We start from the raw sequence: 72089 nt of genomic DNA on the forward strand, positions 1-72089 counted from the left end.
GACCATATACAGGGCCCATGCCACCTTACCCATTTCCGGAGATACCACCTGAGATGATCATTTCCAATGCATTTATAGCCATTTCGGTGGAGAAACCGATGATGGGGGCTATTAGTACGCACGTATGGTATCACTCACTTTATTCCGAGAAACGGTGGGAGCAAAGCTTCGTGTCGCGGAGCGAGGACGCCGCCATGCAATCTACTGAATCTTCGAAGTGGGGCTTTTATCAGGATGATGGGACACTTGATCGTTGCATGCAAACAAGGAGTTCACCAGGGCATCCAAAAGGCAATTTGGAAGCAAAAGGGGGCTTATTTCCAACTCTTTGTTTTCCAGAACTCTTCTCCCTCGCATCCCAGCTTCTCGCCGCTATGGTGGTCTTCCATCTGATCAATCCGTTACCTGTTGGGGATGAGGCTGTGCAGTCTTGGCTGACACGAACTTGTCTGGTGGAGTTCGCGGGTTTGCCATGGGCTACTACAAAAAATGTCAGATGGGTGCCAGGAATGTCCAACAATAGACAATGAACCAAGAGCTATTGCAAAAGAAGAACGATATAAAACAAAAACTCACTACTTGTTCAAGCAGCCACACAATGAATGCCCCATCCTTGAGTTTTACTTCAATCCCATCCTTTTTTACTCTTATTAAGGGTGCGTTCATATACACACTCATTATGAGGACACAAACAACCCTAGGTTGTAAGCCTTGTGACTTGTGAGTCTAGCGGATATGTCCCTGAGCCAATGGATTTTTATGCTCATAGAATAGAAGGACAATCTTGTCTCGCCTAACTGGTGAGGATACTATTCTTGCAAGGATGCATGTGGAACAAGAAGATGACAGAAAGTTTGAATTTATTTGAAGGCCTGCATTCATGTAATAAAATATCTCATTACAAGAGAGACAAGTCACACACACACAGGGGGGGGGGGGATATCAAGTTCCACCCCCGATGTATATCATGGGTGACTCTCATTTTTGTCCTCGGGGGGTCACTCAAGGGTATATGTGAGTATCACATGAGTTCAACATAAGGACTTATTTAATTCCATTTTCCCTTACATTTTAACTGATAGAAGGGTGCCATAAAAAGAACCTTTGAAAAAAATTTATAGGTTGGATAGGAAAAGGGTAATATTTAACTAATGAAAAATTCACAGATAAGGAGTTTTACAAATAGACCTTGAATGCACGTGATACATAGGTTTTATACATAGTGAACCCCTCGAGTTTATGTCATGGTCTTCTATTAGTAGTACTTGTGGCATAGTTTTATAGCCACGTATGTTTGGATTGGGTTCACATATGAATTGTGTATTCTCGGACTACACATATAGTGTATGTCCATCTCTCGTTGTATTATTGTTGTGTGCTGAAGTGAAGATAGGCTTCTGTTAACCATGTTTTCCTTAACCTCTACTCTTATAATAAGACTAGAGAAGCCACATTCTTTGTTCCCTATAGTAGGAATATCAATAGATGGCCTCACCAATTTGGCAATGTAATGAAAGGAGGAAAGAGTTCTAAGAGGACTTATTGTGTTAGGGTTAGGGATGAACCCTAAATGTTTATGTATAAAGGCCAATTTTTGGTCTCTAGTCTGTCTTTGGTCTTCATTCTCAGTTTTGGCAATAGAGAACTCAAGCTTCCTTCACTCTTGCCTACTTTGTTTACATTGTGTACTTGGTGATTGTTGCATTCATTTTCTATAATTCCCTTCATGCATGACGTGAATCAATTTCCCCTTCACCACGCTTACACTTCTATTCTTCTCTTATCCTCCCTCTCAATACGTATGCAGGCACAAAAAGTGAGACTGGTAGCAAGGTTGACACTCTTGCTGATTGTTTTGACATTGTTGCTTCTCCAAGAGGCTAGAAGAGAGATAATCATCCTCTTTGGCTCATTGCCGCATTCCCAATGGTAGTTGAGTGGAAGGATTAATAATTTTTACACCATTACCAGGAACAAGCAAGGTATTGAGCTTACAATGCTACAATTTCTACCATTAACCACCCATTGCCAAGTTCTAAGTGGCTAGCACAAGGAACTTGTAGTGGAGAGTAGGTGCCTTAAGTGGAGGAGTGTTTTGAGAATTTGGATGAGTTTGTGCATTGATTCATGTGTATACTAGTGTTTTTGTTGTTAGTATTGCAGTGGAAAGTGTGTTTTGTTAGTTTTCAATCAATAGAATTTGAAAATTTGGACATCACATAAGAAAAAGTGGATGTAACAACCGATCTTCATATCTAAAAAATCATGTATTGTTTGTGGTTCTTTTGCATATTTTTTGTTGTAGGAAGGTAGAATAGGACCTTAGCTAGCATTCTATAAAAAAACAGAACATAAAAAACATAAAAGAGGCCCCGACTCCGGCCCCGATAGAGTGTTTTTTTTAGAGACACACAGTCTCGACTGTGTGCCCACGTCCTATCAGTGTGCCCACGTCTTGAGTTGTGTCCACCTTGTGGGCACCGCTGGGATCAAAATATCTTATCCTTATCTTGCAGTGTGTGGCTAATAAATTACCAATCTATTCTAGGATAAATTAGAGCCTTGTGTTGATTTGTGAAAGAGAAATTATATAAGAATTCACATCTAAGGACTTACAATTGCATAAAATATTGAACCAAGAACTTCCCCAACACTTCATGATCATTTCAATCCGGAACAACTCAACATTGGAACATTCACCTCAGTGCCCCTGTCAAGCTCTAGCAAGGGTAACAAGATGTTGTAGAAATTTCTCAAAAACTAGATTGCTCTGAAAAGTTCCAAGAACAACACCTTAGAAGTCCAAACTAAAACTTGAAAGCCTCAAACCACTTCAGTTGGACCATGGTGGCATTGTGCCCACGTGCTCCAAAAAAGAGGTTTTTCTCAATTCTAGAACAAGACTTGTATTCAAGCCATTTATCTACAAGTGCCTCAACCAATTGGGCATGAACAACTTCAAGAATAAGACACTTCGTAGTGTGCCCATGCCGTGGACACATAGAGGAAGTGTCAACAAGGACTCAAATCTCATTCAAGGAACTTAACACTCATAATTCAAAATTCTCAGTTTATATCTGCTATAAAAATTGGCAACAACCTAGCCAAATCATTCACCTTTCAAAGCACAAGGCAGTGTGCCCATGTGCTGCGTGTTTCACAATCTATCAACCCTCCAAGTGCAAGAAGGTAAGAAAAGGAAGACTCAGCACTCAAGAAAACATCTTGCATCATCAAAAATCAAATTGAGACAAAGTCATTTTGTGCCCACATCATGGCTACAATGTGCCCACATGCTACATATATCCATCCTAGTTGATATTTTTTGGAATAAAGATTGAGCCAACATCATTGAAATAGCCTAAGAAAGGCATAGCAAGTGTGGAAGTGTCAAAACTCACAAGTGGTGGATTGTACCCACGTCATGGCTACAGTGCCCACATCGTCCAATCCTCCACTTAACTACCTCCACTGAGACCATACCAATACCCAAGGGATACTTAGACATTAAGAACTTTCCTTGGAGTGTTAGTTCCTAAAAATTCAAACTTCCTATTTGGTGCCCACGTTGTGGCTACAGAGTGCCCATGTGCTATCTAGACCTCAAGGATAACCCCATATCTCTACCCCAAGGCACTCCAATTTGGTCCAAGGAAATAACTTGGTACAAACACAGAAACCACCACATTACCAAGGGCTGGAGACAAAACAAGGCGTAGTAGACTCATTTGTTAAGGTTCATGTACCTTAGATGCAAAAAAATCTTAGGGACAAACCTAGAGCCAGAGGACAATGCTTCCGACACCAACTATGAGTCCTTGCATTTTAGCATTCCAAGATTTGCAAATCTTAAAGTAGAAGGATCACATTACAATTCATCTTCAGTCCAAGAACCCAAACTTCCCTAAAGATTCTAGTACAGAAGACCCCTTAAGCCTAGACGGTGCCATGGAGAACTTTCCAGTGAATGTAAGGATGATAGTTGCCCAGAATTCCACATCAATAGAAGGGCAATCACATTCACCAACTTCATCAACCACTACAAGGCAATATCATGGATTCATCAACATTATGGGGAGATTTGGTTTCCAAGACCCCTAGTATGAAGGAGTCCAATATGTACAAGAAGCAATTACGGGAACCCCCTATTGCCACACAACCAATTGTTCCAAAAACCATGATTGGAACTACTGCCACACTAGAAACACTTGGAATTTTCACTAAAGAAGAATCAACCTCGAGAAGGCCGTCAATGAGGAGAGAAGGAATGAATCAGCCAGGACCTTCACAAAGTTATAATGTAGAGGGTATGCATCTAATCTATCAAATTCATGGCCAACTTCTACCAACATCAATTGGGGAAATAATAGAACCAACCTTGACAACCACCCATTAGGGGGCATTTGAACATACAAAGGGCCTCGTAAGGATTCTTAATCCCATGAGCTTAAGACTAATTTTTTTGGGATTAAGGAGACAAAGGTCATAAAGATGGTTGTTTGTGGGCCTAAGGGTGGAGGGTCCCACTTCTTTAAGCCCACGAATTGTTCTATATTATTCTGCTTCATCCTTTACAAACTATTGAGTCCATTTAACAACCTTAAAATGATGAAAAAGCTTTTTTAACAAGAAAATCACTATTCTCTCATTTCTAAAAATATTTGAATCTGAAATGCATTTAATACATAATCTGTATCAAAATTCCTTGAGCCGCCTTCAAAATTCTCTTCTATCAATCATTAAGAGCCTAGATAGTGGCGAAAACTTGTCAGATTCATTCTGTTGCTACTCTCACCTCTCTCCATTCACAATCTCATGCTTGTGGTGGCATTTTTCAAGCCTTCGCTTAGAATCTTGATATTTTGTCAAGCTCGACCTTGATTCCTTTCAGACTCTCTCCATTCTCAAGTTTTCTCTCATTCTTATTCGCATTGAGAGAAGTAACAAACATTTGTATTTTCTCTCAGCTCATTTGTATTCTATGGCATTGAGAGAAGTAACAAACATTCAATGACATCCATCATTTTTACAATTTATTGGAGAAGGAGAGAATGGGCTGCTTGGGTATTGTAAGAGATTAAATATGAGTGATGTAAATACAGTGCAGTTTTTGCATGCACACTTACAAAGTTTGTATACTAATTTAAATGTCGCTCAAAGTTCACTGCAATCTGCTCAAAATCATATCTTGCAGTTGGAAGACCAAGCAAAAGCCAAAGAGACACAAGTTGAAAAGCTAAAAGAGACAATATCTTGAATGAAAAGCACTCCAATGGGAGCTAGAAAGTGTAAGAGACTAGTCACTGATATTTAAGCACTCGCGGTGGGTGGTGGTGCTCGTAAACAAAGAGTCCTTGCAACAAGGTATGGTTTCTAGAAAGCAATGATGATCTATGTTGTTTGGAATATTTATCATGTTGTAATGATCTTTTGTATATGATATGTTAGGAATTTCCTGAAAGAAGCAATTGGTGGTGGTGATGCTGATGACTATGGGAATATATTAAGTGCATGTATGAAGAGACGTGATATTATTTCTGTCATTCATGATCCAAAATGGAAGAAATTACAAGTTCTCTTCACAAATGAAGTCCTGAAAGATGTTATTAAGCTTATGTGATGAAGTGGGCATAAGCACAAAAGGATACAATGCATTGTATCAATTGCTAAAAGATACACTTCGCACACATGGTATAACAAAGACCATTTTTCCTATCCCCAAAAACTACGATTTGCAAAAAGAACATGCAATGATGAGTTGAATCACAAAATTGGAGAATTCATGTGTATCAATGACACATTGACCATAGCAACTTGGGGAAGAAATCAAGGGAAAGATGGGAACATTGCCTATTTATACAATGAGTTCAATAATATATTTGTTGATTTGCAATGACTTCAACAAGCCATGATTTTATTTTATGGCCTTCCTCATCAATGTAAGTAAATTTAGAGTGATTGTGATCTTCTATTGCACTTTTATGTAGCAAGGACTGAGAGTTCTTTTTTTCTTTACATGCTAGGTGAAAAAGTGAGTTTTGTTCTTAAGATGGATGAGTGTCAAATTGTGAAGAATAAGAAAGTAGAAAGAATGAGTATTACACTCATGAATGAATCACTGTCATATGCCAAGTGTGAGCCATCTTTGCTGATTGATGATACCATACAAGAAACTAGTCCCAATTTAGTGTTCAATCTGAGAAAGAGTTATGGTGGCTTGGGGCATTTGAGGTGCCAAAAGAGACAAATAAGGTACTTTTCTGGGTTTTTGATAGGATTCCTTGGATTAGTGATGTCATGAAAGCACAAATTCAAGGGGCAGGATTGGAAGTTGAAGGATTTGAAACTTTTACAGTTGATTGGCATTTGGGAGGTGACTTGAAAACAATCAAGTGTGTACTTGGCTGTGAACAAGGTGCTAACACAATTAATCCTTGTCCATTTTGTATGAGGATGATGAGAGACAAAAAATCAAAGGGAGGTAAGCATAGTAATCCTCAGAACCAAGGTGATGAGGACACAATAAATGGAGACACTGACAATTGGATTGGTGGTGTTATGTCAGCCAATATGCTAGCTGAGCCTAATAGGCATTTAATTGACAGAAACTGGAAACCCATTATTCCTTTTGAATTAAAAAATGTTCACTTTTGCACTTTACATGCATTCATGTGGGTATTTGACCGCCTACTGAAGTGCCACATTGATTATGCCTTTACAATGCAAGGTAAAGAAAGACAACATGCAGCTCTTCGAAAGGTAGAGGATCTCCTAAACTCAATTGACTATCATGGTGGTAATGTACGGATTGTTACTGATAAGAAAGCATCTGGTATGAGTTATGAAATTGCACAAAAAGTATCCATGAATGGCGCTAAATCAAAACATTTTTTGGAGAGACCTGAAAAAACAAAGAACTTTGCAAAGCCTTGGGAACTCTGGAAGGATTTATGTAACTGTACAAGTTTTAACTGCACTGAACCAAGTCTTGTGGTAACTTGTGAGAAAGTTTGGTTCAATAAAATGGTGAAATTGATGAACAAACCAAGGACAACCTTAGAAGAGCACAATAGTTTTAAAGAGGTGCTTTGAGAATTTACAAAGGCCATGGTGCACGCATGGGGTGAAACCATCATTACACATTACATAGTATAATTTCTTCATTATTTTTATGAAGTTGCTTTTAAACAGTCTTGATTATGTCATGACTTTCTCATTGCTTTTGCAGGATATACTATATGCCCATGCTGCATATTTTATGAATGAACATGGTTCCCTTGACATGTGGAGTACACAAGGAATGGAAAAGTCGCACTATCAAGCGAGAGGAGTATACTTCGAAAATACTAGACATGGAGGAGGCAAGACTCGTTCAAATTATCTTGTCGAGATGTTTAATTAGTTTTACAGATATACTTTTGGAAGGAAATTATCTATGGAAAAAGCTCAAACAAGAAAAATAGCAAAGGCAGTTAGAAATGAAGCTAAAGCGAGGTCATCCTTAAAATGGAGAGCTGGAAAAGGACTAGCACGGCATGCTCCATGGAGATCTACACGAAGGCGAGAAGGAAATTTTTGGAAATAACTTGTAATGATTCCAGAATATATGACATTGCAAATAAAGACATGTCTTCATATGTACACTGTCAGAGCGAATCACTCTTCCACTTTTTGACACTTGAGTCTTCATCTTGTGGCATTTCTCCTCTGTAACATAAGAAGTTTTTGCGAGTGTAACCCTGTAAGGATTCAACACTTTTCATTCCATGACCGAGGGCATAGGCAGAATAGCACAAAAAATATCCAGCACTAGAAGGCCAAAAACCTGGACCGTATCCGAAGATATGAATTGCAACAGTTTTCTCAATGAGCATGACTCTCGTAACATGATTTCCTTTGAATTATTAGGAACTCACTGGTCAAACATGCAATTACTTCATTTTTAAGAAGTGCAATCCATGATCATTGATTAACTCTAAGGGACACCCATAATGTGATATCACTTGTTCATATAGATTCTGTGCTTGATATGGTATTGGATTAGGATTGTTAGCTCCTTGAATCATCTGGCTAGTTTTTGATGGTGGAGCTGGAAGTGCTAGTTGTTGTGGTCTCGATTGATATGTCTATTTTTGCACTGGGGGCAACATTCTAGGGTATCTGCATTGGGATGTTTCATGGTTTCCCCACCTAGCACAATGTCCACACCACAAGGCTAGTGGTCTCGCACGTAGCTTTGGACACTCATTAGATGGATGATTCCTTGAGCACACACTACAACAAACCATATCACATCTTGGATACAAATGTGCATTACCTTGGTTATCCCTATGTGTTGCATTCATGGGTTGAGGATTCAATCTTGCAACTATGAGATCTGCAAGTTCATCGATGTTCATATCCTTGGCTTCCTTGGATTGCTCCTTAGAAACTCAAAATGAATTCGCATTAGGGTCCTTGGATCCCACAATCAAGGGTATAGATGATGTAATAGTTTCGTCACCCTCTTTCATGTTGTCTCCTAACATGATCACCTCTTTACTACATGCCTCAAAGGATGTTATGTCTAGCACGGTACGTTGATCATGCACCGTTGGACTTCTTAACCCCAATAAAAATCGAGGTAAGAGAGTTGCTCATCACTGAGCCTTTCATGCGGCTCGCACCTTGCATTTAAGTGTTTGATCTTCGTAATGTAATCTCATAAGGAATCCTTGCCCTATTTAACTTGGTTCAGTTGGTCTACAGGACTCTACTTTGGTCCTTTTGGAGAATACTCCAAGATGAAAGACCCTCTTAAAGTATTCCATGTGTCCTTCTCTCTAGATTTAAGAGCTTGATACCACGCTCTTGCTTTGCCATCTAATTGTATTCCAAAGGCTCCTATCTTATCACTATCAGAGACATCTCCAAAGGCGGCACATACTTGCTCAAAGTGTTCAACATAGGTGACTGGATCACCTTGTTCTTGGAATTTCATGATTAACTTGGCAATGGCTATGGACCTGTTTCTAGACCCATGATTATCTCTAACTACAAGTACTGCAGCTGGTGCTAGCACCCCCCTTCCTATAGCTTGCACTAATGCCCTAAGCACTTCATCAGAAAATACCATCTGATGAATAGGAGGTGGCTATGGATATGGCATTGGCGGTTGGCCTGGATATGGATATGACGGTTGTTGTGGTCCATACTATTGTTGCAGTGGACACGGCCTTGGGTATTGCCTCATGTTGGGATCCACATAGTATGATGTGCTTGGTACTTCATTCTATGGATTCACCGTTGGATGAGTTGGAGTGAATGTTGGTCCAATTGACAACGGATTAAACCTCGGTGTTGGCCCTTGATATGCCATTGTCGTGGTTGGGGGTCATGGGTTTTGAGGTCTACCTTGGAATTGTGGTCGGGGCCTCAATGGTTGGTGAATTCTCTGAGAAACTACCTCAGGTTGTTGCATTTCTGGGTATGATCTATAGTCTCCTTGTGGCTCATATGGTCCTGCCTCCATATCAAATCGAAAGGTGGGTCTATCTTCAACATGTAAGTTCTGAGACCGTACATTTGTTTTAGAGGGTGGTGTCATCACCCTTGCAATATTTTTCGTAATGACAGGTGGTCCTGAAGTCACTTGTTTGTACGAGTAAACGGTTTACATTTTTCGTGTTATCGAAAAGCTGTGCTCATGGGTCAAACCTTCCAAAGAAATTGGTTATGCCCTCGTAAATCCTATTGGAGGTTGACTGTGTTGGGGACTGGGTCCCTGAATTAGGAGCAATGGATACTTGGATATCGTTCAGGTTCTGTGTATTATCCCCCATGCTCAGAGTTTCGTCTATACTTGAGTCGTACTTGAAGAATGGTCCTAGTACAGATGAGGTGCTATTCAATGAAGGCCTCTTTCTCACGGATATGCTCCTCTAAGTCAACGTTGGAAGCGCTGCCTTCCGAAGCAACTTCGGATCCTAATATTCATCCAGACCTAAGGTGCATGTATAAATTCAAAGTTCAGGGTTGGTTGAGGCTTGCTATCAGTCTGCTAGCCTGGGCAATGTCAGTTAGTTGCTTTTTAGTGCAAAAGTTTATTGTAGCATGCTGCAATACCGTAATGCAATGCCCTAAAAGGTCTGGCTTAATGCAGCACTCTGTTTGATTAAGTCAACTAGACTCAGGCAAAAGTATAGTTTTCCAAGTGAGGAGTGCAAGTATGAGCAAATCCTGATGCAATAATTAATGCAACGTGTTGCAATAATGTAATGCAATGCCCTAGATTGTGTGACTTGGACTAAACCACTAATTGAATTTTAACTTTTTGTTCAATGTTTTATGTATTGTGTGCAACTTTCAGTATCTTCAGATGAGATTATTAATGCATCGCGCTACATTAACAAACAATGCAATAATCAATTTTGATGATTGTTCAGAAGTCAACTGGAGCCTGGATGGAGATATTTTTTGCTCAATTTAAAACCACAAATTATTGCAGCGCATTGCAATAATCTTGATAGTTGGTGCATTAAATTTTGTCTGATAGGGGTAGGTGACAGCTGTCAGTGACTGTTGGGAGCTAATGCAGCGGCCTAGAACACTAATGTAGCATGCAAGAACCCCAACTTGTTTTTTGCACTTTTCACTCCAATTTTTAAGTTTTTTGAAATCTGTGATGCATGCACAATGCAATACTAGCCCTATTGTACTTTCCTATCACAAAAATCAACACAATAAAAACAAATTTTTGAGTGAAATGATTCTTGACTCTTTTTGAGCCCAAACTCATTTCTAAGAGTAAAACTCCTCTAGATGCAGCATATGATAAGTTGTTTTAGATGCCAAGGACTTATCTAACATGGATATAACCTCTGAATGCACAAACATCACACAACAATTCTTGTTTTTTCAAAATTATAGCCCACTGGCCACTTTTCTTCACTACTCTCCTTTTTGCAACCAATTAACGGTTTTGAAGGGTAAAGACAAGGAAAACAAAAGCACAAAAACTAGCAAGGTTGGACTTACCTCCCCAGCAACAGTGCCAAAGTTGTTAAGCTCCGAGCGAAGACTCACGTGTCGTGGGGATTTTCCAACCAAGCCGCTATGGAGAGCTCGTCCTCCAAGCCACTTCCTTATGAGAGCTACCTTGTATGCAATCGTGCGATGGTGTCACAAACACCATACTTGGATTCATTCCATGTCGCTAGACAATCGTAGGGGGAAAGGGAATGAGAAGGAGATGAGAGGAAACATGAGCATGGTGAAAGGGAAATCAATTCGTAATCGTAGGAACAAGAGTGTAAGGGAGAGAGACAATGAACACCAAACACCAAGATGAAGGAAACTTGCCTCTCTATTCCACCAAAGAAGAATGATGACCAAGTCAACCAACTTGGCTTTTATACAAGGACCTTTTGAAGGGAGGTTCAATCCTAATTTCAAGACTTAGTTTCATAGCCCTTGGCAAAATTGGCCCACGGCCTATAATGAATTACATCAAATAGGTAGATAAGGTAGAGCGATGTTACAGGATGTAACATTAATGCACTTACAAAGGCATTCAAATTTCTAGCAATAGGGGAAAAGTTCAAAAGGACAAAAAATTTGGCCAAGGACCTAGGCAATTTCATCATAGTCACCATAGACAAAAAGAGGCATAAGAATGGAATTTACTTCCATGAAATACAAAGGGGAGAGTTTGTAAAGCCCACAAGGTGCCTTCCCCTCATACTCCAACTTGGACATCATGATCACCCAGCACAAATCTAGGGATTCATGCTAGAGAGACTATTCAACAAGCCACAAATAAATTGGGCAAAATATTTCTACAAGGAAATATGCCATTTCTACAAATATAGTCAAGGCTGCATTAACAATCCTTGGATCATCATGATATGTGCCTATAGAATCACAGGATGGAAGAAGCCGATGGAAGCAGAACATGGATTAGATAACAAAATAAATGCCATACTAGAAGAAGGAGCAACAAGCACAATTTCAATCCAAAAAGACAAGCCAGTATCGTAAACGATGCATGCATGCCAAACAGAGGAGGAAGTAGCACTTAAAGCAGCCCAAGAGGCAAGGAAGACAAAGGAACAAAGAGACAAGAGAGATGCCACAATACAAGCAAGAAAGGAATCAAAGGACCAAGAAGCCAAATCGACCATGAAGCAATAATCAACAAGGGATCCCAAGAGATACACCAGGGCAAAAAACAAGGAATAGAAGAGGCAAAAACTACAAGAGGAGGAGAAGGTACTAAAAAATAGGAGCCAGCGACACCCTTGAGCCCTCCATCACCCTAGCCTCAGTCCCAATACTTTGAACAATATAGTAAACAAGATCCGAACGTTAGGGACAAACACAAGATTCTTCAAGAATGATAACTCTGCATAAGATCAACAACATGAAGAACATGACATAGCTACAACATCAATACCCAAGCAAAAGGAAGCACCAAAACCCTCTGCATCATCTCCTAAAGTACATATGGAATTAAGGCAAATGATAGAGTTGGAAGGAGTGTTCGACAATCAAGTTAAATATCAACATTTTCTGCAACAATATGTGCAAAAAATGCTTCAAGTACAATAGGGAGTATTTGAATCCTAGGTTGACATGGAAGCTACAACCAAAAAGATATTCAAAAGGCAAGACCAATTGATTGAGCAACAAGTTACATAGAACTAGCAACACCTACAATGGATTCAAGCCCAAGGTTTATGGATCGACATGGAGACCTCTAGAGCTAATGAGCCAGAGCAAAAATTAAAAGAGGACCAGGCCCAGGGACTCTCTTACAACAAAAAGATCATCTTCGGTTTGAGGCACAACAAAGAGAGGTCGAGGATCTCAAAGGCCAACTAGCAGCACTCCAGGAAACATTGGAGAAAGAATGACGAGTTCCAAGAAGACATGAAAATAAAAGAAAAAGACTTCCAACAACCCACCACAAGGACCCAACAACTAGAGGAATACCAACAAAAGTTAAGAATGGAAATGCAACATCATGCTAAAAGGAGAAAAATGGTTAAGAAGCTCAAGAAGAAAATCAAGACCATGGCACAAGACCATGAACACAAAATGGCTAGGCTAATGAAAGAACACGAAGAAGTTTGTGAGCATTGGCAACTCTCAAGGAAGAAGTAAAAGATAAGTATGAAGCCTTGGACACCATGGCAAATGCATTCATCACAAAAAACCAAGAGATTTTAGAGATGCACATGCAACAACTCATAGACGGCACAACAAGAGCACTAGCGAATCAAAGAATTAGAAGGCTAGAGGAGACAATAACAATCCTCATAGCTCAAAACACAGCACAAAAGGAAGAATTGGATCAGCTCAAACAGGGTCAAGCCAAAGACAAGGGAAAGCAACATGAGGTGGTTTCTCAACAGTATCTAAATGAGCAAGCCCGACTAGACATGCAATTGGCACTTATGTCAGAAATTGCTTCAAGGTTAGCATCAACCCTAATCGATGTACACTCACCACTCGCCACACTCACCTCATACAATAAGGCACTAGCACTTAAACTTCACCCCTTTGACATCACTCTGCACAACACAATACCCTCACACACATTCACCACAATCCTTCACGAAGTTCCCCATCAGGCCCTCTCCACGCTTTAATGCACTTTTTCTAGAGAGAGCTCACCTTAAAAAACCCTGCCGATAACTCGCCTTCCACCCAATTTTGCTAAATCTGCAAGCATGATGTGTCGTTTTACTTGACACCCATGAATATGATACCAATGATATAATCCAGCTTTGCATTCTAGAAGAATTAACCACATTCCCAACAACACTAGATGATATATGTGCAAGGATCAGTTGGTTAGAAGGCATAGGAAGATCACTTGTAAAAAATGACTACAAAAAATTAGAAATTCAAGGATCAGTGGTTTATCCACCTAAAGGCATACTTAGACTTTTTGATCGAATCCTTAACCTCTTCCAAAACCACTTAAACAATGCCGATACATTAATATACGATGACACTTATATAGCCTACCCACTAGAAGCCCAACATCAGCCCACATCTTTTGATCCCCCTCCACCTCCCCAACAAGAGGTAGAACCCCCTGAGACAAATGAAGAGCAAGGGCCTCATGGGCAAACTACACAACCGCCACCTATCGCACCTAGCACATCACAAAGACCCACAACATCCACACCCACTTCACAGGCTACACAAATACCACCACACATAAACAAACAAACCCTTACACCTAATCCACTCACACTCACTTTACAGGCTACACAAATACAACCACACACAAACAAACAAACCCTCATAACTTTTTTGACATGCAAGCACGAATAACTCTTTGGGATCACGATGAGATCATTCCAAAGAATTTTCTTAATGATATCACACAAATGTTTGTTGAGGGACAGAAGGTTGACATGCTATCATGATCAGGAGAGATTTTAGCAATCGGTAAATTCAAAGATATCTTCAAAATATTCTTTGTACAATGGAGGTTATCAAGTTGACATGTGAAGATGCCATAGAAAATGCTATGGAAAGTAACTCACGCTTAAAAGTTCATGAGACTATCACATGGGGGGGTAGCTTTCTTGAAATTATCGGTGCACAAGATAGTATCATTCAATGCAATGCACAACACAAAATTATATTACATGAGAAATAAAGAGAGAAGAAATGATATTACCACAAATGGAATGACACAAAAAGCTTCTGAATCTATGCATGTTCTTACTAGAGTTGAAGATATCTTCTTCAATGTGGGGACTAATGCAATAGTACAAAAAGTGTATGATCCCCTTCATGTTCTTACTAGAGTGGAAGATATATCCACTATGGTGTGTGGGTTAAGTGATTCCATCATGGAAGATACAATAAACCATATTGGGAAAAGAAACACATTATCAAATAACATTTGTGACCAAATTCATGATCTTATTGGAGTGGATGATATATATGACGTCCCAAAATGTAGTGAAAGTCATGTGGACTATTTCTTTGACAACATCCATGAACCCCTTACTGGCATTGAAGATATATCTAATCATAGTCAAAGAGTTATTACACGAGTAGGGGATGATATAAGTGAAATAATAGGTGCTTGTGATGTTCAATGCCATGGAAGAGACACAAATCCACGAAGCGCTATAGATTGCCTTGATTTTGGTAATCGGCTCAACTCAACCACAATGTCTAGAAGACTACCTATCGTGAGATATTACCTGATGTTTAGGAAATAGTCGTGAAGATCAATCAATGTTTGATTTTACAAATGAAGATGAAACAAAATCACATACAATGAAGGCTACTTTAATTGGATAGAAGCAAAAGTTTTTGCACCAAAAAATAAAGTACATAATGGTGAAGAGGCGTCGAATCATGGCACCAATCCTAGAACCAAAGAAAACAGTGATGCTATTGGACAAGAATATTGAAGAAACTATCATGAAGATTTGTTGCAAAAAACTTTGTGTTCAACGGATATCATAGGAGGATTGTGAGGCCATACATACAAGAATTTGGAACAAGGTGGGTCTAGATAGACATAACTATCTTCTTCAACAATTTTCTTGCTTTCTTCGACAAGAAAATTCCAAGACAAGGCAACACAAAAACAAATTGGATCCAAAGGTCAAAGGGATTTACATTTACAATTGCGGATATCAATTGTTAATTGGTTTAGCTCATGGAACATATTATCGCATTTGGGCCGAGGTGCTAGATAACATTGTGTACAAAGTTCATGGAAATGTCAATAAGCTTAAGGGGCAAAGAAATAGTATCAATGCAAGTGCAACTTTGGCGCAAATCCTCGAAGATAATGCGCTCCCTCAACCTCATCTCTAGACAACAATGCCAAATGGAACTATAGTGTGCCAATAGCATCTTCCTATTGGTATGTTAAAAAAGATTTTGCTAGAGACTATGAACAAAACATTATAAGATAGAGAAGAAAGATTAATTTCAAGTTGCACTTTTTATAAAATTTGGCGGTCACAACTTTGCAATGTGAAAACACCAACAAAGCAACGGATCTCAAAATATAAAACTTGTGATGAAATGAAAAATGAAATTGAGCATAGCAAATGCTTCGAGGAAGGTACATAAAATGGCGAGCAATCCATTTACACCATGTACAAGATGCTAGAGTACTATATGCTTATTGGAGGCATGAAGCAATATCAAATATGCATAAGTCCATGTGCATCACCATTGATGGAATGGACGAAAACACCACAACTTTTCCAAGGTTCAAGCACACTCCACCTTCACTAGAGGGTAAACGTGGACTAAAGACGCACTTGTGTGAAGTATTGGTACATGGACAGTGATTGTTTTGTGATTTGTGGTTTGATGCTTTGCATGAACATGACACTAATCAAGTGGAAAATTCCAACGTGAAGGCAATTTGAAAAGTGAGAGATGCTTGTGGATATTTACCTCCCATATTAAGAATACAGGCTGACAATTTTGTTGGAGAGAGAATAAGAATAGATACATACTTGCTTTGTGTTCCATGTTGGTTGATTTGAAATTTTTCGATGAAGTGGAAATGGGTTTTCTTCTTGTAGGCCACACATATGAGGATATATATAAAAAATTTAGTGTTATTCCTAGAGAGTTGAAGTCCCGGAATGTGTTAACTATGGGGGACATGAAAGATCAAATTGGGAAGAAAATTGGTGGGGGTAGACAAGAAGAGCCTGAAGTAGCTCTCTTGGATAGGATGGTAGATTGGAGGAGCTTCATAGAGCCACATTTGAAGAAAGGAGATGATTCTCTAGTGGGCCACATGAATCCACATTATTTTAGATTCAAATTACATGAAAATACTCCAATAATGCAATGGAGAGACTACTCAATGGATGGAGATGATCTATGGAGTAATCCATATGCTTGTTGCAAAAAATACCAACATTAGAGGAAAGCAAATTTGTTCTTGCAAAAAACAAATCACTTGATATTGATGAAATGAAAGGCCTTGAAGCATTCATCAATCACGTTAAAAGTATCACACAAAAATATCTGGAGTAGTCCAAAAAGAATGATAAGATAATCAAGTCAAGCGAGTTGCTTGTTAATTATTTGAAAGAACAAGAGCACTTGCTGAGCATTGAGTATTGTGATTTGTTTTGGCCACAACTATGTGGCACTGTAGGGTCTTCAATTGCTAGATGCACGACAACCATAGTCATGGAAGAAGCTCAACAACTACTTATGCCTTGCAAATTTTGTGGACAAAAGGGTGATAAGCCTTTGCCAGAGTTTATACCATCTCATGAAATCCAAGAAGGTAATTTCATTGCGGTTTTGGCAACAAATGACGAAGAAGAGACAAATAACCAAGGTGGACTGATTTGGGTAGCAAAGGTTGTTTAGATATCCAAGGATGAAGAGGGAACAACCACTAGATTCATAGCTTTGTGTTATGAACCAAAACCCTCTAAAGGTCTACCAAAAATGTTTACACTGAAAGAGCCTTACAATGGTTGTTTGCTAAAGAAATGAGAATGGGTTCCCAACAACGACATCTTAGCTAAAATAGAAGTGAGTAGCATTATTGATTGCTAGAGGTCGAGGATGTGAAGTCAAAAAAAGAAGCATGGATACAATGTGGAAAAATGTATGACAATTCCTAACATCAGTCGCAAACATATCAAGCACCATTTACATAGGCTTGATGCGCATCAAGAAGATTCAGAGAATCCACTACAAGGGATCGGGCTCATACCTGCGCTGCTAGCCGCGTAAAATGACTTGTGAAAAAAAAGTAGCGGGCCCATGTATGATCTCGGCCACAGACATGCGTGTAAAAGCGCGTGTATGAGCCACCACAAATGCGCTTATACACGGGTCTATACACGCATTTTACTAGTGTTGTTGCGCCAATACACGTGTTCTTAATAGAGCTCTTGCACGTATACACACATTTTTGACAAACTTTACGTGCATATACACGTGAACAGAGAGCAAAAATAAAAAATCCATAGAGTGCTATTTGGTGCCTGAATGCTATTCCAGCATTACAGCACCAAATAGCACTCTCTAAAATTTTTTTTAGGTGCATGGCACCATCCATAGAGAACATTTTGTGCATTGTCAAGACACGAATCAAGAACGTCACGAATACAAACATTATCAATACACGATTCAAGACAAACATGAATGCAATACTATCAAAATTTGAGGTGTGCTAAAATAAATCGATGGATCAATCAATCACATCCACAATACGGATGTGATACTATGAGTTTGAGTACTACTCAGACTCAGATGATGACGAGCCACTCCCTCCAGTATGAGATGTGCTCACATTGGTATACATGTCCGATGTGTAGTGTGGAGCAGGAGAAGCGGCGGCGGAGGCAGGTGGATCTTCAGCGGCAGGAGCATCAGCAGGTGCAGCAGCTTGTGCATGTTCAAGTAAGATATCATATATAAGTATATATATATGTAATTTAAATTTTAATAAACCTAAATCATTCGTTTAGATTTTTCAAGTACCTGTCGACTGATAACACACTGGCTAGTATTTGGATAGATATTGCACACTTTGATTGCCTATTTGTTTCTCATGCTTTGCATGATGTATTTCTGCCATGAGCATTAGTCATGGAGTATTTTTCAGTCTTTCCATTGGAAGAAAACGATTTGTAGAAATCGTGAATTCTTGCAGGTAAATCGCAACCTTGAACAGAATCAATCAAGAGAGCATTTTTTACGTGCCAAAAGAAATAATCAAATTTTGGTATACGCGTTTGTAATACGTCCCTGGCTTCTGAAGAGGGCCCATGTGTCACGTCTGCTATGCCGTCGAGCATATGCAGTCTCATGGGCTGTGTGCTTCCTCCCCATAACCCATCGCTGTAACATAATCAACACAATTTGTAAGATTAAAACAATCATACAATCAATTAATTAAGTAAAAAATCAAATAAGGTGACAAGATACTTACAAACTTTGTCTCCCACGACTTGACGCCTCCAGATCCGAAATGTGAAGACCCAATGGTCTCCATCTGGATGCGTCGTGCCCCCACATGTTGCTTGCTCTTCACGCCACCCTCTGCTCGTTTCTTTACCTCCTTCCACTCACGTTTGTGGGCAGTGGTAGGTTTCTCCATGGGATAGCCACCCGCCTCTTGATTTGCTCGATCATCATACGCGAGTTTCTTAAGGTGAGATCTTTTATTACTTAAGATCTCCCTTATTCGCGTCCTTCCCCATACATCCGAGAATGTCGCATGTGGGGGATTGGGGTACCGACTGTGTATAGCCTCTATCACCTCTCCAACTAATCAACTATTTTGATCTTTAAATTTAATAAAACAACTTCTTCATAAATTTGACACTACCCCACGCATGTAGTCCATTACCTCTTTCCCCCTTGCATCCATCACTATCCCACCCCTATCTGTCACATCATAGTATATTTCTGCCTCCAGCTCTCTCACCTCCTCCTCATCCTCACTGTCTCCTCTAACTCCTCTCCCACCGCGTGCTTTACCACTTCCCCCTCCAAAGCACCCGACGCATCCTCCACTCCCACTCTCCCTATTGCAGTGTCTACTCTGCTCTGTACTGCGGGTGGAGTCACGACTGGGGGATTGTGCACGTGACACAATTTGTGATGGTGGCTGTGAGGGAGTACGTGATGGTGGTTGTGAGCCCTGACGTGACGGTGCTTGGGAGGGGGTGCGTGAGTGTGTCTGGGAAGGGGTATGTCTCCTCGATGGGTGTGGGAGAGGAGAAGCATGCCGTCTCGCTGGACTCACAGGCACAGATGACAGTGGAGTGACATTGGCATTTGGGAAGGGGGGTGACCATACCAGGGAATCTAGGAGGGGGATGGGCATACATATACTCTATCAGCTCTACTCTGCTCTGTACTACGGGTGGAGTCAGGATTGGGGGATTGTGCACGTGACACAGTTCGTGACGGTGGCTGTGAGGGAGTACGTGATGGTGGCTGTGAGCCCTAACTGACGGTGCTTGGGAGGGGGTGCGTGAGTGTGTCTGGGAAGGGTTATGTCTCCTCGATGGGCGTGAGAGAGGAGAAGCATGCCATCTCGCTGGACTCGCTGGCACAGCAGACGACAGTGGAGTGACATTGGCACTCAGGAAGTGGGGTGACCATACCAGGGAATCTAGGAGGAGGATGGTCATACATATACTCTATCAGCTCTACTGGGCCAGGTTGGTGCCCAAAATGAGCTAGCATCTCTGCAAACCAAATGCCGTACGCAAATGGATCGGATGAAGAACTTGGATCCATGAAGAATTTGCACACAAAAAAAACATAGCATCTAATCTCATTGATTCATTTACTTTTACTTACTTCCTTACCTTCTCCCCTTACCTTCTATTTCCCTCTTCCTTACCTCCTTCTCTTACTTCTTACTTTCTCTTCCCCTTACTCCCTTACCTTCTCCCCTTACCTTCTCTTCCCCTCTTACTTCTTTCCTTCTCTTCCTTACCTCCTCCTCTTACTTCTTACCTTCTCTTCCCCTCTTACTTCCTACCTTCTCTTCCTTACCTTCTCTTCCCCTCTTACTTCTTACCTTCTCTTTTCCTTACTCCCTTACCTTCTCTTCCCCTCTTCTTCCTACCTTCTCTTCCTTCTCTTCCCCTCTTACTTCCTATCTTCTCTTCTCTTTCTTTCTCCCCTTAGCTTCCCCTTAGCTTCTCTTCTTTATCTTCCCTTACCTTCCCCTTTCTTTCCTTACCTCCTCTACCTTTCTCCTTTTATAACGAATCTACTGTGCAACTAACAAAGAACAAAAATGAAATCAAAATCAAAACATGTGCAGGCAAGAAGCAAAAAACGAAGACAGAAACTAATGCATAGTCGCGTGTATGCACCTATCAAGGAACGCGTGTATGCATCTGTCAAAAAATGCGTGTATATCCGCATGAACAGACTATGTAGACAGACTACACGCACAAATACACGCGCTGCTACATGTGACCTGCCAATCACATTTTGAGAAAAATTGCCGACCACCGACAAACATCCTTAAAACATCACCCCAAACTGACATTCTTGTATGCAAAAGTACACAAATGATTACTCAAAGTGCAGAGAAAGAAAGAGGACAAAGGAGAGAGACAATTTCATGAGAAAAAGAGACATTTGCATAAAGAAAAGGAAGGAAAGAGACAAGACAAAGGACAAACTGACTCACCTCTGGAAAAGTGAGTCTTCTTTTTGGCCTTTGTGCTGAGGTTTCCTTCACCCATGTGATCTTCCTTGCACTTGCCTTTCGTTGTCTGTTGGATGATAGAAGATTTGGCGGTGACGAAGAAGAGGAAAGAAGTGAAAATGAAAGGTATTTGGGGTAGGCAGCGGGTTTTGTTTTAGGTTTGACACAGACCATCGCGGGTAAAAGCGTGTGTATCTTCGTGTGTATAGAAGATAGATGCGTGTATACACGCGTTTTTACACAGCATAGTCACGTGTGTACATGCATTTTCACACAGCGTAGCCGCACTGGTACATGCAATTTCACACAGTCTAACTGCGCCCATACACATGATACAGAGTCTTTTTAAACTTCAATTAAAAAATTGATTATGATTTTGTGTTTATTGTTTTGTATACAGGATGTCATCAAACTCCTCAAGCAGTTCTGGTGAGGATGAGACAATGCGTCACCATAATCGCGATATGTGGTTGGCACAAAGAATCAAGTGTATGTGTAATCGATGTCAAGGATGCATTGTACGAGCACGTCGAATTATCTTGAATCACATCTCCATGTATGAAGAATGGAATCAAACAGGTTTAGAGGTGAGTAGATGTAAATTGATAGTATCCAAATGACTCATGGTGTCCAAATTAATGGAGTTGTAATATATATACTCTAATTGGAGCATGATGCAGTATCACACCCTAACATGGTGGCTTACGCTCGGCGTGAGCATGCGAAGCGTCTACGAGATTATGCTGGAGCTTCGGGATCTATTGTCAGAGATGAGTGGGAAAAGGAAGACAATAGCCCTGCGCCCCACGAAGTCGTGGAAGAGGAAGTGTTTGATGATATGGTGCGGCATCTTTTTAGGGATGATCCCAAAGGTATGGACGACGATGATATAGAACAAGAGCATCTTTACAAGGCTTCGTCGACACCGGTATTTGAAGGGTGCACATTCTCTATTTTACATGCTTCACTTGAACTACTAAATTTATAGACATTTTATGGATGGGGAGCAATGCAAGTCCATTATTGAAGTAAGCATTCTAATTTGAATAAGTGGTTAAGGGTTTCGCAATGAATAAAACTCAATATGTTTTAATCGTTAATTGATGATATGGAATGCAGGCTATTATCAAATATGCTTCCAAAGGGGAATAGACTACCCACCTCAAGAGACATAGCGAGGCGCTATGTGACATCTCTTGGAGGATTGGATTATGATCGCATACATGCATGTGTCAATGATTGCGTTCTCTTTCATGGGACGCATAAGGAGGCTCGACATTGTCCCACTTGTGGTGAAGCAAGGTATAGAACAGATGTGAAGATTTTTGATGTACCTCGTAAAGTCTTGCAACAATTTCCTATAATTCCTCGCATCAAACACATGTTCAAGTGCAAATCCATAGCTGATGATCTCATGTCATGGCATTCGTCACATCGATTGGATGATGGCATGTGGAGAATTCCCGCAGACACTCCTGCTTGGAAGCATATTGAAGATGAGTGGCCCAGCTTTAAAACAGAGCCCAGAAACTTGAGACTTGGCCTAGGTATGGATGGAATGAATCCATTTGGTTTGAAAAGTACCGCACACAATGTGTGGCCAGTTGTATTGGTGAATTACAACCTTCCATCATCAATGGCGATCAAGAAGGGACATCTTATGTTATCCCTTCTAATTTCAGAGAAACATAAAGTAAAGCACATGGATGTTTACCTCAAACCATTGATTGATGAGTTGGAGGAACTATGGAGAGGTGTTGTAGTGGTGGATGTTAGTAGGCCTCCCTCCTCTTAACACTTCGACTCGAAAGCAGAGTGTATGTAGACAATGCATGACTTTCCAGGATACAGCGATTGTTCTGGTAAGAATTCAAATCACCTCTCTACTCTAATACTATTGGTTGTATTTATTATAACTATTGACTTTATTATTCTAACTTTTATTTATATTTTAATAGGTTTGAAAACATCGGGTAAGCATGCATGTCCTTTTTGTGGCCCTTCATTAGTACATGAGTATGATGATGGTTTATGTAAGATCGTATTTGATAATCATCATCGATTTCTCCCATCAGATCATCCTAAATATGTTGCTAGTACGAGTAACCTTCCTCCACAAATACTTCGTGCAAAAGATTGGAAGCGCATTTGGGAGTCTACAAATGTTCTTCCTCCAGATGGCTTGAATAAGCACAGTAATGTTTTTCAATCTTGTTTTGTGTAGTCTCTAATTGGATTAAAGATCACATAGAGCAATCTTGTTCGGCATCTCTTGTGTAGGTACTCCATTTTTTTCAGGCCACCATATTGGACCCATCTTAAGATCAACCATCTTCTTGATCCCATGCACATCTTCAAGAATGTGGCATTTGGTATTTGGGAACATGTTACTGGTAAACGAGACAATGTCAGCATACGGGAGGACTTGCGCGTCGCAGGACGGATGCGTCAAGCTTGGCCACGAGAGGAGGATGGGCACGTTTGTCTTCCATGTGCACCATGGATTATATCAAAGCAGGAGGAGAAGCAGGTAAAGCAGGCCATCACTACTTTGCGTACTCCCATTGGATGCATGAGATCATTGAAGGGAGCCTTCACAACCACTAAGAAAAGAGGTGTTGAGCAACTATACGGGTTGAAGTCCCACGATTGGCACAAGATGCTCCAAGTAAGTGTTTTCCAAGTCTTGTACGTTGAAATTAAATTTTGTAATGCCATCAACCATATATACATGTGCTCTTATGTGTGCAGTTCATACTACCGACTAGCATCGACCATTGTGCAAACAAGAGTTTGAAAAAATGTATTTATAAGATGGGTGAGCTTGTGAGGTATGTAAAACCCTTGTCAAATCACCCTTCATTATACCTTGCACTTTGATTTGATAGTTTTTCAAAATGACGTGCATGAGGTATAACATACTATTCATTTGTTTTTCAGATATGTTAGCTCCAAAGTAATTGATCTAGCCACGTTGGATGATGCGCTCGTTATGGCAGTGGAGGTGGTTTGTTTGATAGAGGAAACTTTTCCGCGAACCATTCTCACAAGCCAACTACATCTCATTGTGCATTTGGTGGACAAAATTGCTTTATGCGGCACTGTGCATGCACATTGGATGTTCTTTCTAGAGCGCTTCATGAAGACCTTAAAAGACTTTGTGAGACAAAGTGCAAGGCTCGAAGGAAGCATGGCTGAGGGTTGGTTGATACAAGAATCTCTTGTATATATTTTAGAATTTCTTGGTCAAGTGGACAACTCTTTGCCGCGACTATGGAGCAATGAAGAGGACTTGAGGATGACCTCTATTGTGCCTCAAGGAAAAGGACAGAGTAAAGTAATTGACAAAGCATTGATTGATGATCTTAATTTCACTTGCATCCTTAATAGTGATGTGATGAGCAGATGGGTTACAAGATATGAGGATGCAAAGACAAGAAGGCAAGCAGAAGGAGCTCTCTTTCGGAGGCAACATGGCTCTCGTAAGGCATACCCTAAGCATCTAGCAACAGAGCAGAGAGAGACGAGGGGCTGCATATCACGGCAGAAGAATGGGAGTATGCGCGAGGATGCATGTTAAAGGTACATGGAACTAACGTTTTACATTAGTTGTAAGTGATTTTCTTTTAATATTTATTCACATTGCTTACACAAATATTGCTTCTATTTTGGTCCAGTGCACTATGTGCACTGCTATACGGTGTGAAGGAAAGCATTTTCAAACACAAAGAATTGATGATAAGAGGAATACACAAGATTGCGGTGTCATTAGTAGCTTTGAGGGAGCCAATGGAAAAGTGGATGATTATTGTGGCACAATCCAAGACATATTTAGGCTTGACTTTCGTCGCTTCTTTGTGTATGTTTTGGATGTAAAATGGCAAATGAACGTGGTGGAAAAAGGACCTAATGCAACGATAAAACGCCATGAAAGTGGCTATGTAACTTTGACTCTACAAAGTTTTGGCAAACAAAGAAAGATAGGCTCATATTGCCACAACAATGTGAGCAGGTATGCAATATTTTTTTATCAATGTGTTTTATGTACATATATATCTAAGCTCACGTACCCCTTGACTTTTGATATGCTAATTAACTGCAATATGTATATTTGAGTAGGTTATCTATCGACCAATGGTGCATGACACTAAATGGTGGCATGTCATCCCTGTTGCACCACGTTCCAAAGTGATGTACAATACATTCACTGATATGGAGCATATGGAGGATGTAGCAGGCCGCAATGAAGATGATGTCGAACATGCCAATGAAGATGTTGTGATCGATGATCAAGAAATAAGAGATCCTCATGATAATGAGGATGAGCGTGCCATTTCTCATGATCATGAGGATGACCCTACCATTGATGATGATGGTGATGTTGATGAGGATGATCGGGGCATCGGTACCATTATCAATGGACAGAATATCGACAGTGGAATAAATTAAATCATAGCCTTACAAATTGATCAAATGGATATTGATGTTGATCGTTTGGCAAGGATGGATCTCATTGAAGATGAGATCGAATCCTAACCAATCCATCATTGTATCATTCTAAATTGATGACAATTCTCTTGTATATGTTGTCTTTTAAGTATCATCTCATGATTTGTTTTTGAATATAAATTGTTGTAAATGCATTTAGTGGGATTGTGTAATGATATATACTGTAATGCACTATGAGATGGTTTAAAGAAGATGGTTTATTTAAAATAAAGGTATGGGATTTTTCTTAAAGAAATGATTTTCTCTGCTATTGCGTATTTAATAACACGTGTATATTTACATCTATAACACAAGTTTTATGCGTATATACATGCTTTGATATACGCATTTTTAAAAGCAGATATACATGCAAAATTAGATGCACATATACACGCGCCCAATACTATCATATACATGCGCAACCATACACGTGCCCGTAACTTATCGCGTGTATGCAACGTGTGTATGGTAGCATTGTCTTGTAGTGATTTTAGAATTAGATGACTTCGAAAGAGATTCAGAGGCATAGAAGAAAGTAATTTGTTTCAACAAGGGTGTATCTCTACGCCACCATTGTGTGTTGATATCAACAACTCTTGCATCGTGCCAACTGTGTCGTACTCTCTTAATAATGAATCAAATATTTTAATAATATCATTTTTAAATTCATGTTATGTTTTGGTAATAATAGGAGTTTTTTAAATCTTACCAAGAAACTAATCATTTCCTCACCAAACTATCAGTTGGAAAAAGAAGAAATAAACATAGCATGTCCAAGTTTCCTTTTTAAACACATCTTTCACTACAAATACCGTAAAGTAGTCATGTTTTCAATCAAAGAAGATAAAAATTAAAAGTAACTTAATTTTCATGCCAAATTTTTATTTTTTGTGTGTTTTTTACTTGGATATACACTTACACTTATTTGAACAAGTTTGGAAAAAAGTCCAAAACAATATATAAAGTCTCAAATTTCTCGATAGTGTGTTTGAAGCTTCTCTATACCCAAGGCCTTTGCGAAAATATTAGCCACATGCTCCTCGGTGCTAACATATACAAGATCAACCTCTCTAGCTAGAACCTTCTCTCTCACAAAGTGATAATGCACCTCAATGTGCTTCATTCTAGCATGATAGACTGGGTTATTAGCAAGCATAATGCTGCTAATGTTGTCACAATAAATGACATCTCCACCATATATTGATTGGTCTAAATCAACATGTAGCTTTTGTAACCAAGCTACCTCACATGCAGCCATAGCTGCACCCTTGTACTCGGCCTCTGTGCTTGACAAGGCAATTGCTGGCTGCTTCTTGCTGATCCAACTAATGGTAGCACTCCCAAGGAAAAACATAAATTCGCTAGTATATCTCCTATTGGAGATACTACTAGCCCAGTCAGCATTTGTGTACCCATGTACCTGTATGGGGTACTCAACCTCATTAAAAAGTCCATACTACAAAGTGGACTTCACATATCTCAACATGCACCTAGATGCATCCAAATGTGGCTTCCTCAACACCTGCATAAACTAACTCACCAACCCCACATCATAGCTCGAATCCGGTTTGGTGATAGTCATGTATATCAAATTGCCAACTATGCATTTGTACACAATGACACCTTTAAGAAGCTCCCCTCTTTTTGGACTGAGCTTCACATTCCGCTCCAATGGAATAGAGATGCGCTTACAACCTATCATCCCAAAGCCATACTGCCTATACAACAGTTATATCCCACAACAGTTATATCCCACTAGGGTATCTAATAACTTCAATGCCCAAGAAGTAGCGCAGCCCTCCTAAATCCTTCATTTCATATTTTTGCTTCAAAAGTAGCTTCACTTCATCAATTTCTACGTCACTATCACCTATAACAATTAATTCATCCACATAGATGACTATGAGCACAATCCCTCTATCTATTATTTTCACATAAAGTCTCGGGGGGGTCACTCGTCATATGTAACCCTATCACGTGAGTTCAACAGATGGGTTTTTATTAATTCAATTACTTACATATTTATATATACATAAGGAAGTAATTTAATACCCAAAGGTTAATATACAGAAGGGTGTTTTATATTGAAAATTTTCTAGAAGCTTGCAACATGTGACATGGATATTTGCGTAGAGTGGCTTATGTCATGGGACATTTTGAAATGCTATTACTAGCATTTTCCTTTTGAAATGAGTAAGCGCTCCTATTGCATTTTCTTAAGTTCTAGAGAATTCTAAAAACCTTTTCTCTTTATTTCTCTTTTTGGCCTTTGCATTAGGATGAGGTTAGGATACTATGCTTTCTTGAATTCTAGAGAATTCTAAAAACCTTTTCTCTCTTTATTGCTCTTTTTGGCCTTTGCATTAGGATGAGATTATGATGCTATGATTTTCTCTCTTTATTACTCTTTTTTGGCCTTTTCATTAGGATGAGATTAGGATGCTATGAGGATGCTATGCTTTCTTGCATACATTGATCTCTAATCTTGATGAACACCATTAATTTTGAATTTATTTTTTGAAATTTTTTTATCCCGTCACTCTCTTTTTTTTTCTTTCTATCCACAGAGGGATTGCATTGAATCAATGGTGGAGGACTATTTTTGAAGTTGATGCCTCTTATACTTGATTTTCTTTGGTTCTACTCAGTCTATTTAGCACTGCCTTTGTAAAGATCCTTCAGGCTCTCAAACAATTGATCTATTATTTAAAAAGGATAAATAGTGGAGAGCCACTTCTATAATTAAATCCATCGGATAAAACCTGTGAGAGTAAAGAAGTAAGGTATTTATTTTGAGATAGCCCTATTCAAAAGGATTCTCCCACTTGGGAAAATATAGTATCCATATAGCAACAAGGGATCAAAGCAAAAGGAAAAATTTTCATTGAGTGAGAATCCCATTATGCTTGAGGGTTTCTCACGCACTTGTGCCTAGAGTTGTAGATTAGCAAGTACCATGAGCATCACTACCAGTGACAGTTTGAACTAGAATATGGTAAACATGATCAATTCAAAGTAAATGAAAGAATAAAACTATTTCTAGGTTAGGAGAACATAAGCCCTTGTGTCTGATACATTGAGAGCTAAAGAAGGCTCTTATATATGGTATCTTCAAAGATTAAAGAAGACCCTTTCTAGCTTCTTAGACCATATCTTTTCTTGAGGTATTATATATGCTACACAATGCCTAGAAATGGCATCTTGTTGTTTGCGGCATATGCTACAAGCTATAAAGGTGCAATCTTATCTTGATCTTATCTTGATCTTGCCAAATCTTGCTAAATCTTGCTGCCAAAATTTAATGGCCCTTAATGGGCCTCCGCTTTTGAAATCCCCTCCTAATCTTGTTCCATCTTCCTCGCCATCTCCTTCTCCCCCATCCTCCACGATCCTCTCTTGCTAAAGCAAGACTCTCTCCACCTCTTCCTCTTCAAACGCTGATGTGGATCTGTCAAAGGCCGCCCCTTCCTTGAGCATGCAACGCTTTACATCTATAAGCCAGGCGAGGCACTGCTGCATGTTTTTCCAATAAAGGTTTTCCATCATTGGCCTATTCTAATTGCTTTTGATAACTCTAACTTTGATGCTTCTCTCATCTGCGCTAGGCAAACCATAAACGGAAAAGAGACAGCAAGATAGAACATGAGATAAGGGCTGATCAACTAGAACTTGAAGACGATCAGTCTTCTCAGATGGTGATGCGGATTTTGACGGAAGTATGATCATTAATTTTCGTCGTACTCTTTGACGTACTTCCTGAGTTTTGGACGGAAGTATGTTTTGCAATCTTGAGTTTGATTTCATATTGTGTTCAAGCAGGTGGAATCCCGTCATCTTTTTCGAACCTCTCGCTTTCCAGCTTGGATCTTTCCGACAATGCGCTCAGCGGCTCCATTCCGGCGGACCTTGGCAACGCCCTCTGCCACGGAACTCTCAATCTAGCAGACAACCAGCTTACCGGAGCTTTCCCTTCCTCTCTCTGGGAGCTCACTACAGTCTCCCTCTCTCGCAATCGTTTGACTGCGCTACCACGGATTAGCATGAACGTGAACAAGCGATCAGAACAAGCAAGCAGACCGGCAACCCATTCATCCAGGTACTCGCTCTCTTCGATCCTCTCATTTGGTGCTTTCATCAGGACTTTATAGATTATGGGCCATTCTCTGGCACCCTTAATTCCTCCTCACTTTGGCAACTTCACTACCCTGCACGCTCTGGATCTCTGCTGTGTGAAGTTTTGCGTGAGTTCATGCTTGTTTTCTGGCATCGCTATAGGCAATAACAACAGCAATATGTTGCAATAGGCATGTGCTTGTAATAGGGATATTTGATTCAAATGTTTGCGATGAATTACAGAGCTCATGCGAGTTACTCTCAGTCCCCTTGTCACGTAGGCACATCACTTGCCTGGCTTTTCATAGGAAGCTCTAAGTTATTACAAAGTTTGCTATGAAGAACTCTAGGTTGCCGAGACACTAGCATGGCAACCTTTCTCTAGGTCATTCTTGCTTTGCGCTTGCTACATAACATCAAAATATGGTAGCATTGAAGAGCTGTAGGATAACGTGGTTACTACCATCCCTTTACGGTTTATTGGAGACTTGATATTAGACCACTCTGCTCACGATGTAATTTTTGTGGGCACCCTTCCCTTTAGAAGGTTCTGTTCTTCATGCTCCCAGCTTGGCTTCGGTTGTTCTCTCTTCGCTTGCCTGACTCCTGCTGACTCCTTGTCTGGTTGAGCTGCTCTCAGGGCGTGAGGATAATCTCCATCGTATTTTGTTCGTCATTTGCTCAAGGTGCTAAGAAGCCGCTGAGCTAGAAGTGGGGATTGTCAAGCTCATGGGACCCTCTCCTCTCGAACGTTGAACTCGTGAACACCAAACTCTGAATCCCGTTCAAGCCCTCCCTTCAGCATGCCCTCGTTTACCATGCCCTCCCTGTCAGACGTCAGAGAATTCGAAATGTTTGACAAAGCAATATGTAACTGTTAAAAGAAGAACTTAAGAATAAAACAATGACAATCTTGCTAGTATCCAGCCCATTAAAAGTTAGTGAAGGTTGATGATTTGTGACCCACGATACAAATGAGTGACAGAGAGTAGAAAGGGGCATACATGAACGGGGAAGATCTAGCGCATTTTGTAACAACCACTGACTCTCCGGAAGCTTTGAACACAACACCATCATTGTAGTAAAATAACACTTGACTGTATTGTCATCAAAAAATGCAATGCAAGGAGACTTGTAATATTTTAAGCTCATGAAATAAATACAAAAAATTACGAATAGTTGAAAATAAAGTAGATTGTATTTGATGGTCGGACCTTCTCCAGCTTCAGCTTCGGATGTTGTCCAACTTCACCTTCAGTGACACTAGGATGATCTTTGCATTGCCTAGCACAACTTTTACTTCTTTCTCCTGTGTGGTAGGCTGCGACCACCATTTGTGCGCTTGAAATCCCTATGTAGTGAAAGTGAATCTCTCCAACAGTGGGGCGAGAGATAATTTTGGAAGAGGCATTAGGTTTTGGTGACTCTCTCCAACTATGATTACGATGACTAGTGCAGTGAGTGCATCTGCTGTTACCTCCAGTAGTGAATCCATTTTGGGAGGGACAACAGGATTTGATAATGTCTCCGACAATGGTGAGAGAGAATTTTGCAATCCGCCAGCACTTCAAGACCAGTGTGGTGACCACGACAACAATAGGCACTTCGTTGGTATCCATGCAACTTGGGTTGCTCATCCATAGCTTAGGATTCCTCATTTACCTTACTCCTTCCCCTTTACCTTACATAAGCTCTCTAATAAGTTTGTTCATAAAGCACTGCATCTCGAAAAGGCAATTTTGGGAATGACTCAACTCGAGTTTATAGCTTGCCTTCTACTGAGAGGAATTCTATTAATTGTCCCTTGGATTTGTGCAGGTCACCAAGGAGACTCTCTGTTCACTTTGTGCCTGGTTAGCAATCCAAAATCAAAACTATAATTGAAATAAAGGTATGATAGCTTTTCTTTCTCTGCTCAATAACCCATTCGTTGGCAAATTTTCGATAAGTTGATAAGCTTTTTTTGGGGGGGGGGGTTTCTTCTTCACGTATGTTCGATGTAGTGTCGTCTTTTCATATAGTATGTCAATGTCATAACTTCTTTATTCTTGATATTACATGACTATTAGATATCGATGTAGTGTCGTATATAGCCTTTCAACATAATACGTCGATCATCTAATTTGTAATGTAATATTTGAGTCAATTACTTGGGCCATGCATTTGCATGGTGCTTATCTTTCCGCATTGGATCGTATTACTCGATTATATGTGCGGTTAAGTAAGTAAGTCTGCATTTCGACATTTGGTTGTAATATTCAACCTTTGATGTCGCTACAAGGACTCCTTCTCATTGTTTTGAAACTAGCTCGACACTTGGTCGTATCATTCGACTGTATGTGTCGTCTCTCAACCTTAGAAGAGTAATAGAATTCAACACTTTGTCGTTTATTCGACTTTCGGTATTGTTTCTTAGATATATAATTTATAAAATAAGTAGGCTTCAACACTAGGTCGTTTATTCGGCTTTCAGTGTTGTCGTAGCTTATTTCATAAAACAAATGTTTAAACTTCGACACATGGTCATTTATTTGGCTTTCAGTGTCGTTGTAGGTTATCAGTGTTGTATGATAGTTTCGGCTTCAACACTTGGTCGTTTATTCGACTTTTGATGTTGTTGTCCTCTTTGGAAATATTTTGTGTAGAATATAGGGGACCATCGCATAAATGCTAGTGTGTAGAGGTTGTAAACTTTCCAATAAATATACATTTGAGATTCATGCTCATACATCTAAGGTAACAATGCTAGAGCCAATGATATTTGTGTCTTTCATTAATGCCTATCCATGGGGTCTTTGAAAGCTACTTATGTATAAGGATTCTAAGTTGAATCTTATCTTTAATCAATTGTGGGTCATCAACCATTGGATATTATTTGAAATACTCTTCCAATGTTGATTATCTAGTGTCTAACACACACTTCTCCACACACTCAAATGGTAGGCCCATGTAAGCATGATGCAAATTTCATAAGAATGGAGTTCGTTGTGTTCTTTATTGTAATTAACTTTGTGTTCATTGATTATTTAAAATATGAATATATTTTAGATTCTCTCTCAATACTTGGTTTTTTCATGCATGTTTTGCCAGAAATCCTTTTGTGAAAAGATGCAAGCAGAGCAAAGGAAAAATTGGCTCAAAGTCATTAGGCGGCATCTTTGTATAGGGATAAGTAAGATGAGCAAGGAGCAAATAACAGACATAACTAGCAATGCAATACGGATAGAGTGTTTCTACAATGAGGTCATAGCCAACACAATGGGAGAGACGTTGCCCAAGAGTGAAATGAATGAAGGTGGAGTACGTCACATGATCAATAGCATCATAGGAAATATGAAGTGCAGAAGACTTGCGAGATGACGTGCCTCCTAATATTGACATGGAAAAATTAGGTTTTTGGGATTTTAAGTGGAAAGAGGAGAAGGGTAGAAGCAAGAGGGCAAAAGACATAGATTCACATTTCACTATTTCGAAGAGAGTGCGATATGAGCAATCAAAACATTCATGTGATCCAACTTCTAAGGCATGGTTAGCTATTGACGGTAGTCGCGGGGATGCTTCTCACAAAGCACATTCATTTAGGAATGGTGATTGTTCAATTGTGTTAGGTATCCCCCATGAGGCTATAGAGGAGGGTGAGAATCTTGGTGCTGGCTCATTTGGAGTATGCTTTAAAGTCACCTTTAATGGCATCTCTTTCTTTCCTCGAAGTATTACTTATGCGGCAAAGCGCTACAAAGGGAACATGTCTCACACCAGGATTTACTAGAAGCTTGCCTTGGATCAACATTTTTCCATACTTCAATGGAGGGAGTATTGGAGACACGATGATGCAGCTACCCTTTGAGAAAGGGACTTTCAAAAAGCAAGTGTTATGCTTGAAAGGCAATGGAGTCACTAGGAGAGAACCAGATCCAATACTAAGTGATGTACAGCTTACGAGATTAAAGGCATTTGTGGAAGCTACCCCAGACATCATACACGCATTGGTTGAAGGTGCGATGCAAATATGATGATGCATGGTTGCGTTTATGTCCTCCAAGATCAGATTTGTACACGGTTCTCAATGAACACACAAAGTCAAACTCTCATATCAAGTCGCTCATGAGAAAAGATGAAAATCCAAAGGTAGCACTCACTGGCTTGCGAGGGCGTCCTCGAAAGGATAAGGAGCATGATCCAAAGCAAAGATCTCTTAGCAACTTTTTGGTTTCAACAAAAACTAGAAGCCCAAGTACGAGTGCTTTCTCTGTTGATTCAAGTTTTAATAGAGAAAATGAATCTTCTTTTGTAAATTTTGACTTGCTATGTTGGGGCCTTTGGAGCCATGAGGTCAAAGTAGGTAACAAGTATGTCAAGGTAAAGCCTTTCTTAGATGATCAATGTGGTGGGAAGTATTGGTTTATAGAGCGTCATGTTAAGGCGACATTAAATAATGGATGTACTATATTCATGTGGATGGATGCTTTCGTCACATAAGTTGCATACGCATTTCACAAGATGGGCAACCATTTAAAGACTTTACATGCCACCATTGCAAGGGGATAGTTAAACTTGCTGACTTTAGAATGAGATTGTATAGAGAAGAGAAGGTTGAGAATAAGAGAGGAGATAGGGGTACCGGTTGTGGAAGAAGGCTAGATTATCTTACAAAGAGTGAGCTTAGAAATGCAATTCTTTTTGCTAAAAGACGAGTAAGAGACCTTTCTAAGCAACTATGGTGGGCAAAGTATCAGGTTGCCATTCTTTCAGTAAGAGTCCGCACTTTAAGAGAAGCTAGCATAGAGTCTCTCAATCGAAAGGATGTAAAACGATTTTGCAACAACATAATCGAAGCCCATAGATTGGAAAAGTTTGGTGGTAAAGTTGCCTTATGGGACTTTCTACAAGATGTTGCCACAAACATAATCAAGTCAAGTGCTGGACAAAGATATAGTGAGAACACAAAGGCAATATTTGAGGTTGCAAGGATGTGGGGAGGTCCAAGGTTACATGACTTCTTGAGTTCCAACCTCAATGGACCTTCTTTATCAACGACAAAGCAAGGGCAAAGTTTGTACCTGGTATACATGGATATCTTTTTGATGCAATCACTGAAATTTATGAAAAAGAAAAAGAAAAGCATGGAATCATGTCAAGGATTCCCTTCATCATAGTGGAAGATGAAACTGCAATAAAGAAGCGGATAAGGTAACCTCCTTTTTCTCTAAATTATTTTCATAATCTAAATATTGTTTTTGAATGCAAGAGGATTGCATATGATCTTACAGACTTGTGCTTATTATTGCTTGTAGGTGGAATCCAAAGGATGACATGCTTGTGGGTTTTGATGGATATAAAGTAGATGATCATGAGTGCATGACCACATGCATGATCAAAGTGGGAGACGGACAAAAAGGATATGATCAGATTATTGATGCATTTCAAAATTGTGTCATTGGTGGACGTGCAAGAGTTTTTCTTGCCAATCCATTGCATGATGCACTCCCACGCTTGGTTCTTGCACTTCATTGCACTTGCGGCCGATTTGATGCAAGTTTTGTCCGCAAGCAATGGGATGCTATTTTAAACTTATGGAATGAGAAGCTAAAGACCACGATTGGTCCAATTATTGGACATGCATCTGATGGTGATAGTCGACGAAGAACATTGATGATCTCCGATTATCTAGATAAAAGAGGTAGTAGATTTGGGATAAAATGGGATGGATGGCCTCTCTCAGCAAAAGTTTTAGAAAATCAAGTTTTTGGGCTGCATGATCAAGATTTTGTGCATAATGGAAAAAAGTTAGTTAATGTTCTTGACAAGCCTAAGCGTCAATTGGCTATTGGCAATGTTTGGATCACCTTAAATCATGTCATTATTGTGTATGATGCTTTTTCTATCGACAAGCATATGCTAAGGGAGGGAGACATTAGGCGAGATGACCGCCAAAATTGGGCTGGAGCTCAAAGAATATGCAGTAGACAAGTGCAATGGTGCTTGGGAGAATTGGCAAACAATGGAATTCATAGAAAAGAGAGGAGCATGCTAGGAACACAAGCTTATCTTGAAATTGCTGGGGACTACATCGACATCTTCTTATCTCCACATTTGAATCTTGTGGATCGAGTCTATCTTGCGGGCAAAGTCTCTTTTTTCTTTCAAATTTGGAGGTCTTGGATTGTTCATCATGCCAACTATACGTTGAATAGAAACTTCATAACTAAGAAAGCTTTCTTAGATGTGCAACTCTCATGCCATTTTGTGGTCCTACTGATCAAGTACTTTAGAGAATTTTGTCCAGGCCTAAGGTGTCCTTTACATCTTACAGGTTCAGATGCAGTTGAAATCTTCTTTAGTAAGATTGGAAGCATGGTGGGACAAGAACGTGCTTATGACTTGATGGATATGCTACATAGTGCAGGTAGTATGAATAGGCTTGCACACTTTGAATGTAAAGAGGATAGTCCTCTATTTACAAGGGCACATAAGAAGCAAGAACATGTATGGAGAGAATTGAATCTCAAAGAGAACATGCGAGAAGCTAATCTAGGGGACTATGAGTGTGTGTCAACTGATGATAAAATCATCGAAGCATTGAAGAAGGGACTAAAAAGTGCTCAAGAAAGGTGTGAAAGTTTGCATATGAAGCCAAAGGGTGAGAATATGAAGTGGTGGATGGAACCTTGGTCAAATGGATTTGTAGATGCATATTCACAAGAATCTAATTCTGAAGAAGAAGACCAATGTCAAGCAAATCATGTGTCAGAAATAGATGATAATGACAACGATGCCTCCATAAGTGAAATCAGACATGTGGTGGATTCTCTCCTAGATGAACAAGAAGAAGTGAGCCCAGTTGTTACCATTGATGGTAAAACTCTCTTCAAGTCCACATTGGTAAGCCAACTTAATGGAAATCCCACACTCTCTAAAGATAAACTCACAAGGGTTCGCCAAGGAGTATACTACTCTAAGGAAGATATACCTCTTGCTACATCAAATGAGAACCTATTTGGAATAGGTTCCGATTGTGCCGTATTCTTTCATGAAGAACACAAAACAAGGAAAAGCAAAAGGAAATGCAATCCAAGATCTTTGCAAAAAAGCTATATGGTACCTGGGACGAGTTCAAAAAATGAGGAGAAAGGTTGGTGGGGGGTATGTGGAATATAAAAGAGGGTTCAACCTTTCAGATAGACCTTTTGGAGTAAAAGTCCAGCTTGGGTGGTATCAAAAGGCAAAAGGTTCAAGATGCTTCACATATGACCTTACAGACCTTGACATGATAAATATTGAGAGCGTAATTGCATTGGCAAACCTCACCTATGATTGTAATAGCAATAAGTATACTTTAGATGAGAATGATTGGAATGTATTCAATGACTTTGTAAAGGGGCATTAAACGCACTTGGTAGGGGCTTCTTTGTTATCTTTCTAATATGATAAAAGCTTAATTACGATTATTACTATGCGCTGAGTTTAGTTTGATTTCTCTTGATGGATTTTTTAAATTATTTTTTTGCAGGACCTTGAATCACACAAGTGGATGATTTGCAACCTTCTGGGTACTTTTGTATATATGAATGCCATTAAACAAGTTTAAAAATGCTATTTTGGCATCGGGTACAACAAGATGTTGTATGAATGTAGCCTCTATGGTTTTAATACCATGGCTTCATGGTTTGATATGACTTAGTGGATGTTTGTATTTGGCAAGAAATAAATATTATATATCATCATTGAATGCTTTGTAAAATTGGCTAATCTATCATCCCTTCTCTTAGCTAAAACACCCATACATATGGTTTTATAAAAAATTGAAAGATATAAAGCATTTATAAAAGCTCCCAATCTTTCATGTAGTATTTTTATAAAGGTTGTTTCTTGAGCTCTTTACGTGTTTCAAGTGGCTTTGCACAATTCTTTGCTCTTGGTGTACGGCACACATGATTTGTCTTGTTTGATATTTGTTCGTCTTAATTTTTGCACATATGTCTTTATTCTTTGTTTCTCTTGCCTTATGGCATCATCAGGACACAAACCCATCTTAAACTTATGCATTGCCCATTATTGCAGTCGGTACCTCAATTTTTTGTGTGTAGATTCAAATAATGTAGGTGATGTAGAGATCTTGCAGTTTAAATATCTCATCCTACCTAAAGGGACTCCAAAAGTAGTAGTGTATGACTCACATAAGGACTTTTAAAATTCCTCTAGGAAAATAAATATACTTACAGAAGGGGATTTATAAAATTTCACAAAATTTACAGAGGGGATACCAGGAAATACTACAAATAGGTTACATAGGGATTTAGAAAAGAACCCTTGCACGCACGTGATATAGACATATTACACTAAGTGACCCCCCCGAGCATAAAGTGAAAGTTTGCATTGGAAATCTGAAATCCAAACATAACAAGATACTGGCCTATTCTATTTGACCACCATGCCTTGGGCACTTGTTTTAAGCCATACATGGCTTTGTGCAACCTGCAAACAAAATGGGATGTGCATCATCTTGGTAACGTTATGGTTGCATCATATAAGCCTCTTCTTTCAAATCACCATGCAAGAATGCATTCTTTACATCCATTTGATGCAAAGACCACCCTTTTGCAGCAGCCATAGCAATTATTGCTCTCAACCCTTGCAACCGGAATAAACGTTTCCTGATAGTCAATGCCATATGTCTATGCATATCCTTTGGCAACTAACCTTGCTCCCAGACCCATCAGCATTGTGCTTCACCTTATACACCCACATGTAGCCAATCGCCTTCTTATCATGAGGCAATGGTATCAATTCCCAAGTGTGGTTTGCATCCAAGGCAGCCATCTCCTCATCCATGGCTGCCTCTCAATTTTTCTCTCCCACTGCATCCTTAAAGGAAGCTAGCTCTCTTTCTTCTAGAATTTTGACCATATATGCATAAATATGGTCTGAAAAACCATCATATCTCAGCCTATCAATAGGATACGTCACACATGTGGACGTGCATGTACCTACATCACCTCTAGGAGTCTTAACCACATTCCTACTTTTTCTTACACCTGGTGTAATAATTGAAGCAATCCCAAGTTCCTCATCAAGGCTCATTTTTGAGCCACTAGACTTGTGGGGGGAAGGGGTCAACTGACCCTACCAAACCACAAGGACTCGGGGTCTTTCGATCGGAAAAATATATCCCACAGGTGAAGTCACATATGCCAAGTCGTCATTGTCATCATAGTACCATATTCCTACCATCACTATTCTAATTGTATTCTCTGCCTAGCTATCACCTAAGCACGGTCAACACACAAAGAAGGGAAAAGGTTAAATGAGAAGTCTCAGTACTAAATGATGTCAAAGTTGCAATCACTTGGGCTCAGTTAAAAAGGAAGCGCTAACCGATGATATCCAAATGGATATTTGATTCCATAGGCCTCTAGAGGACAAAATTCATGGACACATTTGTGTTTAAACTTTCTGTGCTTGACTGTCGGTGGGTAAGTTATCAGTGATCAAACACTTGTGCACACATGTCAATTTACAAAGCAAGTACTAACAGAATGCTACTGAGGAAGAATTTGACATTAGAGGCTGAAAGTATACAAAAAATAAATGTGAGTTTTAGTTTTGAGTTTCTTAGTTTTAGTAAGCTAAGAACTTGGTCAAAGCAATCAAAGTTCTAGTTAGCTAGTCCAATTTACAAAGGAAGTGCCCTCAAATTTGGGTTGACCAAAAATCAAAGTCCACATCCTTCAAGAGCAAAGAAAATTAATGGGAATTTTAGTTGGAAATTTCCCTATTCGACCTAACCAGCTCAAGATATTTACATTCAAAGGCATCGAAGCCCTGGTTCCATTTCTGAAGCAACCTTATAGAGTATCAGTCAAATTTCAGTTTTGTCCACATCATCATGCAGAACGCAGAAGAATATTAGGACTTTGAGTTTGAAATATTTTAAATTGATTCCAGCATCAAGCATTATTCACGGTCAACTGTATGGTCAAATAGGTCAGTTTACAAAGCAAGTACAATCAAGTGGGTCCAAACTACAAATCAGACATTACGAGTGCAATCATGCCCAAAAAATAACATAAGTATATTTTTTGACCACCGCAATTTGACATAACAACCATGAGATCTTTAATTATTACAAAATCTGCAAAAACCGCAACCCAGGACCTAGGCCCGACCCAATGCACCAAAATAGGACCTAGGTAGCTCCAAATAGGTCATGCAGCCACTTATTACGAATGCAATAAGATCAATGAACAACATTCTAGAAGCAACCGTGATCAAAAAGGATCATCCATGCGAGATATAGTTAAAAAATCAAAATTCTTTACTAATATTTTGTTGAGTAGTGTAACCAGAACTGAAGATCAAACTGAGAACCAAAGAAATAGCAACCAGTTTGCTAGAATATGCTCAGAATAAGCCAAAAGAATATGCCAAAGAAAACCGGATGCCAACCTGGCTACCCCGTGAACTAAACTGAGTGCCCAACTAGACGCTGCCACTTGTCAAGCTTCTATGTAGCCATTTGTCGCAAGCACAAGCTACCACTTGTCAAAAGGAGAAGCTGCCACTTGTCACAAGGGGATTGAAGGAGACTTAACATGGGTATGCCAAAGGTTTGTTTGACGTATGCTTTTTCGGAACCCAAACAGACGGAATCGGAGTGGCGACGAAATGGCGTGTACGAGACGGAATGGCGTAACACGAACTGTGAGGAAAGAGGAAGGGAGTGGAAGGAAGAAGGAATGATGGAGAAGCTTAGTAGGAAAGGTGGAGAAAGGAAATTGAGAGCAGGGAAGCAAAAGATGGCTGAGTAGGAAAGATGGAGGAGGAGGAGAAGTCGGCGCATAACAAGTAGTAGCAAACCAGAAAGGTAGAGGTCAAAGGATCCAAGGAAGAACGAGGGGAGGAGATGGCTAAGGCAGCCTTACAAGGCAGCTGGAGAGGGAAAGGATGAAGGAGGAGGGGAGCAAACCAGCAGGCAGCCAGCACTAAAAGCATAAGGTTTTTCCTCCTTACTTTCTTTCTCCTTTGGCCCAAACGTGAGTTATAGGGAAGAAGAAGGAGAAGATGAGATGCTAATGTTAGCATGTAATTCGGAGGTCTAATCAGAAGAAGATTAGGTGCCATGGGTTCCCTCCCCAAATCGTCCAAGAAGGGGAGTTTTCTGCATCCAGAGAGAACCTCTGGTCTAATCAATCGACGCATGAAAGAATCAATAAGAATTCCAAAGCTGAATTCTGAAACTACATTCCGAAGCTACATTTCGAAGCTACGGAAACATCTGCAAGACCCTGTAGACGAAGTGTCAAGACCCGAATGCCATAAAAACTACTAGCGGAACCACAAAATCCATGACGAGAAGCCGCAAACATGCCTCGTAGCACCAATCACGTGGGCAATGCTGACATCGAAAACCACCGCTAGTCCTTGTAGCACTGCATGTCAAACCGCATCTGTTCCGTAGGGGCTCGGAGCGAGATCTCGTAAAAATGAAAGTGTAGCCCGGATCACTCCTGACAATAGTGTGCCAAAGCTAATCGTGTGCCCGTAAATACGGAATTTGCTAAAAATAGACGCATCCGATGCTCACATAAATAGGTAAAAATTTTGGCACCATCAACTTGGACTCTTCGGCAAGGCCCAAAAGGCTGAAATGGAAGCCCAGGATCCATCTACCATACCAGATGAAATAAAATGTGTAAAAATGACAGTAGAACAAATGTAATCATGCCCGATCTGATCCACTGATATAAAAAAAACATGCACATATGGAATCTGATGCAAGAGCCATCCCAGATACCATCAAGTAGCATACAAAAACACCAGTATCACCATAAAACTAGCTATAAGCTGGTGCCACAAGAACAGGTGTCACTGCCAAATCTAATGGCATCTAGCTGAATACATCCTGCATAAAAACCAATAATGGCCTACTGGCAACAATACAACCACAGCTATAATAACCTCATGGCATAAGCCATAAACACATCTGCTACCAACATAAGCAATGATCTGCTGACATAGGCATCATAAAAAAGAATCATAATACATCAATGAAACCACTACATCCATGGCATAACTGATCCAAGGCATACATATGAGAAGCACCATCAAGATAGACATACTATCCATGATCAAACCACTAGCAACATGGCAAAAATATCAGACATCAAGTCATAATCACATAGCATCTGCAACTCCATGGTATCATCCGTAAAGCACATCCATCATATCCATGAAGCAACTGTCTGCTACGCAGCTGCTGCAACATCCCTAGCAGAATGCTAAGGTTTGGAACCACCTGTAAAAGAGGGATGCAGACCTAACCCCTACAATGCAACCTAACACACAATATGTAGATATCCCACTGAACAAAATTATGAGATGTAATGCCCAGCAAAATGATGGAAAAAACCCAAGGATCATGCTATGCAAGATGCAAGAGGAAATGCAAGCACGGTAAATGAGATGCAGTCACACGCAAGTGTGCCTAAATGCAAGAGGTATAGTGAGTGAAAATGTAAATATAAAGATGACAACTAATATTGGAGTCCAAGGAGATCACTCTACTCATCTTACCACACTCAATTGTGATTGTTCAAGGATGTCTCGAGGACTCACCCCACCCCTACCATCACTTAGCTAGTAGGATGAGGCAATTCCCAACTCACACCCGAGCTCACTCTCTCATTCAGGTGAGACGAGACCTAAACAGCAATTGTCTCCAAATTGGAATGTTAGATCAAAAAATAGGCCCCAAGCCCACCATGTCTCTCCCAGAGATGGCCCAGCAACTTCCATGCAAGTGCAGTGCACAAAAAAATGTAGAAAAACCCAACCCAAAAACAATAGCTAGTCCTAGATGTTGACATGGTTGGAATATATGTCAGAATGATGTCGGAGTAACCAATGGTCCATCCACTCAGCCTCACAATGTCCACATAGATACTGCTAGGGTAAATTGACTCACCGATTGCTCAGGGCACCATCCCCACTCAACTCAGTGGAGGTTTGGAAGATAAAACATTGTACCTCCAGCAGCCTCAGGAAATAACCATTGATAGGTAGCCATACCACATCCATTGGCAAAGCCCCAAAATAAGAACAAATCACGGCAAACATCACAAAATCAAACAAGAACCACACAAAAAAACATCAAGCAAAACAAAAAATAGGATAATGATCCCTACTAGGCTAGCCCTATCTATCACAGGACTCTCCATCGACATGAGAGTGACCACATGAGACATCAAAAATAGGTGCAGGGTCCACCTTCTCCTTCCCTTTATATGATACCTCAGTACCATTATGTGGACTGACATGAGAAGATCCACTAGATCACAATCTCCTTATCCTACATTGGATCCACTGTTTGAGAACTCACCCATGTCCACTCAGACTTTGTGACATTTGATCTACATTTATAGTAGCATCACCATTTCCTGCATGTGCATCTTCTATCACTTTTGCTGGTCCATACCAGTAACTCATTTCATCAAAAACTACATTTCTGCTCACTTGCATCCTACAAGTGGAAGGTTATAGCAACGGTACCCTTTTTGCTACAAACAATACCCAATGAAGATGCATTTTTTTGCCTTTGGATCCGACTTAGTTCTCCTCTCATCAGGAACATGAACATAAGCTATACAACCAAATACTTTCAAGTGTGAAATATCTAGTTTTCTACCTGTATACTTTTCCTTAGGCGTCATTCCATGGACACTTGTATTGGGGGTTCTATTCATAATATACACAATAGTTGCTATTGACCCAGCCCAAAAATAATCAGGCATCTTCTTTTCATTCAACATAGCCCTTGCAACTTCATACAACCCCATTTTGTTAAGGGGTAGATCTACATGAGTACTTTCTCTAATTCCCTGTTCTTTTAAATAATCACTAAATTCATATGAGAAATACTCTCCCCCTCCATCACATCTCATCACTTTTATATGTGTGCCCTTTTCCTTCTTTAACCATAGCCTTCTTAAACGCTTTAAAGTGGCTGAACACTTTACTTTTGTTGAAATGAGCACAATGGAAGCAATGGATAGGCAAAATAGTGTGTTCTTTATTCATGAGAGAGCCCAGTATAAATAGGCATAAGAGTATACACCATTGACATCATCAATGACTCTTGTAGTGGAATCCTAGATCCTAAAATCACTCCTTGATTCTCTCAATCACACACATGGCACACTCCTATATTCTAGCAACACACATATGGCAATACTGCCTAGATCATAGCTTAGCTCATAGGCTAGCACACACTCGCAAGCACACTCCTAGTCCTATGCACTCCCATATGATCAACCTTGATGCTACCCATTACATTTTACCACTCTTGAGTTTGCTTTCTCAACACCCCCTCTCAAACTCATAATGTACAAAAGTGTAGGCATGACGTAGCTTGGTCACCCATGATCAACTCAAGGACGTGTCTACCCCTAGTAGCTCAGAGATGTGGAAGATTTAGGATACTTGGGCCAGAGGTGTAGCCATGACTTGATACATAGAGTTTACTTGGGTTTGATATACATCATCATGAAGCAAAAAATGTTAAGGGATTACATCATTTCAAAACAATCTATCATCATAATGGGATGTAGAAGGAGCTTTGGAAGCTCCCTTGCTCTTTACTGTCATACTGAGGTTCTGATGTTGTCCTTCATCTCGCTCTAGGTCTTCATCTTCATCCAATTCCTCATTGTTGGTGATGCTCATCAAATATGCTTTCAGTGCTCTCTTCCTTTGAAAACAATCCTTCTCTTTGTGGCCTTGTTTGTGACAAAAATCACATATAATAATGTCATGGAACTTATGCTTTCCTTTGCCATTGTAACTTTTGTGAAAAAACACTTCGTCTATTGTAGGTATCGGTGTCTCTTGCTTGGGTTTCAATTTCTTCTCCTCTTCAAGAAGAGAAGATTCAACCTAGGATCTGGCATGTTTGTCAAAGTAGTAACCACATTATCATATTCTTTTGGAAGATATTTTAACAATACACCAATAGCAACATCATCATCCACTCTAAGGTCAATGCCGGCAATCTGGATCATTAAGCCTTTCATATAAGTTAAATGTGATGCAAGTGATGCATGAGACTTCATTTCTAATCTAAAAATTTCAATTAGCAATCCAAACTTAGAGCTCTTTGAATTAGGACCAAAGAGGGTATTCAATTGATCCCATGTCTCTTTTGTAGTGTCACAACCATCTACATGATGGATGTAGGTGTCATCCAGCTCTAGCTTGATGATGGCTTGAGCCTTGTCGTCCGTCACCTCCCAAGCCAAAGCAAGCATAGCATCACATGGTTTTCGATCTTTGCCATTTGCAATATTTCATAGGCCCTTCTTCATCAAGATGAGCTTTATCCTTGTTTGCCAAGTATGGAATGAAGTACCTTTGAATTTGAAGCTTGAGTACTCCTTGTTGGAAGGCGTCATCACCAAAAGATAAGAAACAAACTGAATTCTGAAATGACTTGATGGATTTGCAATCCTTGGTCACAATTTCTATGACTAATGCAAGTCAAATGTCAAACTATCATCACCTCCAAAGTGAAAGTATGCATAAGAACACAATGAAGCACTAAATTGAGGTTCCAACCAACCCAAATCAACCAAATGAAGATGCAAGGAATTGAACCTGATAACAAATAGTAAACTGAGCAATTGACTAAGTCAAATGATTGAACTTGACCAAAATTTTGACTAATAATCCCAAATTGATAGATCAACAATTGAAGGGCTGAATTGAGCACTTTCAAGCCAACAATGAGAGGGCTTTTGTAGGAAAATGAAGCCCCTTGAGGTCTCCAAAAGCAATAGAGAGGAGAGAGTAAAATGTGCTTCACATTGCCATAGCCAATAGCTTGAAGCTAACTAGTATTTCGATGATTTCTCCTCAACCCTTCAGCCAAGTGAGCTCAAATTTGAATAGCAAGTAGCTCATACATCGCCAAACTGTACCTCAAAGGGTTTGGTGAAATTTGATCTCTGCAAGCTGCATTGTGAAGAAGTTTGGCGAGCAAAGAACAGGATGTCACAGCAACTCAGAGTAAAATTTTGTCAATCCCAACGGTGGAAAGGGTGTCCCTTAGTGAGGAAAAGCTGTGGCTAAAAGGATTTTGAAAGTTAACGGTCGGATCTAGAGAAATCAAAGTTGCAAGGTCTGAGCAGAATTGGGGAGAAATGAGATGAGCTTGAAGAGGAAGATGACACACGTGGCAAGCATGGAGGAGAGTCAAGGAGGGTGATATGGCTTTGATACCATGTTGAAATGAGCACAGTGGAAGCAATGGATATGCAAAATAGTGTGTTCTTTATTCATGAGAGAGCCCAATATAAATGGGCATGAGAGTATACACCATTGGCATCATTGATGACTCTTGTACCGGAATCCTAGATCCTAAAATCACTCCCTGATTCTCTCAATCACACACATGGCACACTCCTATATTCTAGCGACACACACATGGCAATACTGCCTACATCATAGCTTAGCTCATAGGCTAGCACACACTCACAAGCACAATCCTAGTCCTATGCACTCCCATATGATCAACCTTGATGCTACCCATTACATTTTACCACTCTTGAGTTTGCTTTCTCGACAACTTTTATGCAACTAAGCGGCACTAATTTTTCAATCCTCAACAAAGCATTCATCTGGGTTCAATTTGACTTGCTTGCTCAACCATTTGGCCAACTGAGACCAAGTGGATGAGCAATATCATCACATGTTTCAACATAACCTAGCTTTTCTAAGCTTTTGACATCACTAAACCACTTCACCATGATTGGTCATGTGGTTAGAAGCACTTGGGTTAACAAACCATACATTTTTTCAATCCGCAACATTTTCTATCATAGAGTTAACCATGTGCTACATCTCAAAAAGGTGCTCATTTTTGTCATCACCATGCCCACTAGATGGTGCATAGTTGCTTTGCTGCAACTTCCCATTCCTGATGTTTTGCTTTTTATAACAGGTCTTCTCTTTATGTCCAAGCTTCCCACAATAATAGCACTCCGTGTTCCTATTTACCTGCTGGTTCCTTTGTCATGAGCCATGTCCCTTTGGCTCCCCTTGCCTCTAGAGTTACCACATCCTCATCCATAGGACTGGTTTTCTTGTTGTTGTTGTTGGTTCTGATTTCCTGAACAACCACCAAAACGGCCTCTTCCTCTACCTCTACCTCTACCTTGATTTGAGTAGAATGTAGATTCTTGAGAACTTCCTTTGTCTAAACCACCATTACTTTGCTCTTCACTCAACAAGAGAGCAACAAATTCTTGAAAATTAGGAAAGGTCTCACAGACTCCAATGGATGTCTAAAATTGTGCATAGTCTTTTCCAAGACCATTCGAGGTCATGGACACCAAGTCCTCATCGTTAACAGGTGCTCCAATTGAGCCAAGAGAATCAACAAGGCCTTTAACCTTCATGGAATACTCATTTATATTTATCTTATTTTTCTACACATTATGGAGCTCCTACTTGAGCTACATCTTTCACGCAGTGGTATTAGTGTTATACAACTTCATCAATGTATCTCATGCCTCCTTCGGTGTCTTTGCATCCTATATATACACAATCATGGAGTCTGAAACACTGACCAACAACCAATACATGACCTTTTTTGCCTTTTCATGTCACTCTTTAAATGTCTTCATCTCTGCAGCAGTAGGAGAAGCACCCAAAATTGGTTCTTGCTCATCACCATTGATGAATGGCCATACTCCCTTTCCCATAAGGAAGTTTGTCATTTTGAACTTCCATGCTTGGAAGTTATCTTTCTAAGATTCTCACTAACAATAGTAGAAATATTCTCAAACATTTAACAAGTCCAAATCTGTAACTGCAACCTAAAAAAACAAAGTTTTATCTCACAGAGGCGAGAACAACAACAATTCTCTAACACCAAAAATTTTGCCTCACAAGGGCAGTGGCAAGGAACCACGAGTCACACCAAGTGACAAAAATTCATAAACATAACAATCCAAAATTGGCCTGCATTTCTCAAAATCTCTGCAGTGTGGCACAAAGCAACCTTTCTATTGCAACTTTACACAACAATAAAAATACATACACAGTAAAAAACAGCCACTTCTCCTAAGTGCCTGCTCTAACTTCGTGATGCAAAAAAAGAGCTTTAAACGGTCGTGGAATGGAAATTTTCTAGGTAATACTCTCATGCTTTACAATGACGGGTGCCTCGATCTGAGGTTGTGAACTTTGCACTCATGACTGTGTACCTACACCAATATGCTCCCAAAAGCTCGAAAGAAAGGAGACGATGATTCTCTTACCAGGGTATCGTGATCTTCGCTTGCCTCTGCTTGCTACTTGAGCTTCTCACCACGAACCAATCTCTAATACCATGTAAATAAGTAGGGAAATAGGGAGGAGACTCGACTACAGCTTTCTTCACAACTCACAAAAGAGAGAGGACACAAGGTTGGAAGCAGAAGCCTATCTTCACTTTAGCACACAACAAAAATACAATGAGAGATAGGTGTACACTATATGTGTAACCCTAGAATGAAAAGAAAGCGGGAGAGAGGGAGGAGTCTTACTTGCAGCTATCTTAACAACAACATAAGGAGAAGACACACAAGATAAAGGCTGAAGCTTTCTTCTTCTTATTTGCAAATGCCACACAACTACTATACATAAAAGAGGGGTATACCCAATATCTCTAACCTTAGAGTACGTGGTCCATAGTGTGGAACCAAACCATACATACGTGGCAATCTAACTATGCCACAACGACCACACACAAGAGTAGATGTAATATAGCTGTTATTCGATGGCGATGTAATAGCCACAACCAACCATGCCCATGACATAAATGACAATCACCCAAGCACGTGCGGTTGAGCTTGATATCTCAACACTCCCCCTTAAGCTCAAATCCAATTCCAGCACACCAAGTAAGTGTCTAAACCTGCAAAGCTTCTCTGTGCCTAATGCCTTCGCAAAGATATTAGCCACCTGCTCTTCGGTGCTGACATACACAAGATCAATATGTACCACTAGAACCTTCTCTCTCACAAAATGATAGTGCACCTCAATGTGCTTGGTTCTAGCATGGTATACTGGGTTATTAGCAAGCATGATGTTGCGCATGTTGTCCCAATATATGACAACAGATTGTTGCACTGACTGGCCCATATCATCAAGTAGCTTCCTTAGCTAAGCTACCTCACATGCAACCATTGTTGCACCCCTATACTCAACTTCTGTGCTTGACAAAGCAATAGTGGGTTGCTTCTTATTGCTCCAGCTAACAGCGCCACTCCCAAGTGAGAACATGAATCCACTAGTAGATCTCCTATCCGAGATACTACTAGCCCAGTCAACATCTGTATATCCATAGACCTCAATTAGTCTTCCAGCCTCATAGAAAAGTTTGTAATGTAACATGGACTTCACATACTGCAAGATACGTCTAGTTGCATCTAGATGTGGCTTCCTTGGAGCTTCCATGAATTGACTAACCAGCCCCATAGCATAGCTTCAGTCTAGCCTAGTGATAGTCATATAAATAAGACTCCATACCAGGGATCTATACATAGTAACATCCTTCAATAGCTCACTTGTATCTGCACTGAGCTTAGTATTATGCTCCAAGGGAACTGAAATGGGCTTACATCCTATCATCCCATACTTAGATAGCATATCCAATCCATATTGCCTCTGCAACAACTGTATTCCACTTGGTGATCTAATCACCTCAATCCCTAAGAAATATTGCAGCTCTCCCAAGTCCATTTCAAATTTTTGCTTCAAGAACATCTTTACATTACATACATCTGCATCATTATCTCCTGTGATAATCAAATCATCAACGTAGATGACTATAAGCACAATCCCCCTCTTTGTCTTTTTCACATCGAGTGAAAAATCAGCATTGGAAATCTGAAATCCAATGGTGACAAGATACTAACCAATCTTGTCAGACCATGCCCCGGGTGCCTGTTTTAAGCCATATAAGGCTTTGTGCAACCTAGATACAAAATCAGGGTGTGCATCATCCTCATATCCTTGCGGTTGTATCATAAACTTCTTCTTGCAAATCACTATGCAAGAAAGCATTCTTGACATCCATTTGGTGCAATGTCCACCCTTTTGCATTAGCCACTATCATTGCTCTCACAGTTTCCATCCTTACAATTGGGCTAAAAGTCTCTTCATAGTCAATGCCATAAGTCTGTGCATATCCCTTGGCATTTAACCTTGCCTTATACCTGCTTAGAGACCCATCAGCATTGTTCTTTGTCTTGTAAACCCACTTGCATCCAATAGCCTTCTTAGCATGAGGTAATGCTACCAACTCCCAAGTGTAGTTTGCATCCAAAGCTACCATTTCCTCATCGATGGCTGCATCCCAATTTGTCTTTCTTATTGCTTCTTCAAAGCATGTAGGCTCAAATTCCTCTATCACCTTTGTCATATATGCATAATGGTGGGCTATATATCTATCATATTTTAGCCTATCAATGGGGTATTTTGGCTCATGTGGATCTTCATAACACTGGATCAGAAGCATCCTACTTCTCCTTGATCCAGGGGTAACTACCCTTGGTATCCCCAATTCCTCACCAAGGCTCTATTCTGCTGAGCCACTTGATTCACCATCAACTTGTGAGTGTCCTGTAGACACATCAAAAAATATGGGTTGATCCACCTTTTCTTTCCCTTTTTGTGATACATGTGTACCACTTTTTGCACTTCCATGAGCAGGTGCTCCTGATCGCAACCTCCCTATCCATGGGAGAATGTTAGACCCATTGTTACAGGACTCTCCCAGTCCACTCAAGACTTCTAACTGCTGATCTACATCTTGTATAATATTGTCACTTCTTACATCTGCATCTTCTATCATTTTCACTGGTGCATACCAACCACTCATCTCATCAAACACAACATCTCTACTCACCCTCATCTATTGAGTTGTAGGGTTATAGCATGTGTACCCTTTTTACTGCAGAGAGTAACCAATGAAGATGCATTTTTCTACTTTAGGATCTAAGTTAGTCCTATTCTCATCTAGAATGTGCACATATGTTATGCATCCAGAAACCTTTAGATGTGTAAGATCTGGCTTCCTTCCTATGAACTTTTCTTCAGGTGTAACTCCATGCACTACTGTAGTGGGAGTTCTGTTCATGATATATACTACAATTGCTACCGCTTCAGCCCAATAGAAATTTGGCACATTTTTCTCATTCAACAAGGCATGAGCAACTTCTTCAATATGTCTATTTTTCCTCTATGCAACCCCATTTTGCTCAAGGGTATGTTTGCATGAGTATTTTCTTTGAATTCCATGATTCTACAGGTATTCACTAAATTCATGAGATAAATACTCTCCCCCTCCATCAGACTTTGGCACTTTAATATGCATACCCCTTTTTTTTTCCACCATTGCTCTAAATTTCTTGAAGTGGCTAAACACTTCGCTTTTTTGTTTCATAGAATAGACCCACACCTTCCTTGTGTGGTCATCAATAAAGCTGACATAATAGTTATAGCCTCCATTAGATTTTGTCTTGGTAGTCCACATATCACTATGTATTACCTCCAAGGGTCTCTTACTTACTTTTGCATTATGTGGAAACGCATGCCTTGCTTGTTTAATAAATAGACATGACTCACATACCTTGTGCATATTAAACTTTGGCAACCCTGCAATAATATTCCTGCAATAATATTCTAGACTTGCATTTTCTTCAACCATTGGATGTTGACATGGCCTATCCGCTTATGCCAAATATCAATATCTACAACAACTCCTTTTCCATGTGCAAACATCACTCATTTCTAGTATCCCTGCATCCAGGGTAAAGATCTTGCCATTTCTATTGCCTTTTGCAACTAAATAGCAATCATTCTTCATGTCCTCCACAAAGCATCCATGAGAATTAAATCTCACTTGGCCCTGCTCAACCATATGTCCCATAGAAGCTAGATTCTTAGTTATATTTGGGACGTGAAGTACATCTCCCAAATACTTCATCTGTCCATCTTGCATAGATAGTGGCACCTTTCCAATATGTGCAATAGGATGTGCAGTACCATCCCCTCTTTCAACATAACGTGGTCTCTCCAGGTTGTGCATTTTTCTAAACCACTCAACATGGCTGGTCATGTAGTTAGAGGCTCTCGAATCAACATACCAGACATCATTTGAACAAGTAGCTTCCCCTGTCTTAATTGAACTCATCATATGCTGCATAACAAAGAGTTGCTCGTTTTTGTCATTACTCGACGATACATAGTTGCCTTGCTACAGCTTCCCATTTTTTAGATCATACTTCGTTTAATGACAGCCCTTCTTCATATGTCCTAGTTTTCCATGATAATAGCAATCAATATTGCTACTTGCATCATTGTTTCTTTGCACTCTGCCATGGCCTCTTTGGCTCCCCTTGCCTCTAGAGCTACCGCATCCACCTCCATAATTTTGCTCATCTTGCTGGTTCTGATTTCCAAACTATCCTCAGAAATGGCCACCTCTGCCTCTACATGTATCTATATAGAAAGCATACTCATTTGAATTTCCACTTGAAGGGCTAGTTCTGTTTCTTTGCTATTCACTTATCAAAAGAGCAACCAACTTCTGAAAATTAGGAAATGTCTCTCGGACTCCAATAGATGTCCGAAACGGATGATACTCCCTACCGAGACCATTCAAGGTCACAGACACCAAGTCATCATCATCGATTGGTGCACCAATAGAAGCAAGCGAATCTGCAAGCTTCTTTACCTTCATGGAGTAGTCATTGATGTTCAGATTCTCCCTTTGCACATTATGTAGCTCTTGCGTGAGTTGCATCTTTCGTGCTTGCATATTTGTGCTATACAATTTGGACAATGTATCCCATGCATCCTTAGGTGTCTCTTCATCCTGAATGTGCACAATCATAGCATCAGAGATGCTGATAGAAAGCCAGCATATAACCTTTCTAGCTCTCTCATGCCAAGTCTTAAGAGTCTGCACTTGTGTTGTAGTTGGGGTATCTGGAAGAATAGGTTCCTATTCATCTCCTGTGATGAAATCCCAATAGCCTTTACCCATCAAGAAATTGGAAATTCTAAACTTCTAAGCCCGGTAGTTGTTTTTGTCTAGCTTCTCACTCACAATCTGTGTGAGACTATCAGAGGCCATCTTAATCAACTAAAACCAACAACTTGCAATTTCAAAAATAGAGATTTTGCCTCACAAGGGCAAGTAACAATTTCTGCAAATGCAACCTCCCATCACATAGATAGCCAGAAACACAGGTCTGCACTTGATGCCTGAAACCAGCAACCACACAGTCACTCCAAGTGACGTTTATGCATAGACAAGCATTCACCACTGCTCTATGCTTCTTAATGTCTTTGCGTCAAAGGCATAAACCCAAAACTATATTCATTTCTCCCAACATAGTGATTCCTTGTGCACACAATCAAAAATGGCCACTCCTTCTGAGTGCCACCTGCAAACTTGCGATGCAAAAATAGGCCCGAAATGGCTCCAAAACCCAAAAATTTGCAACAGAAACTGCTTTGCAAAATGTTTTGACTAGGTAATGCTTCCCAAGCTCCGTGTTAAAGGTTTCCCCAATCGGAGGCAATGCACCTTACACTCACGACTGTGTACCAATAGAGAACGCTCCCAAAAGTCCAAATGGAAAAAGAGGCAAAGCTCCACTTACCAGGATGTTGCAGTCTCTACCTTGCTGCTTGAACTCCTCGCCGTGAACGAGGCTCTGATACCAAGACAAGAAAGCGAGAAAGAGGGAGGAGTCTTGCTTTTAGCTATCTTAACAACAACACAAGGGAGAAGACACACGAGATGGAAGCTGAAGCTTTCTTCTTCTTACTTGCAAATGCTACACAACTACTATACATAAAAGAGGGGTATACCCAATATCTCTAACCCTAGAGTACATGATCCATAGTGTGAACCCAAACCATACATACGTGGCAATCTAACTATGCCACAACTACCACACACAAGAGTAGTTGTAATACAATTGTTATTCGCTGGTGATGTAACAGCCACAACCAGCCACGCTAGTGACATAAATGACAATCACCCAGGCATCACATGTGTGGTTGGAGCTTGATATCTCAACATACAATACACTGTTCATATGCGAACCCACTCCAAACATACATGGCTATCTAACTACACCACAAGTATAGCTAACAAAAGATGGTGACATAAATGAGAGTCACCCAAGATATACATCAAGGTGGAGCTTGATATCTCAACACACACATCACTGTGTATTACCTCCAGGGGTCTCTTTCTTACTTTTGCATTATGTGGAAATGCATGCCTTGCTTGTTTACCCAACTAACATGCCTCACATACCTTGTTCATATTATCCACCTTGAACTTTGGCAACCCTACAAAACAATGTTCTAGGCTTGCATTTTCTTCAACAGCTAGATGTTGACATGGCCTATGTGCTTATGCCAAATATCAATATCTACAACAACCCCTTTTCCATGTGCAAACATTACAGCACTCATTTTTGGTATCCATGCATCCAGAGTTAACATTGTGCCATTTTTGTTACCTTTTGCAACTAGATAGTAATCATTCTTCATGTCTTCCATAAAGCATCCATGAGAAATAAATCTCACTTGTTGCAAGCCTTGCTCAACCATATGTCCCACATAAACCAAATTCTTGGGTACATTTGGGACATGAAGTACATCTCCCAAGTACTTTGTCTATCCATCCTACATAGACAATGGCATTTTTCCAATATGTACAATAGGGTGTGTAGTATCATCCCCTATTTCAACATAACCTCATCTTTCCAAGTTCTCCATTTCTCTAAACCAGTCAACGTGGCTGGTCATGTGGTTAGAGGCTCTTGAATTGACATACCAAACATCATTCGAACAACTAGCCTCACCTGTCAAACCGAACTGAGCATATGCTACATAACAAACAGTTGTTCATTTTTGTCATCACTTGATTATGCATAGTTGCCTTGTTGCAACTTCCCAATTTTCAGATCGTTCTACTTTTACGATAGTCCTTCTTCATATGGCCTAGTTTTTTACAATAATAGCATTCAACACTGCTCCTTGCATCATTTTTCCTTTGAACTCTGACATGGCCTCTTTGGCTTCCTGTGACTCTACAGTTTCCATGTCCACCTCCATAATTATGCTCATCTTCTCCGTTTTGATTTCTAGCCCACTTGAATGGCCACCTCTACATCTACCTGAATATGAATAAAAATCAGATTCATTTAAATTTTCACTTGAAGAGATGATTCCATTTCTCTTCTTTTCACTTATCATAAGAGCAACCAACTCTTGAAGGTCAAGAAATCTCTTCTCGACGCTAATAGATGTTTGAAACTAATGATACTCCTTACCAAGACCATTCAAGGTCATAGACACATCATCATCTTTGACTAGTGCAGTAATTGAAGCAAGTGAATCTACAAGCTTCTTTACCTTCATGGAGTAGTCATTGATGTTCATATTTTCCCTATGTACATTATGCAACTCTTGATTGAGTTGGATCTTTTGTGCCTGCGTATTTGTGCTATACAATTTAGACACAATGTCCCATGCAAAAAGAACTACAAAAACGAAGTGATTTGGGGGTCGCAGCACCATGGTTGTTGTGATAGCTGAGTGACTTTTCAACCCGAAATTCTCGATGTTTTTGTGTTTGTTTTGGTTTTTTCTTGTCATAAGTTCATAAATCAGGTAGTAGAGCACCCATTTAGCAAAAAATAGATAAATAAAACACAAAAAATTGAGTTGATAGATCGATTTTTTGCATTTCTGGCTGAGTCGCGGGTAACTGTCTATGTGCCATCGTCGTCAGTTGCAGCACCGTAGTCAGTTGGAGCACAACCATGGGCACCGCCTTCCAGGAGGACAAACACCACATAAATCTTATCCTGCTCATAGTCGCCAGTTTTTTGACATGCGTCCACCTACCCACAAGATATTTTTGTGTGGCCACGTAGTGAATCTCCACCTTGGAAATTGCATTTTTATCAAATATTGTTTGTGAGAAACTAATGCATTGCATTCGAGGTTGTTAAATCCACTGTCAAACACCCATAAAACCATCAAAGAACATAAGTCAAAATTGTGCCCCCGTACTCAAAATCATCACCTGAAACTGCCAAAAATTGACTTTGAATCGAAAAAGGAGCATCTCCAGCCCTTGGATAACACTTTGAACCTCCAACAAACTTGAACTAGAAATTTGCACAATTGTGCCCTCGTGAGTCTACAAGGTAGGGAAACCACATGCATAAACTTGTCAAAATTATGCGTAAAGTTGTGGAGTAGAATTACGTGGAAAGTTATTCAGAAGTACACGGAAAGTTGTGAAATTACGTGGAAGAAAAATCAAAATTACGCGTAAAGTTGAGTCTAAAATTCCACGTAAACTTGTCGAAATTACGCGTAAACTTGTTTCAAGATTACGTGTAAAGTTAACAGGATTACGCGTAGAGTTGTGGGATACACAGAAAATTATAAAAAATCCACAGCTCTCTGACAGTCAGATTTGTCCAGACACATGGTAAAAATGCATTGAAAACACGCTTAAAAGAATACCTTTTTTCAAAAAAATCGTTGGGGCTCTGCCCTCGCACCCCACCGAGACGTTGTCCATGGACCCTACCCTACTGTGACGTAGGGAAGCCACATGGGGCTGTCACCCCTTGACCCGTGTTGAACGGGACTGTCCCCAAGTCCGAGACCTCAAACACGTCTATCAACACATGTACCTAAGGTCAGGACGAACACTAGGCACAACCTAACCGCCCACTGAAAGTGCATTCAACACAGCTATGACTAGCCGAGCACCAAGCCACCTATCCCAAGAGGCCGAAAGCCATCATACCAGTGCCCTTACAGGCTTCGATTCTCTCCCATGGAATTGGCCACAATCTAGCGATAGCTCACAAACAGACGAAACTATGAGCACAATCAACCTGGACATAGAGACCCAAGAGGCTGAATTAGCACCCAGAGTGCCTCTTTCACACACAGCTTCCTCAATGGGGATACTCAATCGAATGACAAATCTTTTTCAATCAAATCCCAGGAGAACTAGAGTTCCAACTACCCCGTCGACTCAGAGAATGACCCCCTCTGAAATCAGACCGGAACCTAGCGATCAAGCTGCACCACCTGAACATCCAGCCTATCGAGAGGCTTTGAGACGTCACCATGAGGAGATGGAGAAAAGATGGATCCATGATCGCCTCCAAGAGGCCCAAGTTAGGGTTGAAAGCCAACTGCCACATGCAGATAACCCTAGACTTCCATCCTCACACCCCATAGTGGTAATAGTCGACCCACTGTCACAGCCACCTCTTGTGGAGTTGACTAAACCGCCACCATTAGAGTCGTACGCCATGGACTATCCCACAGAGTATGTCCCAGTATATCCAAGCTCAGTCAACCCGTTAGCGCCCCCAGCCAATCCATGGTTGCCATATCAAAAAGCGGTTCGCCCGCCTACTGAGATAGCACCTAAAATCCGACGAAGAATGCAATCTGGTAACCTTGGTCACAAAGGGCCCCCATTGCCCAGGTTCCCCCCTAGGCCACCCTTTAGTGCACTTCGGGAATCCCAACCACTACCCCAAGGGTGCATGGATTTCGATGAGAGTCCAAACCTAATGGATGCCTGAGAAGTGTTGGAGCCACCCTCCCATATATCGCAGTCATCTGCAATCCCTCAAGGCCCAGCATCTCATAGCATGGCCCAAAGAGCAGTGTACCCCTCGATGCCGCATGCGGCACCTATTCTTGCTCCCATGCCAAGCATCATTCCAGACTCAGTGACCTATGAGGCCCACCTCTATTCGACACCAGTATGCGCCATCAAGCAGTGTCGCCCCTGTGGCAACACTAGATCCCTCAATTATGCAAGGACCATTTAGTGGACCGACAGCCCCCATGAGTCAGACCCCATTCAGGTATGTGGATCCAAGGAGTTACCCTGCCATTGCTGTAAGGCCCGGGCCGACGCCCAATATTGTTAGATCACTGGTTTGCCCCCCTTACCACGCAGCAAGTGGACTTTCTTATTCCCCGCTAGCTAGACCAAGCACCCCACATGCTTATCATGAAGGCTTAGCCCCGAATGCTTGGAATGCCATACCTGGAGGACAACTTATCTCTCCTATGAACCCACCCTTCCTAGTAGTAAGGACAGGACCTTTGGTTGCGCCCACCTATTATGGTGATTATGGTCCTCCCTCCAGCTATGAATCCATTGGGAATCATGCAATGCCACCAGCCTATCCTACTAACGTGACCTTTGACCCAACACACATTGACCACCACGTGGCTTACCATCCAGAGTCCCCACCAATTCCACCTATTGCAGATCCAGGGAATGCTCTTACTCGAGCACTAGAAATCTTAGGAAGAGGTGCAGAAGCTCTAGGAAGGGGAGCCCGTCGTGATCCAGTCCCCAAGGTCCGACCATACAACATCTCAAAGCTAGTGCCAAAATTCGTGGTGAAACCAACCCCATCCAGCATGTAGAACAGTTTGAGCAAGTCTGCAGCACCTTTGGTGAGGTTGATGATCTCACCAAGGTTGGCGCATTCAAACTCACATTGGAAGGAAAGGCTAGACGATGGTACCGAGCCTTAAGTCCAACTGAAACGGTCACCTTCACCTGCCTACGAAAGGCATTCATTATAGGGTTCGCCCCTAGTGGTCACAAGTGGAGCCCCATAACCCAGCTATACTCCGTATCCTAGGCGAGATTACATAGCCAAGATCCGACATCTTAATTCTCGATGCGAAGAGCATGAGAGGTTGAACGATACACAACTGTTGCCAAGGTTTATCCTAGGTATCAGAAGTGTAAAGATCCATGACTTCCTCATTGCCAACAATCCAACATCCTTCGAGTTGTGTTGCAAGCTTGCCATACACCTTAGCGATAACATGAAGGATGAAGGAGAGTCGAACTCCTCACAGCGTGTGTAGCTTCCTCAGTGGTCTTGGTACCACTCAGTACATCCAAGGATTCTAAAGAGTATTTCTGCAAACTTGAACTTAGGCAATCCTGCAACAATATTTTGGGCCTGCATTAATTTAAGTCGTTGTACATTAACATGACCAATGCGTTTATGCCATATATCAATATCTGCAACTACACCGATCCCATGTGCAAACCTTGCTACACTCAATTCAGGCATGTCCGCATCCAACGTAAACATCCTACCCTTCTTCTTCCCTTTTGCTATCAAGCGACCTTTATTTTTCATATCCTCAACAAAGCATCCATGAGTATGAAATCTGACCTACAAGCCCTGCTCAACCATTTGACCAACAGAAACCAGGTTCTTGGTGATATTTGGGACATGAAATACATCAGACAGGTATTTCTTTTTCCCATCGTGCATAGACAAAGAAATTTTACCAATCTGCACAATAGGATGTGTCGACACCAGAAGAAGGAGTAGGTGTTTTTCATGACAGTTTGACTCCTTGTCAGTATTTTGCTCATAACTTTTTGCGTGGCAGTCCGATTTGGACGAAACTTATATCATCACGAAGCTCTCTTCAAGGAGCATCATCCTATGTATTCAATTATTGTATTAGATGTCAAACCAAAAATCTATGACTCTGTGTGTGACTTTTTCTTTTTCAGACAGTTTTTACCCCCGTCCAGTAAACTACCCATATCTTTTCGACCGCTTTTCTTTTCTTACGAAACTTATATCAAAGCGAAGCCCATTTCAAGGCGCATCCCAACCCTCCACAATACCCACCACGACAGTGTTAGAGTTAGCTCAAATGTCCACCTCTCATGTAACCCACCAATATTCTGTGTACCCAATGTTGTAAGGCCCCCATATGAGGAGAAGCCATGATGGGTATCGGATATTGGGAGGGATCCCCAGTTTAGACACTGGAAGGGGTCTTAGAGTAGACCAGATGGTTATGAGACGGCTTAGGAGCCAAGAGTAGATACCCATCTGCAAAAAGGGGGGGTTCGGGGGGGCGATAGCCCCCCCGATAGCAGGGGGTCCGGGGGGCGCAGGCCCCCAGTGGGGGTCTGGGGGCAAAGCCCGACGGCATGTTTTCTGAAGGGTCGGTTGGTCTTCCAGGCCGACTGTCTATTAGGCCGACTGCCTATTACAGGGCCGACCGTCAACCACTTACACAACCACTTACACTATATAAGTGGCCACCCCCTATCATCAGATCACCAGTTCTTCACGCTCATAGTCCTCCGTCCAGCATCTGTCTAGATCACCATCGAAGCTCTGTCTGTAGAGCGCACGGGTGGACAGCCAACCATCAGTTGTATCAGCAGTTTGGTATATCAGAATTTTTGTATTCTCTCCAGCTTTCCATCGTGTACTTGCGTTTTGTTGTTATCTTCCGCTGCGTACTATTTTCTTACATGGTATCAGAGCTCAGGCTATCTGAGTAACGACTTTATTGCAAGTTCAACGAGCTTTGTTAGCAAAGGCTACTAGGAGTGATGGCTGCACCAACCCCGTTGCGAATTCGTCCACCTGCCTTTAATGAAGGCAAGCTCGATGGGACGAATTATACTTTGTGGAAATTCAAGATCAGCGCGATCTTGGATTCATACGAGCTTCTGGATACTGTTCTGGGATTGGATCTAGAACCGGTTGGATCACCGAATCCAAACAACCCCAACGTCATAACCCCACCAAATGCAGATCTTCTTCGGGCATGGAAACGAAGGAACGCAGATGCACTCTGCGCTCTTGTTACCAGTTCAAGTGATTCTGTTTTGACTCTGATTCAGCATACAGACAAGGCAAGTGAGGCTTGGAACATACTGAAAGGTCAGTATGAAACGCGGAATCAGACCAGAATTCAAAATCTGGAGAATATGCTTGCTGCAGAGAGGTGCTCTGATGGAGAATCAGCTGAGACATTCATCACACGGATCAAGAATCTATGTGATCAGATGGCGGCGGTTGGGATTACAAAGACCAACGAAGAGTTGGCTAGAAGGTGCATTCGGATCCTTCCACAAAAGTACGATGCGTTGGTCACGACACTCAACACGCAGGTAAGAAATCCACCCCTCACTTTTGAAGAGTTCAGCGCGATGCTTCTAGAGGAGGAGATGCGAATGAAGACCCGCGATGGCGGAAGTGATGCAGCATTCTCAACCACATCCAAAGGGAAGGGTGGAGAGAAGAAGAATGGTAAGAAGAAGAAGTTTTCAGGTAAGTGCCACTACTGCAACAAAAGCGGTCACATGATCAAGGATTGCAGAAAGAAGCAGCAGGACGAAAAGAATGGCACTACACAGTCTTCTTCGAAAGGCAAGGAATCTGCCAACACAGTTGAAACTGGAGCTATGGGTTGCAATTGAAGAAATATGCTCCTCAACAGAAGTTTCAACAACGAATGATTCATGGCTCCTTGATAGTGGAGCGTCCCGTCACATGACCAGAAAGAAGGACTGGTATAGCTCTTTCAAGCCTCTACAAGAGCCCATGAACGTGACGGTCGGTAATAATGCAAAATGCCCTGTGGAAGGTACAGGTACTATCTCTCTTTCCATTCAAGAGGGTGAAACTAAAGAGCTTTCTGATGTATTACTAGTTCCTCAGCTAAAGAAGAATTTGCTTTCGGTTGCTGCAATAACTGATCGCAACTTGGAGGTGCGTTTCAAGAGGACCGGAGCAGAAATCCTTAATGCAGCGGGCAAGATGGTCGGCAAGGCAGTAAGGAAGAACAATCTCTACGAGCTGACGGCACTAACAGTCTCTTCAGGAGTGGGCATCAGTAAGGTATGGCATGAAAGATTTGGTCATCTTAGTTATCCTATTCTTTTGGAAATGCAGAAAACAGGGATGGTTGCACACTTGCCTGCACTCTCAAAGGTGCAGGAACCTTGTGAAGCTTGTATGATGGGCAAGCAACAAAGGAAGGCTTTTCCACATGAGAGCGGCTATCGGGCAAAGGCTCCTCTACAATTGGTTCATGCTGATCTCAGTGGGAAAGCTCCGACTCAAGCTTTGGGGGGATGTAACTACTATATGCTTATCGTCGACGACTACAGTAGATACATGTGGGTGTATTTTCTACGAGATAAGGCTGAAGCTCTTGGAAAATTCAAACAGTGGCAAAAGATGGTGGAAAACGAAAGCGGGCTGAAGGTAAAGAAGCTTCGCACGGATCGAGGAGGAGAGTTCCTGTCAAAAGAGTTCGACACATACTTGCACGAGAATGGCATTAAGCGCCAACTCACGACTGCACATTTTTGGGCTGAGGCAGTCAATACAGCAGTCTACATCCTCAATCGAAGCTTCACAAAGGCCTTGATGGGCAAAACACCTTTGGAGGCCTACTCAGGTAAAAAGCCTTCCGCTTCTCATTTCAGAACATTTGGATGTGAGTGCTTTGTTCATGTTCCAGATAGCACCAGAAAGAAATTAGATCCAAAGAGCAGAAAGTGTATCTTCATGGGCTATAGCCAGGAGTCAAAGGCGTACCGGCTATATGATCCAGAGGCAAAGAAGATCGTGGTCAGTCATGATGTGGTGTTTTGGGAACAGCCACATACAGTGGAGGAGGAGGTATGCCCTTCCACTTTATCATCAGCCGTAAAAGTAACTCACCTTGTGCCCGTATCTAAAGCAGAGTTGCAGAATGAGGAGGAGTACTTCGAGGAACAGACTCCACCAACACCACAACATGCCTTGGCTCCACAAGGTAAGCCACTTCCAAAGTGGGCAAGGCAGCTCTTTGATGAGAAGAATCCGGTTCCAGACTTGGCGGAGTCATTTGCAGATGGACTTCGACGATCAAAGAGGATAGAGGAGCAGAAAAGGGCTTCTGAACACATAGTCAATATGGCCTTGATGGCTGAGATTATGAAAGTTCAAGAGCCTACGAATTTGGATGAGGCAATGGACGATCCAAATTGGAAAGCTGCCATGCAAGAGGAGTATGACAGCATCATGAAGAATCAGACTTAGGACTTGGTTGATCGTCCAGTAAAAAGGAAGATCATTGGTACCAAATGGGTATGGAAGGCCAAGTACAAATCTGATGGATCTTTGGAAAAGTACAAGGCTAGGCTTGTTGCACAAGGATACTCTCAAGTTGAAGGCCTTGATTTTGAGGATTCCTTTGCTCCTACAGCAAGGATGACAACTATTCGGGTGGTACTTGCCTTGGCTGCTCATAAGCAGTGGCCGGTGTTTCAAATGGACGTGAAATCTGCGTTCTTGAATGGACATCTCAAGGAGGAGGTATATGTGTTCCAGCCACCAGGATTTGAGGTGCCCAATTCAGAGAACAAGGTTTGCAAACTAAAGAAGGCATTGTACGGGCTGAAACAGGCCCCAAGGGCATGGTACCAACGGATTGATAGCTTTCTCATATCTATTGTGGTTTCTCAAAAAGTGCTTCTGATGCTAACCTGTATGTTTGTAAGCAGGATGGCAAGTATGTGGTAATAGTCCTTTATGTGGATGACTTGATCATCACAGGAGATCATGAGAAGATGCTGCAACAGTTGAGGGAGTCGTTGAGTTCCGAGTTTGAAATGACAGATTTGGGGCTCATGCACTTTTGCCTCGGCATTGAGGTTTGGCAAAAACCTGGCAGGATTTTCATCTCTCAGCAGAGATATGCTCGCGAGATCTTGAAGGCATTCGATATGACCGAGTGTAAGGACGTGGTCTCTCCCATGGAGGTGAATGGTAAGCTCTCAGTGGAGGATGCATCACCACTTGTCGACATCAAGGAGTATAGGAAACTTGTGGGGAGTCTCATTTTTCTGTGCAACACTAGACCTGATATCAGCTTTGCAGTTGGTGTACTTAGTAGGTTCTCAAATCAACCTCGAGAGAACCATTGGAAAGCAAGGATGCGTGTGCTAAAGTACGTGAAAGGTACACTAGAGTATGGCATTACCTACAGAGCAGGGAAGACCTTGGCGGGTTACTGTGACTCAGATTGGGCGGGAGATTGTGATTCTAGAAAGTCAGTTTCTGGATATTGTTTCTCTCTTGGTTCAGGAGTGTTCTCTTGGATTAGCAAGAAGCAACCAACAGTGGCACTATCTTCGACGGAAGCTGAGTACAAGGCAGCATGCATTGCTGCTTGTGAAGCAGTTTGACTAAGGAGGATCCTGCAAGACATAGGAGTTCCAATCGAAGATGCGACGGTTCTAAAATGCGACAATCAGAGTTGCATGGCCATCGCAAAGAATCCTGTGTTCCATGCTCGTACAAAGCACATAGAGATCCAGTATCACTACGTACGAGAGCTCATCGAGGATGGAGTCATAGAGCTGGAGTATTGTCCCACAGAGGACAATTGCGCAGACATCTTCACGAAGGCTCTTGGGAGTGATTTATTGTTGCGCCCATCTACATCGACTCGGCATTGGTCCGAACACGTAGTTCATCTTCGGGTGAACATTGAGGGGGGGTGTTAGAGTTAGCTCAAATGTCCACCTCTCATGTAACCCACCAATATTCTGTGTACCCAATGTTGTAAGGCCCCCATATGAGGAGAAGCCATGATGGGTATCGGCGGATATTGGGAGGGATCCCCAGTTTAGACACTAGAAGGGGTCTTAGAGTAGACCAGATGGTTATGAGACGGCTTAGGAGCCAAGAGTAGATACCCGTCTGCAAAAAGGGGGGGTTCGAGGGGGCGATAGCCCCCCCGATAGCAGGGGGTCCGGGGGGCGCAAGCCCCCGGTGGGGGTCTGGGGGCAAAGCCCGACGGCATGTTTTCTGAAGGGTCGGTTGGTCTTCCAGGCCGACTGTCTATTAGGCCGACTACCTATTACAAGGCCGACCGTCAACCACTTACACTATATAAGTGGCCACCCCCTATCATCAGATCACCAGTTCTTCACGCTCATAGTCCTCCGTCCAGCATCTGTCTAGATCACCATCGAAGCTCTGTCTGTAGAGCGCACGGGTGGACAACCAACCATCAGTTGTATCAGCAGTTTGGTATATCAAAATTTTTGTATTCTCTCCAGCTTTCCATTGTGTACTTGCGTTTTGTTGTTATCTTCCGCTGCGTACTATTTTCTTACAGACAGTAGTTGGCATTACCATCTCCCTCTGTCTACAACACGGCCCAGTAGGTAGGACCACCCATCAATGTCCCTAGAGGAGGACTTAGGTCCAAAGACATACCTCTCCCCCAATCCTACCACCACAGTCGCCAGCCCCAGGCACAACCCCTATAAACCAGGTGATAATTGAGGAAATGTATGACGAGGACGGGTACATTGATCCTTTGCATGATGATTATTCACAACTAGAAGATGACCTTACCGAGCCCTGCTATTACATTCAGCAAGGAAAAGGCCATGTGCCCGTCTTTTAGAGCACAGCCTTTCAGTCCAAAACTAGGGACATAAATAGCCTGACGAAGCGTCCACCCTTACGATGCTTTAAATGTGGAGCCCCTCATAGGCAATCAGAATGTCCCCTCAGAACTCAAACAGGACCCATGCGATGCAAGAGAACCATAGAATTGCAGAGTGTCCTAATAAGCATCTGCCTGCTATTCCACCCCTAACCCCAGCACTTGCACCCCATTGCAACAAGTGTGGTGTCGAACACCTTTATCAAAACTGGCCCAACAGACCCCAACCACTGCCCCCTTGGATGCCTAGCAGATTCAGACTGGTGATTACCACCGGGGGTACAATTCCTTTGAATGTGTTGACCCGCTTGCAAGCCAAGGTCCTATAGGAAAAGAAGAAAATATCCTCTCAAGCTGGACCCTCGCAACCTCAAACTAAGGCAAAAGCACCCAAACAGTCCAAGGACAATAAAGCCCTAGCTATAGGGAAGGAAAAGGAGAAAGTCATGATCCAAGATGGATCTGACGAGGACACTGTTATAGTATCCTCCTAGTCGGTCAGTGAGAAATCCACTTAGGATAGTCTCCAGACCATGCCGGATAACCCACCAATGCCGGTCCTTGTTGGTCTTCAAATAGGTCACCCCACGGGTTAGGCTCTGAATAAGCTTCTTGCGAGCAGACCTCCTGGTATACAGATGGGGGCGTAGGATGTAATTCTATGGGGTCAGCCCCTTGCATAGATCCTTCCTCAGTTACGGGCTCTGTTATGTTGAGAGGTCTATGGGGAGGACGCACGTGTACGTAACTTGGATGGATTGTGTCCGTCCCTTTACTCTCTTTGAGCCGATGCTCAAACTTGGCTTGGCACTCTCGGACTATCTTCTAGGCTTCGAGTAAACGTTGTTTCTCGACAAAAGGGTTGGGATACTCACCTAGGCCTTTAGGCGTGGATGGTTTGGTGGTTGGAGATCCCTCCCTCCAAATATTGCAAGAGAGGATTCGATACCTCAAACGCCTCAACCTTGCCTTCGCAGACACAAATGGGTAACCCTAGTGATCCTAGGGACATTGCAGGTTTAACCGCCTTTTTGTCCACAGAAATCAAAATGCCCATAGCCACCCTATCGCAAGGTTGTCCAACCCTTTGGAGAGATCTATCGGATTGGATGAACGGACGCTTGTCCAATGATGCACCATGTGAAACAGAGAGTCCCTCTGATAGCCCACCCCAATCCACCCCTGACATTAGTGCCTTGAACAATGCTAATATCCCCAAGGTTCCCGTCAATAAATTGGGTGATTATTATGACACCAGTGCAACCATACCCATTGCCTACCAACATCATAGGTCAACCACCATCTTGGATGGTGGTGCTGGAGTTAGTATCATTACCACACAATGTTGGGAAGCATGGGGAAGGCTGGAATTCGAGACCACCACTCTCCTAGTAAAACTAGCAGATGGCACGATTGCCAAGCTAGTCATTATAGTGCGAGATGTGAGGATCACCACCTTCCGTTTGCCCTTCCAGCATTCCTTTGTGTTGATGGACTTTAAACGAAATCAGGGCTCCAATGATATCATCCTAGGACATCCCTTTATGCACCATGCTCGCCTAGTCCATGACTAGGAAACGAACACGATCTACCTACGAATGGGTGATGAGACAATGAAAGTTGAATTATCTACTTGGAAATCACACCCCGTTAGTGGAGGTATGTTTGTAGAAGAGTCAATCACAACTGAAAGGACGGCTTCCTTAAATGTTGTCGAACCACAGGAGGAAATGAGTAGGGAATCGCAAGACCCATGGTATGTCCCACTCCTTGAGCCAATTAACTCAGAGAACTGGATGTATCTCTTGGCCTTGATGGATCTCCCTATCGAGACAGGAGTCCTGTGGCATCCAATAGAAAGCGAAACTTCCAAAACCGTGGTCTCCGTCAACATGATCTCAACCTCATACTCAAAATCAGGGGTCTACAGTGTTGACTCTAATTGCATTTGGCTCGACCACATTGGCGCTATTGATGTCCACTAGGAATTTACTCCTGATTGGGGTCTCAATCTGAGCCGCATCACCATTCCTATCGGCCCATAATAGATGACGATCCCCACACCTCTAAGAAATCCCAAGGTTCCCATAATTCTCACCACACCAATAGGTCTAAGCCAAGCAAGAAGGTATTAGCCAAGGAGGCGAGACGTCGAGAGCACTTAGTGGTCAAAGAAAGATTGAAAGAGCAGGAACGTGAAGAAGAGGAGTTGGAGGACCTCCACAAGGTTCCGCCACACTTCAAATCTTACACAATCGAAAACCGCAAGCTGGCCTTTGAAAGGGCCCAAAGAGAAGCTAGAACACTTGGCGGTTCTGATGGACCCACCCAGGTGAAGGAAGTCGATTTGGTAGAGCCAGGTGAAGACCCGCAACCGGTCTATATAGCCAACGACTTGAGCCCGGAAGATGAAGCTGAGCTAATTGCTCTCCTCACTGAATTTAAGGATTGCTTTGCTTGGAAATATACAGATTTGAGAGGAGTTCCCCCCGAGGTAGTACAACATACTATCCCGTTGGTTGAAGGAGCTCAACCAATCAGGGAGCAACCCTATAACATGAATCCCAAATACACCGAACTGGTCAAAGAGGAGATCCAAAAACTCCTCGACATCAAATTCATCTACCCAATAGAGAACACAAATTGGGCATCTCCAATCGTGATTGCTAAGAAGAAGAATGGAAAAATCATGGTATTTGTAGATTTTAAAAAGCTCAACGCTGGCACACGGTGCGACCACTTTCCCCTACCATTCACTGAGCATGTCCTAGAGCGGGTGGCAGGCAAGGAAGCTTATAGCTTCCTTGACGGCTTTTTCGGATACGACCAGATCACTATTGATCCCAAGGATCAATACAAAACGGCATTTTTCACAATCTGGGGAGTCTACGCTTCCAAGAAGATGCTCTTTGGCCTTACCAATGTCCCTTCCACATGGCAATAGTTGATGAGCACCTCATTCGGCGAGTTCCTTAGAGACTTCCTTGAAGTCTTCCTAGACGATTTATGTGTGCACTCTACATGGAGGCGACACATGTGGTGCCTGCAAAATGTCCTAGAGAGATGTCGCCTGTACCATTTCTCCTTGAACCCACTAAAATGTTAAGCATAGAATCATCCTTGGGCATGTAGTGTCCAAGAATGGTATTGCAACAGATGAGGGAAAAGTCAAAATCATAGCAGAACTGCCACCCTCCACTAATTCCAAGGGTGTCCAACGTTTCATGGGACATGCCGATTTCTACAGGAGGTTTATCTTCAACTATGCGGAGATTGCTCACCCCCTTTATCGCCTCCTGATCCAATTTGTTTGGACAGAGGAGTGTCAACACTCCTTTGAACAACTCAAGAAGGCCCTGGTGACAGCACCCATATTGCGAGCCCCTAGTTGGGATGTGATCTTTCATGTCCATATGGATGCCTCCAACTTTGCAATCGGATGTGTGTTGGCACAACTAGGCGAACATAACTTGGATTACCCAATTCTATTTGAAGCCAAGGTCAATTACACGACCACGGAAAGGGAAGGGTTAGCCATGGTGTATGCTGTTCGTAAACTTCGCCATTACCTTCTAGCTAACCAATTCGTTTTCATAGTAGATCACCAAGCCCTTCTCTACCTGGTGAACAAGCCATGCGCGACTGGCCGCATTACCAGATGGATGCTCTTGCTCCTTGAGTTTGACTTCACAATCGTCGTTCACAAGGGCTCTAGACACGTGCTCGCAGACCACCTCTCTGAAGTCCCCAATGGTGAGCCAGCTATCGGAGTGGAGGATGATCTCCCAGACACCCCACTTTTCCGGCTATACCTTATTCCAGAATGGGCTGCAGAAGTGAGCCATTTCTTGGCAAATGGTTTCCCACAACACATGCCGATTAATAAGGAACGGGCTCGCAAAATCCTTAAGGATGCAGCCCCTTATCAGCTCATAGCAGGCCAACTATACAAGATTGGAAAAGATGGAATCCTGCGAAGATGTGTGCATGAGAGCGAATTCGTGGATGTGCTTGAACAAGCCCCATTCAAGGATGCAGGAGGCCACTTCACAGCAGATACCACAGCACGCAAGGTGCTCTAGGTAGGACTTTGGTGGCCCAAACTCTTTATGGATGCTACTTAGTTTGTGAAGGGTTGTGATGAGTGCCAACAAATGTTAGTCCCTCGGTGACAAGACTTCATGCCTCTCACATGAATCATAGCCACCCAACCCTTCGAAAAATGGGGAATAGACTTTATGGAGCCCATTAGCCTTGCCGCCAAGCACACCAAAGCTAGATACATTATAGTAGCTATGGACTATTGCACGAAATGGGCAGAGGCCAGAGCCACACGCCAAGCTGATGCTCGTTCCACTGCGAAATTCCTGCAAGTGTTCTCGCGATTCGGGTGTCCTCTCGAAATTGTTAGTGATCGTGGCACCCATTTCATCAATGAAGTGATTACCATATTACTAGCGAAATTCCTTGTCATACACTGCAAATCCACCCCATACTACTCGCACGCCAATGGACATGCTGAGAGTACCAACAAGACTCTGGTCCAAATACTAACGCAAACGGTGGAAGGATCAAGGAACGACTTGGAGCATAAGCTAACAGCCGCACTCTGGGCATATCGCACTGCCTATAAAGTGGCTACCAATAGTACTCCCTTCAGCTTGACCTATGGTCTAGAGGCAGTAATGCCTATGGAGTTCCTTGTTCCTAGCCTTCGCATTGCTGTCCAAGAATGCTTACCAGGCAATTCTCTAGCCAAACGCTTAGTTGCGCTAGAGCAGCTTGATGAAGCTCGCCTAAGGTATCTTCATGGTATGATCGTAGAAAAGCAACACCGTAAGCAGTGGCATGATAGTAACCTGAAGACCAAGAACCTTAGTGAAGAAGACTTATGCCTCCTCCTCAGTGTTCGGAACACAAAACGAAAGCTCAAATTTAGAGGTCTAGGACCCTACCGAGTCACAGCAATTACCCCCCAAGGTACAGTCCACATCGAAACCCTTGATGGTGTTGAGATGGCAGGACACATCAATGGCAGTAAACTCAAGAGGTACTATGGCCCTCTCACTAAACAGAGCCTTCAAGCCATTCACCATAAGCAGCAACTAGAGCAGGAAGTTCGCCGCATGAAACAGGATGCCATCTGTGAGGCACGCGAAAGGGTTGCTAAGGCTAAGGCAAGAACATCCACCATCACTATCAATATGGCCACCCTCAGTGATACCGAAGAAGAGGACCTAGTGGTGCCTCCAGCACGAATAACGATTGACTTACGCACCCAAGGGTGAGAAGCACGAGTAGATGCTCTCATCGATACAAGGGCAAGTCATAACTTGCTCTCCTTTGAGACCTTCTGCAAGTACTTCCATAATCTTAAGCTAAGTCCAACACCAGCCAAGATGACATCAGTCAGTTGTTACTCTACGCATGTAGTAGGTGCTATTGAAATTCCAATGCTTATTCATTCTAACCTACTGCCATGCAAGTTTTATGTGACCCCTACAGGAACCACACTAGAATAGGTCATCCTCGGTCGACATTGGGTTATGACCACCAACTGCCAAGTCAACTGCACGAAAGGTCCGCTTCCTTTTATCTACCAACAGGAAAGACCACCATCAAGCTATGCCAAGAGCCAAGTAAAGGAAAAGAGGTCATCCAGCAGAAGAACGTAGGTCATATCGGAGCCGCGGTCACACCACCAACAACAGTCCCCATCTCAGGTAAAATTCAACTCCCTGCTATCTTAACCTATGCACCAACCACTATCCCTAGGTCCTCGAAGCAAATTGCACCCAATGCATCAATGACCTCGCAATGGATCTGAAAGGATCTCCTTGCCGCAGTAGAACAGTTGTTCGTACATGGTTGCACGAAGGTCTGGCATCCCAAGCTTAAACCGCAGCATCAGAACAAGTCCCAGCCACGACCTTCTGCTACCAAAACAAGAACTTCAAGGCTGTGACCACCCCATCGTCGCAACAACATAATGTACCCCCAGACTTCCGCCCATTGGATCCCCAAAGTGCTACTTGAGAGCCAAGGCTTCTACCAAGGCAATACCTACATTTGGGTCCCCAAAAAGTCGAGGAGTCCATTGGCCACATGGTAACAGCCACACAAGAATATGTTACTCATGCAAGGAACGGGCCACCGAAGGTAATGCAGTGGAAACCAAACTCATCAATCCCTCCTCCCGAGGTGGATACATGTTGAAATATGTGGTGCCAAAGTGCACTAGTGGGTGTAGGATGGGCAATAGATGAGGAGCATGCCATGTGGCAAAGAGGCATCCCATAAAGAACTGTGGCCTAGAGTGGTCTGTAACTTTTCTCCTATAAAAGGGGAGGTCATTATCAATCAAATCATATCAGCTTTGTGCACTTGTATCAAGATTCTCTTTATGAGTCCAAGCTAATCTATCTTGGAACCTAATTGACTTGAGCAACACAACATGTGCACACTTAGGCTCCACCCACCTTAGATCAATCATGTTTGCTCTGCTTAGTTAGATTCTTGTGTTTAGTTGGGTGTTTGTTAGATGCTTGGTTTGGCTTCAGGAGAGTTTGATCCCGAGTTTTATCATGGTATCAGAGCTTGTTGTTTATCTCTCCTAGTTTCCTCATTAGATTCCTTTAGCCTAATCTTCTTAGCATCCTAGCTCGAGTTCCTTGTAGCATTCTCATTCTTTTTTAAAAAAACATCACTTCTACCTTCTCTAAGCTGCTCTACATGACTCTATGATGATTTGTACCTAGAGAATCTCTTTTACTTTCCCATCAGTCTCCAAAGAACTACATCCAAATCCCTTCCTTAGTACCTCGAATTGCTGCTTTAATAGTCAAAATTGTTGTGCTGCCAAACTACACAGAGA

At 41.6% G+C, this 72089-nt stretch overlaps 1 protein-coding gene and 4 pseudogenes across 1 annotated transcript; 3 read left to right on the plus strand and 2 right to left on the minus strand.

Annotated features, from left to right (window-relative positions):
- Nucleotides 1-18250: 18250 nt before the first annotated feature.
- Nucleotides 18251-19387, minus strand: LOC147898029 (uncharacterized). The gene is made up of 3 exons (XM_087378747.1): nt 18947-19387; nt 18744-18855; nt 18251-18414 (listed from the first exon to the last, which is right to left on the minus strand). The coding sequence occupies exons 1-3, from the start codon at nt 19112-19114 to the stop codon at nt 18251-18253; spliced, it is 444 nt and encodes a 147-aa protein (XP_087234873.1). The 5' UTR covers nt 19115-19387.
- Nucleotides 19388-21594: 2207 nt separating this feature from the next.
- Nucleotides 21595-22728, plus strand: LOC147898030 (uncharacterized; annotated as a pseudogene).
- Nucleotides 22729-22829: 101 nt separating this feature from the next.
- LOC147898031 (uncharacterized) lies at nt 22830-23473 on the plus strand (annotated as a pseudogene).
- Nucleotides 23474-23537: 64 nt separating this feature from the next.
- Nucleotides 23538-25729, plus strand: LOC147898032 (uncharacterized; annotated as a pseudogene).
- A 21401-nt stretch (nt 25730-47130) lies between these two features.
- On the minus strand, nt 47131-50747 carry LOC147898033 (uncharacterized; annotated as a pseudogene).
- Nucleotides 50748-72089: the final 21342 nt, after the last annotated feature.

The sequence above is a fragment of the Dipteris shenzhenensis genome, chromosome 9, assembly GCF_047967505.1.
Source record: "Dipteris shenzhenensis isolate YYH24624 ecotype China chromosome 9, Dip_SZ_1.0, whole genome shotgun sequence".
In the NCBI taxonomy this organism is placed as follows: Eukaryota; Viridiplantae; Streptophyta; class Polypodiopsida; order Gleicheniales; family Dipteridaceae; genus Dipteris; species Dipteris shenzhenensis.

What these genes read in the sequence shown, in the direction of transcription:
- LOC147898029 (XM_087378747.1), bottom strand. Translation starts at nt 19,114, where the DNA reads ATGGAGAAACCTACCACTGCCCACAAACGTGAGTGGAAGGAGGTAAAG. An exon ending in AGTCGTGGGAGACAAAGTTT is followed by an intron (nt 18,856 to 18,946) that starts GTAAGTATCTTG and finishes ATTATGTTACAG; the next exon opens with CGATGGGTTATGGGGAGGAA. An exon ending in GGGACGTATTACAAACGCGT is followed by an intron (nt 18,415 to 18,743) that starts ATACCAAAATTT and finishes ATGATATCTTAC; the next exon opens with TTGAACATGCACAAGCTGCT.